The 72,089-nt window shown below is 41.7% G+C and overlaps 2 long non-coding RNA genes across 2 annotated transcripts; both read left to right on the top strand.

Annotated features, from left to right (window-relative positions):
• Positions 1-31,057: 31,057 nt before the first annotated feature.
• Positions 31,058-33,122, top strand: LOC130731780 (uncharacterized). The gene is made up of 2 exons (XR_009016822.1): positions 31,058-31,479; positions 32,881-33,122. It is a non-coding gene; the product is annotated as an uncharacterized LOC130731780 (long non-coding RNA).
• A 24,477-nt stretch (positions 33,123-57,599) lies between these two features.
• On the top strand, positions 57,600-59,687 carry LOC130731779 (uncharacterized). The gene is made up of 2 exons (XR_009016821.1): positions 57,600-57,924; positions 59,446-59,687. It is a non-coding gene; the product is annotated as an uncharacterized LOC130731779 (long non-coding RNA).
• Positions 59,688-72,089: the final 12,402 nt, after the last annotated feature.

Genomic DNA, 72,089 nt, shown 5'->3' with positions numbered 1-72,089 from the left:
CAGTCAACCAAATCACGTGAAGCCACACCGGCCCACAAGGTTCACGGGAGACCGCCCAAATAACTCCCTCGCGTGCAAGGTACCATCGTTCTCATGGACCATAGTCTACCTGACCTATGTCCAAATTATTCACATTTACTTGCAAGCGAGTTTATTACACTTTTCTCTTTGTTAAGTCTCTAAAGTCAATCCTTGAGTCTTATCATACTCTTTATACAACAACCTTCACAACACAACATTCACAGGTTACAAGGGAATTACGGCTAGGTGAGCGACCCTTGAACCATTAACTGAGAAAATAAATATAATCCACGTAAAGGAACGCAAGAACATTCACTCATGCATAATATATCATCGCAACTCCAACATATTGACAGCCGAAACAACTTTCACAAAAAATAGAGACACAGAATGTATCTTTCAACCAAAAATCACGTATGATACCTTTCTAGAAAGCTATTTTAAATATCTACAACTCTCTAGTTACACACTTGTTCATTTGAGTCCCATAATTAGGTGATATTAGGCCTTAAAGCTAACTGTCCGGAGCAGGAAAAACAGCAGGTGTGACAGTTACTACACACGACCCCCAGATCACATTACTAAACAAAAAATTATGATTTTTATATGTCTGGAAAGATATTTCGAAAATCTACAACTTTCATTTTAATCACTTTTTCATTTGATCACCATAAACAGGTAAAAAGGGGCTCTGAAGTCCGCTGTCCAGTACAGGAAACTGGCAGCGAAACTCCCATGGCTCTATGGTTTTCAAAAATAATTTTCCTTCCTTCCCCTTTGATCATGGCAATCTTGGTACAGCCCCAACAACCCAAATATCCACTCAAAATTTCAGAACCAAACATTTAGCATGGATCATGTTATAACAAGTGCAAAATAGCACAAAACTTAACAAATACCATGGCAACTCGCATAAAATCATAGATTCAGATCATAAACAACGTTTGAGGATCATATTCATGGCTTTTCAAGAGAAAAATTCCAGCAAGCCAGCATGTACAGGAAATCATGCAAAAACAGTCCAAAACTCAAGTTGTTTCTCATGGCAATTCATGGCATATTCCCTAAAGAACCTACCCATTCCTAGAACCAGCCCTTACCTTGGGTTAATGGCCTGAAAAGAAAGAAAAGATGAAGATTCAAGATCAAAAGGCTTGCTGTCCACGTCCTTCTTCTCCCCCTCTTCGCGGTTCCCTTTCCTCTCGCAGCTCCTCCTTCACGCTCAAGGTGTTATGGGTGGTGATGGTGGCCGGCGGTGGCTTGGATGGTGGTGGTTCTTGGAGCAAGATGAAGGAGATGGGGGTGTGTTTACGTGATTAGCTTCTGTTTTTCTGAAGTGTGAAAGAAAGAAAGAAAATTTGGTTTTTCTCTCCCTTTTACTCACAAAACTGGCGGTCAAGGGGAAAATAGTGGGCTAGGGTTGTGGTTTTGGGTTTAATGCTGTTTTAAGTAAGAGGGGACAGGGCTTAATTGGTACTAATCACTCTTTACTGCAGAAGAAAATCAAAATCTCCCTCCCTTTTCTCCTTGCAAGGCTGCGGCATCAGCACTAATGGGCTAGGATTTTCATAACCCTAGCTCCTTCCTTCTCATCCAAGTCACTTGGCCCACTTAGCCTCTTCTTAATCTCCTGATCATGACCTCATAAGTTCACTAACCGACCCAAATAACGCATTAACCAAGGCTTAAGCCCAAAGTTTTAAGTTAGAGCTCGTAAGGTCTGGGCAGCTGGACCTTTGCTCACTAAAACGGGGATATCTGAAGCTACAGATATCGGATTGACTCGAAACCACTTGGAGAATTTTCTAGACTTAAAGGGATACAACTCTCATGAAGGAAGTTTTCCCAAATGAAGTCGTTAAGACCCTCTAAAAATTCACCCAAGTTGACAGTTCTAATCTGCCAGCTATCAAACATTAACTAAAACTTCAATTTTATTCAAACTTCCATAAAATTGTTCCAAATTGAACTTAGGGCCTTACATACCTCAAACATAACTCTTTCTGCATCTTCTTTACTAACACATCTTAACAGTGGAACTCCTACGCCCCTTTTGTAAAGTTGTCCTCCCATCATTGTATAGCGACTTGCTTCTCGAATCTGATCCTTTAAAAATAAAGCTAAGTCTAACCCATCCGCTTCCAAACACATTCGAATTCTATCCATCCAATCTTGCGTTGCTCCGCCAGCTGCCATCACAACATCATCCTCCTTCACACTTGGACCCTTCAAAGTCTCTTGAATCACAGACTTGTTGTTACCTGGTTTCTATGTGCTTGCTAGTTTGGATAATATGTCAGCCCTTGTATTTTCCTCTCGTGGAACATGATTTACCTGAAACTTGTCCATCTGCTTCAACAATTCTTGAACCTTTACCAAATACTTAGCCAACTGAATATCCTTCGCCTGATAATCTCCCTTTATCTGATTTGTCACAAGCTGAGAATCAGTTTTTATTACAATACAGCGTTACATTCATCTCCAAGGCAAGCCTCACCCCTGCTATTATTGCTTCATATTCCCCTTGATTGTTGCTCGCCTTGAAGTCAAACTTGAGAGATTGCTCAATAATTACTCCGCCTGGTCCCTCCAAAACTATACCAGCTCCACTTCCTTTTAAATTTGATGAACCATCAACAAACAAAAATCATTCCACTTCTTCTGATACTCTCTCTTCTGGAGACATCTCATTCACAAAATCTATTAAGCCCTGCGCCTTTATCTGTCCCTTCTTCTCAAACACTATACCAAACTCTGACAATTCAACAGCCCAAAAAACCATACGCCCTGCTAAATCAGGCTTTTGGAGTACTTGGCGTAGGGGAAAGTCAGTTTTTACTTTGATTTGAAAACCTTGAAAATAAGGCCTCAACTTTCGGGCGGTGATAATCAAAGCTAGCGTAGCTTTTTCTATTTTTTGATACCTTGACTTAGCCCCTTGTAAAGCATGGCTCACAAAATATATAATTCTCAACTCCTCTTTACATTCTTGCAACAAGACATAACTCACAGCATTATCTGATATGGAAATGAAAATTGAAAACGGAATACCTAGAATTGGTTTTGACAATATGGGAGGCTTAGCCAGATTCTCCTTTAAAGTTTGGAAAGCCTGCTCGCACTCATCTGTCCATTGAAAAGCTTTGTTCTTCCTCAAACACTGAAAGAACGGAGCCGCCTTACTCCCCGAGCATGGTAAAAATCGTGATAAAGCCGCAATTCTTCCTGTTAGCTTCTGTACTTCTTTCACTGATGTTGGGCTTTGCATGTCCAGAATTGCTTTGCACTTATCGGGATTAATTTCAATTCCTCTTCTAGTAATCATAAAGCCCAAAAATTTTCCACTCTGAATTTCAAAAGAGCATTTTTCCGGATTCAAACGCATGCTATGCTTTCTGATTTCCCCAAAAGCTTCAGCTAAATCCAAACAATGACCGCCCATTTCTTCTGATTTGACCACCATATCATCGACGTAAATTTCCATGTTGCGCCATACTTGCTTTTCGAAAACCCTGTCCATCAACCTCTGGTAAGTAGCTCCTGCATTTTTAAGCCCAAATGGCATAGTTTGGTGGCAATAATTTGCTTGATTTGTCATAAATGCAGTTTTCTCCTCATCTGGCGCATACATGCGAATTTGATGATAGCCCGAGTACGCGTCCATCAAACTCAGCATTCTAAATCTTGAAGCCCTATCAACCAATTTATCAATGTTTGGTAGCGGATATGAATCTTTTGGACAATGTTTGTTCAAATCTGTATAATCTGTGCACATTCGCCATTTTCCATTACTCTTCTTGACCATAACAACATTAGCCAACCAAGTAGGATACTTCACTTCCCTTATAAAACCTGCATCAATTAACTTATTAGTTTCTGTTTTCACTGCAAGTGCTTTTTCTTCGCCCATCTTACGCTTTAACTGGGCGATTGGTTTCACACCAGGATTCAATGCCGATTTGTGGCAAATGAATTCTGGATCGATTCCCGGAAGATCCTGTGCACTCCAAGCAAACAAGTCTATGTTCTCAGCTAATAGTTGCACCAGTCTGCTTTCCTGGATTGGAGTCAAGTTTACACCGACTTTCAAATTCCTTTCGCCCACTTTCACTGTCTTTGTTTCCTCTTCTGGAGTCATTTTGAAATCAGAAAAGCCCTCTCTCGGGTCCAAACTAACCTCATCTCGATCAACATCAACTCCAAAAACTCTATGTCCCTCCTTCACTGCTCTTTTTCCCATGTGACCATAGTGCTTGAAACTGTCGGAATAGCATTTCCTAGCAACCATGTGATCAGCCTTCAAAGTTCCAACTCCACCCTTGTCCAATGGATACTTAATTGTTAAATGACTTGTTGAAATAATCGCCCCAAGTTTTTTGAGTGATGGTCTTCCGATAAGCACATTATACGGCGACGTACACTGTACCACAAGAAACTTAATGGCAAATGCTTTCTCATTTTTACCTTCACCAAACACGGTATTTAGCTCCACATACCCTCTAACAAATACTTTCTCACCTGAGAAACGAACTAACGCCCCATCATATGGCAATAAATCAGTTTTTGTAAGCCCTAACTTTTCAAATGCATCGCCATATATCAAATCTGCAGAACTCCCCTGATCCAACAGTACCCTCTCAATTTCATAATCAGCAATTTTTAGCATCACCACAATGGGATCATCTTCATGAGGCTGAACTCCCTCAAAATCTTGGACGGTAAAAATAATATCAGGCTAGTTGATTCCCCAACTCCCCCAGTCATTAGCATACACAACATTTATAGAGTGAACGTACCTCTTTCTGGAAGAATTGGTCATGCCTCCTCCCCGAAATCCTCCAAATATAGAATGGATACGCCCTTTAGTTTCACCTCCAGTTTGCTTTTTTTGGCTCCGCCTCTTCAATTTCCTTTCCTGTATCATCACGCTTCGTTGAAGTTCCAGCTCCCTCTGATTCTTTTCGCCCTTCAAGTTGACGCATATAGCCTGCTTTTATCAAAGCCTCGATCTCCTTCTTTAAAGTAAAACAGTCATCAGTATTGTGTCCCGCAATTCGGTAATACTCACACCACTTACTTCTGTCCACGTTGCCTGGTGGGCGTTTCGGTTGTTTAGGAAAACAAATCGTGTTAGCCTCCAAACACATGTGCAATGCTTCAGTTAAATTAACCGCAAGTGGGGTCGACTTGTCTTGTTGGTTTCTGGTCCACGTCATCGATTGTCCATAACCACGATTTCCATAAGGCTGAGCCCGATTTCGAAAATTAGAGCGGTTATCAAAACGACTTGAATTATTGTAACTTCTCTCTCCTTTTGTAACTGCTCCGCCTGAACGCTGATCGTTAACCGCCGCCTTTTTCAAATCTGACTGTTGTTGTTGGCCAGTAACCGCTGCACTCTTGCGGTTTCTGTTTATGCGATCACTTTGCTCCTCCCGAATGAAACCTTGTACCCTGCTTCGCAACTCCGCCATTGTCTCCACGGGCTTACGATTCAAACTGCTGTTCAGACTTCCTGATTGAAGGCCCAATTCAAAAGCAGCAGTACAAATTTCTGGCATTTTATCTTCCAAATGCACTGATAGTTGATTGAAACGCCCCATAAAGGATTGAAGACTTTCATTATGCCTCTGTTGCAAATTAAATAAAGCTACTGGGGTCACTTTCTGGGCGCGACTAGTTGAGAATTGAGACAGAAATTTCGTCGATAAATCCATGAACCCTGCAATTGAACGCGGTGGGAGCGTTGTAAACCAAGTCATTGCTGACTTTTTGAGAGTTGAAGGAAGCATTTTACACTTCAGAGCATCTGAAGCGCCCACAATAACCATTTTGGTGTGGAAATACACCAAATGATCCTTTGGGTCAGAATCTCCGTAACAAGAATCAAGAACCAAAGTCTTCAAGTTGTCTGGAACGGTTGTGTTTGCAATGTCTTATGTGAACGGTCGCCCTCATGCAAGCCCCGATCCTGATTGATCTCAGCAAGTTGAGTTTGCAGTTGTTGATTGTGTTGACGAAGATCAGTTGGATCCGCCATGATCTGTTGCAAAATGTCGGGCGGAACATTTTCATGGTTAACATGATTGTCCCTTCCGTTTGCTCCAGATCGATTCACCATTTTAAGTGAGTTTGAAGCCTAGGATTGAATTCCTCGGCCCCACGGTGGGCGCCAATGTTCCAGTCTAGAACTCCGGTCAGGGTTAAGCAATTAGTAAGCAAAAGTAGAATATGACAAAGTAGCAAAATGAGTAAAAAGTGTTGGATGCCCCACCGCATGGGCGGTGTCCTCTTTATATATTATAAGGTTTTGACCCGTTTGGGTCATGGGTCACCTGGCCCAATAATACAAATTCAGTAAGCCCGCAAGACTACAAAGGCTGTAAGCCCAATACAGCCCAATAACAGCACAGTTCATTTTCCCGTTTTTTATTATAGAAAAAAAGTATAGTCCCTAACTAAAGCCAATTTACATAGTCTAAAGTATAAATTCAATTTATTCATTGATTCAAAACTTTTGTGTTTGTTGAATGGGCTTTTATTGAGAACCGAAAGGGAAGGTGATATACATTTCGAGAAAATGGCTTCTTACGCCCCCTGAAATTTGGGCATTATTTTTTTCAATTGTATATATAAAGGTCCCGTAGGATAAAGTATAAGAGTCCATCTCAAGAAAAAAAGAGTCTGTTCAATTGTAATTTTTTTTATATTGGAAAGATAAATTATTTTCACCAGGATTGATTCTTGGACCTCCCCACGTCAACCCATATGTCTCATAGCTCTTACAATTTGAGCTATCATTTGAGGACAAGTACTTTTAGTTTTATATATTTAATAATAGTTTTTCAAAAGAAAATAAGAAGAAAGCTGTTTTGAGTTAGACGTTTTCTAATATTAAGAAAATTGTAATTTAAAAACTAAAAATAAAAACTGAAAAATATGTCTTTGTGATATTTTAGTTTTAAAACTGAAAATAAGAACGGTTTTCTTTAAAACAAATGGTGAAAAATAAGTTTTACAATTTTAAAAAATATAATATAGTTTTCAAAAACTACTATAATAAATAACTATTGGTTTTCACTTTTCAGTGTCAATAATTGCTTGTTGGTTTATTTTTTGGTATGTCGGAAAGATAATTGCTCGTTGGTTTTCATCCAAATGAATACATACTCCCACTATAAAAGAAAGAGCAGTGCTATGTGGCACGAGGGTTGGTTCTCGTGCCATGCACGAATTACACTTTCTGTCGGTTGCCCGAAAAATGTTAATTTTTTGATTTAATTAATTAACACTTTTCTGGCGGTTCAAAACACCAGAAAGTGTAATTCGTGCATGCCAAGAGAACCAACGCTCGTGTCATCACGTATTTCGGTAACAGAAAAATTATTTTTAAGACAAAAAGGGAGGGTAACAAAAAAAATTAAGATGATTCGCTACTGGTTATTAATCTGAGTCAAGGCCCAAAAATGTACCCGAAAATAGGGGAAAAACATCACAAAAATTCTACACTTTTATGAGCCGATCTGATATGGGCTCGTAACCCAACTCTTCTAGACTTTTAATGTTGACAAAAAAACAATTTGACCAAAAACAAATGTTGACAAAAAAAAAACTTCTAACTAATTTTTTTTTAATTAAAAATCTGGCAAAACATCTTTTTAATACTCGTAAAATTGTCAAAATTCAATTTTATTCTTTTAATTTTAACAAATTTTTGCTTAACTCGCTATTTTTCAAATATTCCATCTTAGTTCTTGATATTAACAATATTGTAAATTGTTCCGGTATAGAACTCTAGGATAATGGCTAAGCAAATTCGAGAGTGGAGAGAATAAAGCGATTTCAGAAAATGCATAAAAGTGTCAGATCCCCTACCGCGTGGGTGGTGTCCATTATTTATAACTTGGATTTCACATGAATGGGTCATGGGTCGTCCGACCCATTATTTGTACAAATAATGTGAAGCCCATCTTATTACAATATAGGTTCGCCCATATCAGGACACAAGCGCAAAAGACACCAAATCTTAAAGTTTACTCTAAGATGAAGTGTGTCTTATTGATAAGCCCATTGCCCAACCATTCAACCTACTATATGCAAAAACTATAACGGACGCACAAGCTCCAACATCAAATGCAAAATAATTATAAATATAATTGTAAAAATCCTTCACTCTATATTGCGACTTCATTCTTTTCTTCATTACTTTGCATGTGAAACCAAAAGAGAGTCACTTCACATTACTTTGCGTGTGAAACCAGAAGAGAGTCACTTCACTCGTTACAATCTCCAAGATTTTTACCTGCTACTGTCATGACTGATTTCATTTCTCAAAACCATCATTACTTGCTGGTGTCACATTAACAGAGATATGACAAATATTTTGAAACTCGAAAATACATTAAAGCTAACACACGACGAAGCATTGCGACCCGTGTTATTTAAACTCGACCAGAAATTAAAATTCCACTCAAAAATGTCAAACGGTAAACTTAAATCAAACGATAGAATTCGAAAACAAAAAGACACGTCTATTCCCTCCAAAGTGTTTCGCGTGCAAAGACACATCGGTCTTTAAGACAAAACGCTTGAGATTTGTGGCCTGAATCATTGCGTGAAATCACGCGCTTGCCTCTACTTTTACTCTTACCCTTTCACCTTCCGCTCCTTCCTTCTATAAATACCGCTTTGTCTTTTCACCAAATATCTAGCTGGAAGCTTATACCAGTTGATGGAGATTACTATGGCTGAAGATTTGAAATTTATTTTGTTGGGTCCTTTTGGAGTCTTTGTTTTAGACTTTAGACAAAATTGTACTCTTTTTCCTCACTAGGTTTTTACCCAAGGGGGTTTTTCCTAGTAAGGTTTTAATGAGACATTTTGTCTATAGTCTTGCTTTCAAGAGGGAATTTATGGGGTTTGGTTGAGATGTAAATTTATATTGTATTAGTGTCTCTTGTAATTTGTTTTCTTCTCACTTGTATTGGGTTGAAGTACCCCTTGTACTTCTATTCAATAAATTTCATGGCTTATCAAAAAAAAAACTTTCACTCTCTCAACCAAATATCTCAAATCTTTCTCTTTGTTATGGTAATTTCTTGTGGGAGTTTTCAACATTTCTTCAAGGCAACCTCCCAAAGTCCTTCAAGTTCTCCAGTGACTCCAACCGGTAAATACTCTCCCTACTCTCCTACTTTATGTAATGTTTTTCACTTATTCTCATATCTCTCAAGTACGTTTTTCATGAAACTTGTGCTTCAAAGATCTGGAACTTGTTCCCAAAACCTATCTTACCAATTTTTTTAAAATAACTTCTACTTAAAACAGTACCTTTAATATCCGACTTTAAAATTTGACTTAAGAATCTTCATCCCTTCTTCTTATACCCAAATTGTTTTTAATTGGTTTTCAACTGAAAAATTAAATGGCTGCCAAACATTCCAGTAGGGCTGATAAATCTGGCGAGTACCCAGCCCTTATCGATCCATTATGGGTTTCTGGGAAAGTTAGCTCTAGAAACACTAAGTACTCTAATAGAAAAAAAGTAATGGAACTAATCTCTTCTAACAACTTTCGGTCTGATGGTAATGATGCATACCTAGATATAGTTCCCTGTGGTTTAGATGAACCCTGTTGCTATGGCAAACCCGTTGACAAAGGGATAAATTTCACCGTTTTTTATGAAAATATATTTGCTGACCTCGAATATAGGTTGCCCCTTTCTGATTTTACCTGCTCAATCCTCACTCTACTCAATGTCGCCCCCACTCAACTTCATTGCAACAGTTTGGCTTACCTAAAAGCTTTTGAACTTCTGTGCCATTACCTGGGAATCATACCCACCTGCAATCAATTTTTGTTCTTTTACGAAACTTGCGCGAAGCCTGTGAGGGGCGGATATGTTTCCGTATCTACCGCACGTGGGCGAGTTTTATTTACCCTGTTTAAAAGTAATTACAAGCACTGGAAGGAAATATTTTTTATGGTGAAAGAAACTGAGAAGTGCAAAGACGTGTTCTACTTTGACGACAAAAGCCATAGATTTCCATTTGAAATTATAGTTCCCGTATGACAAATGTTCTATGCGATGCAAAAGCAATTACTTCGACAATCGATTAACAGTAAACAATACAAATATAAAATAAACAAAGCACAACACAAAAGTTGTTAACCCTGTTCGGTGAAACTTCACCTACGTCTGGAGGGCTTTCACCCAAAGAAAGGAAATCCACTATCTCAAGGTATAGGAACTACAAACACTCATGAACACCACAAATCATAGTTCTCTTCCTAATCTTCCCAGTGTATTTCTACATAGTATATCGACCTAATGTTGAGAGCCCCTCTCACTTTCTCTCAACCACTTGCACAGAGATTGGTAAGAATAACAACAATCAGAGTAACACTCAAGAACACAGAACACAACCTTGCCTTATAGAATCAATGAGCAAGGCTTGTTCACAATGAACACAAGGACTAGCACAAATAACAACCCTAAAACACTTGATCTGTTTCTCTCAAAAGCTTCAGTCATCTTCACGTTTTAAGTCTTCATATATATATATGCTTCAACAGCCACGCTAGGGTTTCTAGAGGCTGAAGCCAAGAGTCCAACATCAGCAAATCAAAACGCAATCTTCCAGGATCATGATTGCGTTACAAGCCAATCAGCCATTAACACAATAGAGACAACTCTTCAATCAGAGATTGTCTCAACAAATAAACCAACCCACATTAAATAACCAAGGTACAACTACTTAAACCGTAAGTAACCACAATTAAATCTTCACCAGATTTTCAGGGCACACATAAGCACTCCAAGTAACAGACTAATGTCCTGTGCTACACAAATGTAGATGTCACAATATCTGCTTCGACATCAGATTGTTTTTGACAAAATGCAAGACAACCAAAAGTAACAACAATCTCCCCCTTTGTCAAATTTTGTCTAAAACAACTTGAATAATTGAGAAGATACACATACCTCCCCCTTAGCGGCGGAACTCCCCCTCAAATAGTGCAACCTACAAGACAAATACAGATAGCACATCCTTGACAACTTCCTGATGTACATATCACAGTAAAGTAACTAACAATAAGCACAAGCTAACTAACAGTAGCAACTTGGAGAACAACACAAAATCAAACATGTATTCCACAGAAGCAAACAATACACAACTAGTCTTGAAGTCTTGAGTGTTGGCTTCAGATTAGTACATACTAATTCATAGTAGTAGCTACTCCTGTTCTATCCAAGAACATAGAGATGAGGTACGGTACCTATAGTGAAAGGATCGTGATGTGAGAATCTAGAGAGAGTAAGAGCGTAACCACTTAGAGAGAGATAGTAACTGAATTTCAATCTTGTTATTTCTCAAATGAGCTCAGAGTCCCTTACAATTGGTAACCGTCCCCTATTTATAGGTTTGGGGGTTGGGCTTGGCGCCCCTAACTTCTCTTAATGGGCCAGTTGGGCCTCTCGGGAGAAAGCCCAATTTCCTGGCTTGCACGTCGCCCTGGGCTGGCGCATCTCGGCGAGGGACCCTAGGGTCTCGCCCAGTCCACAAGTCCACAAGACACCGAGCTCGAAGCATGAGAGCTGAGTGTGTCTTTAAGAAGAAACCTGAGGCGACGATTATGAGAAAACTAACTAACGCTAAAGCCTAATGACTCAGACAATTGCCAACATGGCTCGGTAACTAAAGCCTAAGACTAATTTTTTGGTTTCCCTGGCAAGTTCCTTCGGTCCCACGAGTCCACAAGTGGGATTGTGGCAACAGTGCTTGGCTCCCTCGCCCCGCTTCAGCAGTGATCGCCATGGACCATGATGGCTTGACGCATGTAAGCCACATGTAATGTACTGAAATAATACAAAGGTCAATAAATCTGTAGAATCTCAACCGCTATGTCCGATATGTCCCTTCAAATCATAATAAAGCCTGTCAATTTGAATTCAAACCAATGAGCTTCAGCCGTTGTAACTTTTCATTTAATATGTCGTTCCCGTTCCCCAAAATCCGCGCCACGCTCCCCCGAGTAATCATTTCATCTTGAAGGTATGAAAAACGGTAGAAAGGGGGGGGTTTGAATAACGTTTTCAGTATAAAACTTCCACCTTAAAGATTTTGACAAATCTTTCGAGAACTTAAGTGCTAAAGATAAGAGATAGAAAAGCACACAAGGATTTTATCCTGGTTCACTTGATGAATCACTCAAGCTACTCCAGTCCACCCGTTAAGGTGATTTCTTCCTTCTTAGAATGAAGGCAATCCACTAATCAGGTAAGAGTTACAACTGCACTTGAAACCTACAAGTGACTAACAATTACACTGACTTAGCTCACACTAAGATTCACTCTCTTAGTCTTCTCTAGGATCCGATCAACCTTGATCTCCTAAAGGAACTAAACAAACTGTTTATCAAAGAATTGTTTACAAGAGATTTGCTTCTAAAAAGCTAATAGTAAACTCAATGAATTTCAGATGAAAGAAAGCTTAGAAGAATTTGAATATGTCTTGCGCGTATGTGAATGCTTCTAGCCGCTTCTTTCAGTCTTCAGCCTCTTTATATACTCCAAGGATTAGGGTTGAGCGTTGCATGGAAAATGCTACCGTTGGAGGGCAGTTCTGGAAAATCCAGCTTCTGCTATGTCTGAGACTGTTAGGTAGGTCGTCAGGAAGGTACAGTTGCTTTTGTACTTAGATAGCGACTTGACCTTTAAACCTAGGAGACTTCTGATCAGGGGAATGCTTCATATTGGAACTTGTGAAGCCGGTTGATCAGAGTCAGAGGGAAAGCCCAGATCCTCTGACCAATGTTTCTTCTGATTCTGAACTCAGAGGGAAGAACATGGTCTTCAGAGTATCTTGCTTCTGGACATCAGAATTTCACTAATCAGCTTCTGGATCTTCAGAGTCTTCTACACCATCAGAATATCTGAGCCTTCAGTGTTTCTTGGTTATCAGACTTTCTGGATCTTCAGAACTTCTAGTGACTGAGTCCACATCAGAGTTTGTATAACTTCAGAACTTCTGAAGCTTTTCCACTGTTCATACTGAACATGGTGAATGCGAAAGCGTTGCTTGGGTCGCTCTTTAACACAGTGCTTCTGATTTGTGTGAGATTGAGTTGAGGTCAAAGCCTGTAAATAGCACACTCAGAAAAACACGTTAGAGTACCACAATTGTTCATATCAAAAGGTTAACTTGTAATCATCAAAACATAGAGTTGTACTACTAGATCAAAACTTGATCTTACACATCTTGCCACGATGGGACACGATTTCCCAACGGCTACTCACCCTTATTTTTAAATTCCCCCTTACCCTATCATTCACCACTTATTGCCAACTGCCCTCATACCCGTTCCTGGCTCTCGTACCGTCTTCCTTCAACGACCCTGCAAACTCCGACCCTTCTTGCTCTCCTTCACACAACCTTTTTCCGGTTAGTTCTTCATCCCTTCTCTCTTCATCCTTTGTTGTTTTTTTTAACGATGCCCTCAACAGGAGCCCTTTCCTCCATGGAGGAAATCAAAGCTCATCGCTTGGAAACCTTCGCCACTCTCCCTTCCCCCGTCCAGGATGCTCCTAATCAAGGAATCCTTGACCAGCCATCGGAGCTTTCCACCAGCGACTCTATTTCCGACCTTGCCTGCAGGGTTGGCGGTCTCTGTAGCACCCCGTTGTTAGAGAACCTCCTTCGCACCACCGGATGCCGGGACCAAGACCGCCCCTGGCAACACCACGCGCACCACCGGATGCCGGGACCAAGACCGCCCCTGGCAACACCACGCGTTCAATAACCCCAAGTACTCCCATTTCTTCTTCGTATATGAGTATTTGTTTCTTTATCTTGGCATTTGTGAGACCCAAGTTTTTAAGCTTAGAATAAATTGATAAAATTCCTATTCACGATTAGGTTCGATGTAACGTGAAGGAAGAAAACTGAACAAGTGTTCATTGAATGGAATAAATTTATGAAGAAGATAGTTCAGGAAAAGGTTAAAGATAATATTAGAATCGGTGTAACTTATGGCACAAGTATTATTCACTTATACCTAGGACAAGAGCGTTAGTAAACGACTAATTTACCCTTAAGAGCACGGTAGAAACTAATTCCAAAAATCTTCAAAGAAATGTTAGAACTTCTCTTGATCCTTTCCATAACAAGCGTTTCGATACGAAACCCTGGAATGTACGAACGACCGAATCTAATTCTCGGATGTTTGTCGAAACTAAATCCCTGATAGCTCAAGAAACTTAAAATAAACGGACGATGAAGACTTTTTCTATTCGGAGCTTCAAACGAAGATTCCACACGTGTACACCTATTTCTTTCAATGTTTCTAATCTTTCTTCAGAAAGAAGTTTTCTCATCCGACATCAACTGCAAAAAGTAGTTTTTCGGGTTAAATATATTTCACCGACTTTGGATCGTTTGCCTTAATCCTGAGAAACCTGTTTCGAGTTCTGGAATTCTGTCGCCAGAACCTATCTTAGTATTCACAGAGGAATGCATAGGAAAAATCGGAATCGCGAAATTTTCATTTTCCCGCGTTTTCCATCAACTATAAGTAGCTTGAAAAATCAAAAACTTCATCACCACCATCAACACCAAACCCGCGAGCTTGAGAGGAGAAGGGGAGGAAGTGATTTTCACTGTTTCTTGCTTGATCGTTGCACCGACAGTTGCTACTCGAAGACCTCAAGGTATAGATGCTATTCCTTACTTTTGATCGTCAATTCTGTCGCTTTTCTCTATGTCTTTCTGTGCTCAAAGTTTCGAGCTTTTTGTAAAACTGTCCAAATAACTTGATTTCTCTGTCTAAACCTATTCTCTACTAACCCAAGAGTACTTCTAGCGGATTACATTTCGCCGAATGTCGCCGAATCGCCGCCGAGCTTCAATTCTGCTCAAAAACCCATTTTTCGGCTAAAGTTTCGTCCTTTAGACTTAAAACTCTCGACTGAGCTTAGCGCCAGTAGGATTAGTTGTTGTAAACGTCGTTGGTGACGTCCCCATCTAAATTGTTTTTCGAAATTCCAATTTTGAAATTCCGAGCTAAAAACACTGACCAAAATACCCCTGCGTCAGTTTTCGATCCGATAATTTTTCCGAGCTTTAATTCGCTTTAGTTACGACTAATGATAACCGAGGAATCAAGTTTGATCGAAGAAAAAGCGCCGGACACATTTGCATGTGTGTGGCCGAGAGCACCTCAAGGGGGAGGAAAATTTCTCTTTTTCGAAAACTCGTCTTATCGCGTTAGATTATCGTACTTCGGAGTTTATAATGCTTCGTGTAACCTTAGTAATTATTGTTTGCTGAGTTTCTGACTGATTATGATTGAATTCTGTGATTTCGCTCTAAGGTTCGTTTGAGGAATTCCATGGAGCGGAAGGAAGAGATCGTGAAGGAACGCTGCAGGATCGCACTGGAGGAACTACAGGTGAGGGATACTCACTGAATACTAGTTAATGCTTTAGGTGTCGATGAATTCGACTTGATTTATTGTTTATGCACTTGGTTGTGATTGACTGGGAAATGTTTTCTGGAGGCTTCGGCCGAGTGAACTAATTGAGACGTGTGTCTCCGTTTTCTGAGGCTTCGGCCGACATAGTTGATTATTTATCACTTGATTTGTTGTTGATATTGATTCACATGCTATGTGCTAAATGGTTAATCTAGGATGTGTTGATATTGATTCACATGCTATGTGCTAAATGGTTAGTCTAGGATGTGTTGATATATGTGCCATGACTTTTGGATTGTGTTAATTTGATTATACAATTACACATATATCTGTTGTACGTCAGAGTGAGGATAACGGGAAATTATGCCACACTCATCATGAGATTTTGGGAAAGTTTGACGGGACGAAGGAGGTTCGGGCCTTGTTATTGTTTTAATGGATCGAGACCTTCTTTGGGAGTTACTTGGGATGATGGGATCTTTTAAACTCATAAGATTAGAGATAAAACTAAATGGAAACTATTTTACAAGGAAAATTGATAAGACACTAAACAACCTCTGAACCCTTTAAATAATAATAACAACCTCAGATGGAAGCTTAGGGTTTGGATATTAGTTTTGGAAAACGAGAAGTGTCACCGAATCCAAGTTTCGGGAAAACTAATAAGTTTCTGAGTATGTTAATACTCTTTTGCTTGATGAGCTGTTTATTTGTTTGGCTATCTAAAGGATAAGCCGGGGAACTATAAGTCCCCAGTACATTGGTACTCTTTGCTCGCTGAGCAGTTTTTGACCATCAGAATTAGAAGAGTCGGATGACTCGAGAAGTCATCACGGGTGATTGCACTCTTTTTATAATTTATTGTCTTTTGTCGCAGAATCGACATTTATCTTAGGGTATTCTTTTTAGAGACAATAAGTTAGCTAGAACATGTGACGACGTGACGAGTGAGGTCGGAGACGTTGTTTGGCTAATCACGTTGCATTCATTCACACATTTTGAGGTTTATACACGGTGGGATGCCGGACCTCGGTGGATTCCAAAATGGTCGTAAGACCCGGATTTCCACATAAGGACACTACGGTGATTCTTAGTAGCAGACAGAAATGACAGGCCTGCGGGTATACTGTTGATCTGACTACATTTTGTTTGGTATAAGATGTTGGTACATGTTGTCTTGCATTTTGTCAAAACAACCGATTGTCGAGGCAGATGTCGTGGCATCTGAATCCGTGAAGCTAGGGTATCAGTCCTTAGCTTGAGTTTCTGTTGTGGGCCCTCTGAAGATTATCTGAAGATATGTTTTCTAGTTACTTAAGGTGCAAGTAGCTATTCTAGTAGGGTTTTAATAATGGGTTGTTATTTGTTGAAACAATCTTTGTTAAAAGATTGGTTTCTATCTTTACTTGTGCAATACGTAAACCGAATCTATCAAGATTGCGTTTTGAATTGCTGTTGCTGCAATCTGTTTCTTCAGCCCATGCTAAACCTAGAGCCCATGCTACCGCTGCTGAAGTCTATAAAAGGATGAAGACCTAAAACTTGAAGACCACCGAAGTTAAGAGAGAGAGATCAAGTGTTTTAGGATTTGTGTTTGTGCTTTGTCCTTTGTTAGTTATGAATCCTCTTTGCTCACTGATTCTATAAAGAAAAGAAGGGTTCTGTGTGTTTGATTACATTCAAACTCTGATTGTTCGTTATATTCACCAATCACTGTGGCAGTGATTGAGAGAAAGTGAGAGGGGCTCTCATACTTAGGTTGAGATTCAAAGTAGAAATACACTGGGTAGATTAGGAAGTGAACTATGAACTGTTGTGTTCATGAGTGTCTGTAATTCCTGAATCTTGAGATAGTAGATTTCCTTTCTTTGGGTGCAAACCCTCCAGACGTAGGTGAAAGTTTTTCACTGAACTGGGTTAACAATTCTTGTGTTTTGTTGTTTCTGGTTTAAGTTCTGTTTTTATTGTTAAGCGATTGTCGAACCTATTGTCCTAGCATCATGCAGGACATTCGTACTACAGGGAATCTGAATTACATAAGAGACGCCCGAGCGGAAATGGTCCTACTATGGCCGGTGATAGGACTGACTCGATGGTGTCCATCCTTCCGGATTGCATCTTGTTCCTCGTCATCTCATTCATGCACCATGCATACTGACTCAGTTGCCGAGTGTGATTGTTACTTGTTAATCTTACTTGATATATGTTATTTGTCAGTAATTATCATTTACATTCAATTGGAAGATATACCATTTATAATGCTATCACAAACTTCTAAGCCTAAGTAGCTATCCCTTAAACTTTATCTACTGGGTGTATTACTTATGTAATTCTTGAGTTGACTCTCGCATCTGCTGTTTGTGTTTTGGCGGACTACGCCCATTGTCAGATGTCCATGGCGGATTGGTTTACGATGGTCCACCCTTCGGGGGGGGGGACTAGGTTTGAGATGCTTGATCAGGAGGACGACTCATGGGTGGTCGACCCCGCTGGCCACATAGCGATCTACTCGGGGAGAATAATGGAGGATCATGTCGACAGTCTGGGACATTTGACGGAGGGAGTACTGAGGCGTTACACTGTCAGCTTTAACCTGCCACCCGACGTACACTGTGGACCCGGTGTAGGAGCACCACTACCACCGTCGTCTTCCGACAACGAGGACCCCTCGAAGGAGGAGCCTGTGGGAGGGACTTCATCGGACTCTCGCTCACCTACTGTTGCTATTGCTGATGACTTTGGATCGGGTCTTGGACCCGCGAGACCAGCCCAGGAGCATGTTGCAGTAGCGAGAGAGGGGATGGTTGCAGACATTGACCTAGTCGTCCTGGATTCTGATTCGGACGATGATCATGCCAGCATGTAGTTGGGAGTGCTGGGGTGTACTCCTCTGGACATGATTAGGGTAGGAGTAGCGTTATAGCTCTGGTCGTCATGTTCTTCTTAAACCGAATCTATCAAGATTGTGTTTTGAATTGCTGTTGCTGCAATTTGTTTCTTCAGCCCATGCTAAACCTAGAGCCCATGCTACCGCTGCTGAAGTCTATAAAAGGATGAAGACCTAAAACTTGAAGACCACCGAAGCAAAGAGAGAGAGATCAAGTGTTTTAGGATTTGTGTTTGTGCTTTGTCCTTTGTTAGTTGTGAATCCTCTTTGCTCACTGATTCTATAAAGCAAAGAAGGGTTCTGTGTGTTTGATTACATTCAAACTCTGATTGGTCGTTATATTCACCAATCATTGTGGCAGTGATTGAGAGAAAGTGAGAGGGGCTCTCATACTTAGGTTGAGATTCTAAGTAGAAATACACTGGGTAGATTAGGAAGTGAACTATAAACTGTTGTGTTTTTCACTGAGCTAGGTTAACAATTCTTGTGTTTTGTTGTTTCTGGTTTAAGTTCTGTTTTTACTGTTAAGCGATTGTCGAACCTATTGTCCTAGCATCGTGCAGGACATTCGTACTACAGGGAACCTGAATTACAATTGGTATCAGAGCAGGCACCCTGTTCTGGTTGGGTGAGCTCCAGGGAGTTTTATTCAAGTTCTCATGGATAACAAGGAGGGAGGATCAGTCAATAGGCCACCCATTCTGGATGGTACTAACTATGACTACTGGAAGGTTCGCATGACAGCCTTTATCAAGTCAATTGACAACAAGACTTGGAAAGCTATTGTCAAGGGTTGGAAGCACCCCACTAAGGCTGAGGTTGAAGGCACCTCTACTACTGTTGTGGAGAAACCTGAAGAGGAATGGACTAGTGTTGAAGATGAAGCTATTCTTGGAAACTCAAAGGCTCTAAATGCTATCTTTAATGGAGTTGACAAGAATATGTTTAGGATGATCAATACGTGTATTGTGGCAAAGGATGCTTGGGAAATTCTGAAGACTGCACATGAAGGAACTACTCGAGCAAGGATGTCAAGACTTCAGATGCTCACTACTCAATTTGAAAATTTGATGATGACTGAAGAAGAGACTATCTCAGAATTCCACATGCGTGTCTGTGACTTGTCTAATGCTTCATTTGCTTTGGGAGAACCTATGTCAGATGAGAAGCTTGTAAGGAAGATCTTGAGATCTCTTCCTCAGAAATTTGCTATGAAAGTCACTGCGATTGAGGAGACTCAAGACATTGAGAACATGAAGGTTGATGAACTTATTGGCTCTTTGCAGACATTTGAGTTGAAACTGAGTAGGAAGTCTGAAAAGAAGAATAAGAGTATTGCTTTGGTGTCAAACACTGATGAAGGTGATGATGAAGACTGTGAGGGTGAAAATCTTTCTGAGGCTCTGGCTATGCTAGCAAAAAAATTCAACAGAGCATTGAGAAAGATTGACAAAAGAACCAGGCCTAATGTCCAGGACATGAAGTTCGACAACAAACCCAAGTTTTCTAATTCACTGAGGAAGACCAAAGAAGAAGAAAGGAGTGCAGTGTCATGAATGTGAAGGATATGGTCGTATCAGGTCTGAATGTGCCACCTATCTAAAGAAGCAGAAGAAAGGTATGATGGTAACTTGGTCAGATGAAGACACTGAAGATGAGGATGAGGTATCTGCAAACAAAGTTAATGCTTTCTCTGGAACCATCTATGAGTCTGATACAAGTGATGAGGACATTACCGATGAGGAACTGGCTGAGACTTACAAGCTACTACATATCAAGTGGGAAGAAGCATGTAAACTTGTGAGAGAAAAGCAAAGTGAGATAGAACAACTTGTCTCTCAGAATGAAAGGCTGAAAGAGCTCAGTACAAAGCTGAAGGAAGATCTGGAGGAATGGCAAAGTAAGTTTAATAATGCTGATGTTATGGAAAAGGCTAATCTAATGTTGATTAATGCAGGACTTCAAGAGGAAGTGGCAACTCTGACAAGAAAGCTTGAAGCTACTCACAAATCTGTTAGAATGCTGAACAGTGGTTCTGATATGCTTGATGAAATCCTGAAAGAAACCAGCAAGCAAGGAGGGAGTTTGAAGGGAATTGGCTTTGACTACAGGACATCTAACAAAGAAGATCAGAAAGGATCAAAGAAATTTGTTTCTGCTATAAAAAAAACTGAATTCAAGAATCCCAGGAATTATCTATTGTCAGACCCATTGTCTCGACATGTGCCTCAGCATGTGAACCCTCAGCTTAAGTTTGGCAAAATTGTGCCTTGGAAGTGTCACTACTGTGGTAGGAATGGTCATATAAAGCCCTACTGCTTCAAGTTATATGGCTATCCTCAGATGCACAATAATATCAAGTCTACAAAGCCTATTCAGATGAGGCAGCAATGGAAGCCCAAGGGTGAAATCAAATGTCGGGTAGCCTACACATCTTTCAGAGCATCATCAAAGGAAGACTGGTATTTTGATAGTGGCTGCTCAAAGCACATGACAGGGAACAAGAGTTTTTTACAAGACATCAGAAGTCACTCAACCAACTATATTACCTTTGGAGATGGAGCTAAAGGAAAGATCAAGGGAGTAGGAAAGCTTGTTAGCACAGAATCTCCTAACTTGAATAATGTGTTACTTGTCAATGGTTTAACTGCAAATCTGATCAGCATAAGCCAACTGTGTGACCAAGGGTATGATGTGAAGTTCAAAATAATAGAATGTGTTGTGACCAATGATGAGGACAAAATTGTGATGAGAGGAATCAGATCAAAAGACAACTGTTATATGTGGACATCAGAAGAAAAAGCTCATGTTTCTAGATGTTTGTTAACCAAAGAAGATGAGGTGAATGTATGACATCAAAGACTAGGACATCTCAACTACAGGAGCATGCAAAAGGCTATTGCTGATGAAGCAATAAGAGGATTGCCCAATTTGAGCTTGGGAGAAGGAAAGCTATGTGGAGAATGTCAGATTGGTAAGCAAACAAAAGTGCCACACAAGATGCTCCAGCATCAGACCACAACAAAGGTTCTGGAATTGCTTCACATGGATCTCATGGGTCCCTTGCAGGTTGAAAGCTTGGGAGGAAAAAGGTATGTGTTTGTCTGTGTAGATGACTTTTCAAGGTATACATGGGTTGAATTTATGAGAGAAAAATCAGAGACTTTTGAAATATTCAAGAACCTATGTTTGAGACTTCAGAATGAGAAGGACTGTGTGATTGTGAGAATCAGAAGTGATCATGGAAGGGAGTTTGAGAATTCAAAATTCTTGGAGTTCTGTGGAACAGAAGGTATTAGCTATGAGTTTTCTGCCCCCATCACTCCACTGCAGAATGGAATTGTTGAAAGAAAAAATAGAACTCTCCAGGAATCAGCTAGAGTAATGTTACAAGCTAAGAAGATTTCACACCAGTCCTGGGCTGAAGCTATGAGTACTGCCTATTACATACACAATAGAGTCACCATCAGGGCAGGGACATCCTCTACACAGTATGAGCTATGGAAAGGTAGAAAGCCTTCTGTAAAATACTTTCATATATTTGGAAGTAAATGCTATATCCTTGCAGATCGTGATCCTAGGAGGAAGCTTGATCCAAGAAGTGATGAAGGGATTTTCATGGGGTATTCTATGAACAACAAAGCTTACAAAGTTTTTAATTCTCGCACAAGGACCATGATGGAATCTGTGAATGTGACTGTGGATGATGAACCTAGCAAGAAGGAAGAAGCAGATTTGAATGAAGATGATGATGGTGCTGATGTTCCAGCTGATGCTCCAGCAACCGCCTTCGACAATGATTCAGAGACAAGTGCTGATGAAAAGGAAGACAAAGACATCCCATCAAACAAAGCTCCATCAATCAGGGTTCAGAAGAATCATCCTCAAGAAAACATTATTGGTAATCTTCAAGAAGGGGTGACTACCAGATCCAGGAGTATGATTGCTCACGGTTGTTTCATCTCTAAGATAGAACCCAAGAATGTCAATGAAGCTCTCACAGATGAATACTGGATAAATGCTATGCAAGAGGAGCTAGAGCAGTTCAGGAGAAATGAAGTGTGGGAGTTAGTGCCTAGGCCTGAAGAAGTAAACATCATAGTCACCAAGTGGATCTTCAAGAACAAATCAGATGAAACTGGAACAGTCACAAGGAATAAAGCAAGACTTGTTGCTCAAGGATATACTCAGATAGAAGGGGTTGATTTTGATGAGACTTTTGCTCCAGTAGCTAGACTGGAATCTATAAGACTCTTGTTAGGTGTTGCTTGGCTCTTGAAGTTCAGACTCTATCAGATGGATGTGAAGAGTGCTTTTCTGAATGACTATCTGAGTGAAGAAGTGTATGTTGAACAACCTAAAGGATTTACAGATCCACATCATCTAGACCATGTGTACAAGTTGAGGAAAGCCTTGTATGGTTTGAAGCAAGCACCTAGGGCTTGGTATGAAAGGTTAACTGAGTTCCTTGTAAGCAATGGTTACTGTAAGGGTGGAATTGATAAAACTCTGTTTGTGAAGAATGACAAAGGGAAGCTCATGATAGCACAGATTTATGTGGATGACATTGTTTTTAGAGGAATGTCGAACTCAATGGTGGAGCATTTCGTCCGACAAATGAAATCTGAATTTGAGATGAGCTTAGTTGGTGAATTGAGTTATTTTCTAGGGCTACAAGTCAAACAAATGGAGGATTCTATGTTCATATCACAGAGTAAGTATGCTAAAGGATTAGTCAAGAAGTTTGGTCTTGAAAAGGCTGGTCACAAGAGAACTCCTGCTGCTACACACATCAAACTATCCAAGGATGAGCAAGGAGAAGATGTTGATCAAAGTCTCTATAGAAGCATGATTGGAAGCTTGTTGTATCTTACTGCTAGCAGACCAGATATCATCTTTGCAGTTGGTGTATGTGCAAGATACCAAACAGCTCCTAAGGCAAGTCATCTGCTACAGGTCAAGAGAATTATCAAGTACATCAATGGCACAAGTGACTATGGTATTCTCTATACTCATGATACAAATTCTTCTTTAGTTGGATTCTATGATGCAGATTGGGCAGGTAGTGCAGATGATAGAAAGAGCACATCTGGTGGATGTTTCTTCTTGGGGAATAATTTGATTTCATGGTTTAGCAAGAAGCAGAATTGTGTCTCATTGTCTACAGCTGAAGCAGAGTATATTGCAGCATAAAGTAGTTGTACTCAACTCATGTGGATGAAGCAAATGCTGAAAGAGTATGATGTTGAACAGGATGTCATGACATTGTACTGCGACAGTCTCAGTGCAATCAATATTTCCAAGAACCCCATACAGCATAGCATGACCAAGCATATTGACATTAGACATCATTTTATTAGAGATTTGGTGGAGGATAAAATTGTCAATTTGGAGCATGTTACAACTGACAAGCAGTTAGCTGATATTTTGACAAAACCTCTTGATGCAATTACCTTTGAAAAATTAAGAGGAAATCTAGGGGTTTGCCTTTTTGATGCATAGCAATTAGCGTGCCCTTCTGTGTCAACGACTAGTTTATTTTTGGTCATCATTAACTGTTGTTGTGACATCAGTAGAGAGAAGGTTGCTTTATGGTTTACTTGCCCTATAACTACTTCCAACGGGCAAATTGTGTTCTCTTAACCGCTTGTTCATCTGCTTTCATCAAGACTCATTATCTCTCATTTTCAATTCTTCTTCATCGTTCTGTGCTGTGTTTGTGATTGTTCTCATTTCATCATGTCTCAAAGTTCAGGAAAGAATGACTCTGTCAAGGCAAAAATTGAAAGAACTGCTAAAGGAGTTAAATGCATAGGTTTAAAGAGGGGTTCCTCCCAACCGTCTTCTGCATCAAAGAAAGCTCCTGGGAAGACGAAGACAAGATACCCAGCAAGAAAGACCTACATGTCCATGGTTCAGAACAAAGAACCCACCAATGTTCCTTTCTGTGAGGATGTTACTGATGAAGAGGAAATCAATGCTGAAGACTCGCCTGTGAAATCGCCTCCTGATGTTGTGCCCGATGTTGAGACATCTGTGTCTTAGGAAAATTCTGATCAAGAAAATTCTGGAAAGGAATCCACTTCTCTTGAAGATTCAGGCAAGGCTACCAAGCTTGATGTCACTGTGTCATCTTCTTCAAAGGATGCTGATACAAAGAATGACAATTCTGAGGATACCAATTCTGCAGAGCCAACCCAAGCTCCAACCCCTGTTCAGTACATCTCTGATGATGATTCTGATGATGTGCCCCTGGTTAAGTCCATTCCTGATAGTGTTGCTGCCCGGATGAAGAGAAAAAGAAGGGCCTCTACTCCTAAAGTCACTCCTACTCCACCAAAGAGATCCAAGTCATCTCCTGTAACCTACAAATCTAGACAAGCGAGTGTGAAGGATAAGGGAAAGCAAAAGGCTGTCAAGACTCCAAGTGAGAAGAAGAAAAGGAAGATTCCAGTTGATGTTGAAGAATCTGAGTCAGATGCTGAAGCCGATGTCCATGACATTCTACCCTCTGAGAAAAACAAGTTTTCTGGTAAGCGTATTCCTCAAAATGTTCCTTCTGTTCCTATTGATAGAGTGTCTTTTCACTTGGAAGAGAACGTTCAGAAGTGGAAGTTTGTTTGTAAGAGAAGAATGGCCAAGGAAAGGGAAGTTGGCCCTGATGTTCTTGAATGCAGAGATGTTATTACACTTATTGAAAAACCAGGTATGATGAAGACTATCCAGAATGTTGGAAGATGCTATGAGAAGCTTGTGAGAGAGTTCTTGGTGAATCTCTCTGTGGATGTTGGACTTCCTGAGAGTAATGAATTAAGGAAGGTTTATGTGAGGGCTGAATATGTTGTGTTCTCACCTGTTGTGATAAATCAAGCACTTGGAAGAAGTGTTATTGAATTTGCTGATGAGGAAGTCTCCATGGATGATGTTGCCAAGGAACTTACTGCTGGTTATGTGAAGAAGTGGCCCAGCAAGAAGTTGTTGTCCACTGGAAATCTTGCTGTGAAGTATGCAATCCTTAACAGGATTGGTGTTGTGAATTGGGTTCCTACACAACATACCTCTGGTGTTTCTGCATCTCTTGCCAAATTGATCCATAGGATTGGCAAGTCTATTGCTTTTGATTTTGGAACTTTTGTGTTTGAGCAGACTTTGAAGCATACTGATACTTGTGCTGTGAAGCTGCCTGTTTCATTTCCTTCACTTCTCACTGAGATCATTCTCAAGTAGCATCATCAGATTCTCAGGGCTGATGAAGTGGCTATGTCTCGTGGAGTTCCAATCACCTTGGATCAACGTTTGTTTATGGAGCCACATGTCCTAGACATTGCCATGCCAACCAGTAGGACATCTGCCCCTCCTGTGACTGAATCTGGTACTCAGGCCATAATTGCTGAATTACAGGAAGTCTCTAAGGCTTTGCAGGAGACAATCAGGGTGAGCACTGCCAGGAAGCTCAAGGTTGATGCTTTGCTACTCAAGCTACAAGAAGGAGAACGTCAAGGTGGTGAGCACAATGCTGCTTCTACAATTGCTCAGGATGAGAGCAATGAAGAGGAGGAAGGATCTGAAGAGAGTGCAGAGGAAAGTGCAGAAGAGTCTGGAGAGGAGTCCAGTTCAGAAGACTAGATTGCTATGTTCTTTTGCTATTGTCTTTTTGTTTTGGATGTATTTGGGCCTCTTTGCCAAATTTGTGCTAAAAAGGGGGAGTAGTTTGAAGTTTGAAGATTCTATCTGCTATGGTCTGTAATATTTTGTGCTCCTACTGTGGAGTTGATTCTGTGAAGACTAAGTGTGTTCTGCTAGTGTTAGCTTTGGTCTGTTTAATTTGAAGACAAGTTCAATCAAGACAATGACTATGTGTTGTTTCAAGAAGCATTTTCTGGGTTTATGTGGTTAGCTTATGTGCAAGTAGCTTCTGATAGTATTTCTGATATGTTGGTGTTCAAGCTGATCTATTTTGGAGTCATCATATGCTAAGGCCTGATTGTCCTCTCTGGTTTATGTGTTGTTTTAGTCAAAATTTGACAAAGGGGGAGATTGTTGGTACATGTTGTCTTGCATTTTGTCAAAACAACCGATTGTCGAGGCAGATGTCATGGCATCTGAAATCCGTGAAGCTAGGGCATCAGTCCTTAGCTTGAGTTTCTGTTGTGGGCCCTCTGATGATTATCTGAAGATATGTTTTCTAGTTACATAAGGTGCAAGTAGCTATTCTAGTAGGGATTTAATTATGGGTTGTTATTTGTTGAAACAATCTTTGTTAAAAGATTGGTTTCTATCTTTAGTTGTGCAATACGTAAACCGAATCTATCAAGATTGCGTTTTGAATTGCTGTTGCTGCAATCTGTTTCTTCAGCCCATGCTAAACCTAGAGCCCATGCTACCGCTGCTGAAGTCTATAAAAGGATGAAGACCTAAAACTTGAAGACCACCGAAGTTAAGAGAGAGAGATCAAGTGTTTTAGGATTTGTGTTTGTGCTTTGTCCTTTGTTAGTTATGAATCCTCTTTGCTCACTGATTCTATAAAGCAAAGAAGGGTTCTGTGTGTTTGATTACATTCAAACTCTGATTGTTCGTTATATTCACCAATCACTGTGGCAGTGATTGAGAGAAAGTGAGAGGGGCTCTCATACTTAGGTTGAGATTCTAAGTAGAAATACACTGGGTAGATTAGGAAGTGAACTATGAACTGTTGTGTTCATGAGTGTCTGTAATTCCTGAATCTTGAGATAGTAGATTTCCTTTCTTTGGGTGCAAACCCTCCAGACGTAGGTGAAAGTTTTTCACTGAACTAGGTTAACAATTCTTGTGTTTTGTTGTTTCTGGTTTAAGTTCTGTTTTTATTGTTAAGCGATTGTCGAACCTATTGTCCTAGCATCATGCAGGACATTCGTACTACAGGGAATCTGAATTACATAAGAGACGCCCAAGCGGAAATGGTCCTACTATGGCCGGTGATAGGACTGACTCGATGGTGTCCATCCTTCCGGATTGCATCTTGTTCCTCGTCATCTCATTCATGCACCATGCATACTGACTCAGTTGCCGAGTGTGATTGTTACTTGTTAATCTTACTTGATATATGTTATTTGTCAGTAATTATCATTTACATTCAATTGGAAGATATACCATTTATAATGCTATCACAAACTTCTAAGCCTAAGTAGCTATCCCTTAAACTTTATCTACTGGGTGTATTACTTATGTAATTCTTGAGTTGACTCTCGCATCTGCTGTTTGTGTTTTGGCGGACTACGCCCATTGTCAGATGTCCATGGCGGATTGGTTTACGATGGTCCACCCTTCGGGGGGGGGGACTAGGTTTGAGATGCTTGATCAGGAGGACGACTCATGGGTGGTCGACCCCGCTGGCCACATAGCGATCTACTCGGGGAGAATAATGGAGGATCATGTCGACAGTCTGGGACATTTGACGGAGGGAGTACTGAGGCGTTACACTGTCAGCTTTAACCTGCCACCCGACGTACACTGTGGACCCGGTGTAGGAGCACCACTACCACCGTCGTCTTCCGACAACGAGGACCCCTCGAAGGAGGAGCCTGTGGGAGGGACTTCATCGGACTCTCGCTCACCTACTGTTGCTATTGCTGATGACTTTGGATCGGGTCTTGGACCCGCGAGACCAGCCCAGGAGCATGTTGCAGTAGCGAGAGAGGGGATGGTTGCAGACATTGACCTAGTCGTCCTGGATTCTGATTCGGACGATGATCATGCCAGCATGTAGTTGGGAGTGCTGGGGTGTACTCCTTTGGACATGATTAGGGTAGGAGTAGCGTTATAGCTCTGGTCGTCATGTTCTTATTTTGGGGCAGGGTAGGTCCCCGACCTTTAGCTTTTTGTGTGGTTTTCTTTATGGAAATCACAGAGAGTTGGTCGGACTAGGAGGTCTTGTTTAGGCCGTTTTGGGCTGACCTACTTTCGTTTTGGAGGACTGTATTACGAACACTTGACCTTTTATTCTGGTTTGTACATATTTTCCTACGGGCACTACTTTCGGTTACTTTCCGTCACTGGAGGATACTCGTGACGTGGCTTACTACTTACAGCGGGGGCTGTAAATATATTGTACATTAGTTATGTTTATCTTTCGATGTAGAGTCTTTATTTCGACAAGTCTTTATTTTATTATTTAAACAAATCGAAAAAAAATATTCACGTTTTTCCGCTTTATTTTCTTTTTGGTTACTAAAGTGATGCCACCGAAATCGGGGTGTTACATTGTGGTATCAGAGCTAGTCGAGTCTTTCGGGAGTCTTTGGGGAATAGGTCTTCTGTGCTAGGTTGTGTGACTCTGCAAAGAGTGAAAATTGATTGTCCGCCAAGCGATTTTTCACTTAGAATTGATTGAAGTTATTGCTTAATCATATTGTATAGTTATGCTAGATGTTATCTTGTGATGAGTACTAACTGTTTGTTTGACTTAACAGAACATGGTGAATTCTAACAAACTAGCTGAGATGATGGCCACTATGGCCCAAGCTGTGACTGCACAGGCTAATGACAATGCTATGAGACGCGCTGCTTAGGAAGCATGTGACCAACATCAGCGTTAGAGAGAAGTGCCTCTGGACCAGAACAAGGGATTGAATGACTTTAGGAGACAAGATCCTCCTAAATTCACTGGTGGAACTGATCCTGATAAAGCAGACCTTTGGATCCAAGAGATTGAGAAGATTTTCGGTGTGCTGCAGACTGCTGAAGGTGCCAAGGTAGGCATGACAACTTATCTGCTACTTGGTGATGCTGAGTACTGGTGGAGAGGCACTAGGGGAATTATGGAAGCCAATAACGAGGAGATTAACTGGAACTCCTTTCGATCTGCATTTCTGGAAAAGTATTTTCCAACTAGTGCTCGGGACGAGCGGAAGGCATAGTTTCTGACACTCCATCAAAGGGGCATGTCTGTACCTGAATTTGCTTCTAAATTGGAGTCTCTGGCCTAACACTTCCAATTCTTCAACGATCATGTTGATGAGCGCTACATGTGTAAGCGTTTTGTCAATGGACTGAGGCTTGATATCGAGGACTCTGTGAGGCCATTGGGAATCATGCACTTTCAGTCATTAGTTGAGAAAGCCATAGAGGTGGAGCTGATGAAGAATAAAAGGTTGAACCGTGTTGGAACTGGAGGACCAGTGAGATCAGGTTCTCAAGACTATCAAGGTAGAGGTAAATTTTAGAACAAGAAGCCGTATCAACGTCTTACTGGGAGAGGATTTATCCCAGGATCTTACAGACCTATGACTGGTACCGCTGGTGGTTCTGGAAATCAGACTTCGAACAGGGATGTGACTTGCTTCAAATGTGGAAAGTTGGGGCACTATGCTAATGCTTGCCCAGATACGAGACCTCAGTGCTTTAATTGCAACAAGTTGGGACACACTGCCAGTCAGTGCAAGGCCCCCAAGACTGAACCGACCCTTAACACTGCTCGAGGAAAGCGCCCTGCTACTAAAGCAAGAGTTTACACCATGGATGGTGAAGAGGCTGAAGGAGTTGACGGTCTGATCAGAGGAAATTGCGAGATTGATGGTAATCTCCTAACTGTACTTTTTGATTCCGATGCAACGCATTCGTTTATCTCTAGGGAATGTGTGACCAGATTGAAACTTCCTGTTACTGCTTTGAGCTTTGATCTTATTGTTACCACACCTGCTAAAACCCTACTTGCTAATGCTGCATGCATGTATTGTTCGGTGACATATAGAGATAGAGTCTTCCATGCTAACCTAGTATGCATAACTCTCAAGAACTTAGATTTTATCCTAGGAATGGATTGGTTATCTCATTATCATTGTCTTTTGGACTGCAACCGAAAGAGTGTGGTATTTCCTGACTCGGATCTTTTCGAGTATTTATCTGCCAATCACATTAGTGTCTCTTTGAACGAAGGATCTCAAGAGTATTCCGTGTTGCTAAACTTAGAAGGCAAAGGGAACCCGGAAGCGGGCAATATTCAAGTTGTGCGAGACTTCACTGATGTTTTTCCTGGCGATGTACCTGGATTGCCGCCTGTACGCGACATCGAGTTTGCTATTGACATCGTACCGGGAACATGGCCGATTTCGATTGCACCATATCGTATGGGACCTGCAGATTTAGTGGAATTGAAGTCTCAGATAAAGGATCTTCTGTCGAAAGGATTTATGTAAGGCCCTAAGTTCAATTTGGAACAATTTTATGGAAGTTTGAATAAAATTGAAGTTTTAGCTAATGTTTGATAACTGGCAGATTAGAACTGTCAACTTGTGTGAATTTTTAGAGGGTCTTAACGACTTCATTTGGGAAAACTTCCTTCATGAGAGTTGTAGCCCTTTAAGTTAAGAAAATTCTCGATGTGGTTTCGTGTAAATCCGATATCTGTAGCTCCAGATATCCCTGTTTTAATGAGCAAAGGTCGGGCTATACAGTACCTACGAAATTTTATTAAAAGTTGGGTTTGTGTTTTGGGCTTAAACCTTTTTAATTTGGGTTAAGTGGTGGATTAAACTCATAATCAGAAGGTTCTTAGGCTGAATGGAGCATTATGGGCCAAGGAAGGCTGATCCAAGGAAAGAAGCAAGGGTTTTGAAAACCCTGAGGCTTGGTGAGCCGCCGGCTGCCCATGGAAAAGGAAGGGGGCTGCAGCTGGTTTTTACTCTGAATTATGAGCTTTAATGAGTCATTAATACTCTTTTCTTGGGCTGTATCAGATCTGAAACCAGAACCCTAGCCCACACAAGCCCTGGCCGCCACCTATAGGCAAGGATTAGAGTGAAATCCTTATTTTCTTACATGCAAAACAGCACCAGAAAATATTTCACGTAAACACCAACCAAACAAGCAAACCAGCACCCTTCCCCTTGCTCCTAAGAGGCCTACACTCGTCACCCTTGCACCACCAGCAGCCACCGCCCACCAAGGAGGAGGAGACACGAGAAAGAGAGAAAAACCGCAAGGAAGGAGAGGAAACGCGAGAAGGAGAGGAAGCACGTGGAGGAAGGAGAATTTTGGACAGCAGAGGAAGCTCTTTCTATTCTTCACTTCTCTCCATCAAAATCCTGCTTCTTTTCATCTAAATTCATTCAAAACCCGAGGTAAGGGCTGGTTCTAGGAATGGGTAGGTTCTTTAGGGAATATGCCATGAATTACCATGAGAAACAACTTGAGTTTTGGACTGTTTTTGCATGATTTCCTGTACATGCTTGCTTGCTGGAATTTTTCTCTTGAAAAGCCATGAATATGATCCTCAAACGTTGTTTATGATCTGAATCTATGATTTTATGCGAGTTGCCATGGTATTTGTTAAGTTTTGTGCTATTTTGCACTTGTTATAACATGATCCTTGCTAAATGTTTGGTTCTGAAATTTTGAGTGGATATTTGGGTTGTTGGGGCTGTACCAAGACTGCCATGATCAAAGGGAAAGGAAGGAAAATTATTTTTGAAAACCATAGAGCCATGGGAGTTTCGCTGCCAGTTTCCTGTACTGGACAGCAGACTTCAGAGCCCCTTTTTACCTGTTTAAGGTCATCAAATGAAAACGTGATTAAAATGAAAGTTGTAGATTTTCGAAATATATTTCTAGACATATAAAAATCATAATTTTTGGTTTAGTAATGTGATCTGGGGGTCGTGTTTAGTAACTGTCACACCTGCTGTTTTTCCTGTTCCGGACAGTTAGCTTTAAGGCCTAATATCACCTAATTCTGGGACTCAAATGAACAAGTGTGTAACTAGAGAGTTGTAGATATTTAAAATAGCTTTCTAGAAATGTATCATATGTGATTTTTTGTTGAAAGATGCATTCTGTGGCTCTATTTTTGTGAAAGTTGTTTCTGCTGTCAATATGTTGAAGTTGCGATGATAGATTATGTATGAGTGAATGTTCTTGCGTTCCTTTACGTGGATTATATTTATTTTCTCAGTTAATGGTTCAAGGGTCGCTCACCTAGCCGTAATTCCCTTGTAACCCGTGAATGTTGTGTTGTGAAGGTTGTTGTATAAAGAGTATGATAAGACTCTAGGATTGACTTTAGAGACTTAACAAAGAGAAAAGTGTAATAAACTCGCTTGCAAGTAAATGTGAATAATTTGGACATAGGTCAGGTAGACTATGGTCCATGAGAACGATGGTACCTTGCACGCGAGGGAGTTATTTGGGTTGACTGCGGTCTCCCGTGAACCTTGTGGGCCGGTGTGGCTTCACGTGATTTGGTTGACTGCGGTCACCGTGAACTTTTGTGGATCATTGCGGCTCCACGTGATTTGGTTGACTGCGGTCACCGTGATAACCGTGCCTCTGCGGAAGCACGAAGATGGCCATGGAAGTTTTGGTGGGTTGTGTGAAGTGAGATTCCGTTAGTAACTGACTCCTTCCCATAAAAGACATATAATGTACTTATATTATATATGTTGTTGTTGATTTTTTCATTATCATTCTTTTTGTTGGACCTGACCCTGCTTGTTTGCTATGTGTTTATTTGGGGGGGGGGGTAGATGGTTGTGAAGATAATGGCGATGACTCATTCTTGGGAGTTGATGCTACGTGACGTGCCAATACCGGAGGACGACTACACTTCAGAGGAAGAGGCTAAGGAATAGGGTTTGGGTTGAGAGTCTTTTGTTTTCTGTTGGGGTTGAGAGTTTCCGAAGTGTTGGTATCGAACAATTTTATTGCTTAAATTCGAATGAACAAGTTTTGATGTAATCTTTATTTTCATTCAGGCCTTTGATTCGTACTCTTTACAGTTGGTTATTTAAAAAGTTTTACGATGTTGGTTACTTCCGCGTGTTTTTGGAAAGGTTATGTTTCAAGAGTTTTCGTAAAATGAAAGGTTTGTCATTAATTGAAGATTAATAAGTGAATCGACGAAAACTCTTTACGAAAATTGGTTAATTAGTTACTGTGTAACACTCGAGAAATCGGGGCGTTACAATTTATCCGACCAAGCGTTTCGCCTTGGGGAGCACTAGTCTTATTGGTGAAGAAGAAGGATGGGAGATCTAGATTGTGTGTCGATTACCGACAACTTAACAAAGCAACCATCAAGAATAGGTATCCGTTACCTAGAATTGATGATTTGATGGATCAACTTTGAGGAACTGCGGTATTCTCAAAGATAGACCTGAAGTCGGGCTACCATCAGATCAGAGTGAAGACTAAGGATATTCAGAAGACTGCATCCAGAATTCGCTATGGACACTATGAATATTTAGTGATGCCATTTGGAGTGACAAACGCACCTGCTATTTTCATGGACTACATGAACAGGACTTTTCATACATTCTTAGATCGATTCGTCGTGGTGTTTATTGATATAAGAGTATACTATGTAAAATAGTTAGTAAATAGTTAGTTAAGTGCAGATAGCTTCTAGGAGAAGCTGTTGTATCTGAACCTATATAAAGGTGTAATGTTCTCAGAGTTGGTTAGGGTTGAAAATAACAATCTCATTATTCAGTTACCATTTATGTTATGATTCAGTTTATTTCTTATGGTATCATGAGCTAGCTTTCTCGGTTCTTCATGGCTGAGATTCCCGATCTAGAGCACAGTGGTGCTATGCCACCACCGCTGCCGCCGTCTCCTCCATCTCGATTGTCTCCTTCGCCGCTGCAAACTCCGGCGCTGCAGCGCCAGTTTCTTCAGCACGCGATATCGGAAAAACTCAACGATTCCATCTATCTGTTGTGGAAACAACAGGTAGAACCAGTGATCAAAGCCCATCGCTTGCATCGCTTCCTAGTCACTCCTCAGATTCCTCTTCGTTTTCGCTCCAATGATGATTGTTTGGCTGGACGCGAAACAGAGGAGTTCCTCGCGTGGGAAGAACAAGATCAATTTCTCCTCTCATGGATGCAATCGACGATCTCGCCTTCACTTCTTACTCGCGTGATTGGATGCAAGCATGCGTTCGAGCTTTGGGAACGAATTCACAAGCACTTTAAGTCGCACACTCGTGCGAAAGCGCGACAACTAAGAACTGAGATGCATGCGATTCACCTTCAGGATCGATCAATCTCTGATTACATACTCAAGGTGTAATCGTATGCTTATTCTTTGGAAGAAATTGGCGATCCAATATCTGCAAGCGAACACCTAGATGTCATTCTCGAAGGCCTACCTCAAGAGTATGAGTCTACAATTGCCTTGATCAATAGCCGATTTGATCCTTTGGATATTGAAGAAATTGAGGCTCTGCTCCTCTCTCATGAATCTCGATTGCAGAAGTATCGCAAGTCTGTTGTTGATGCTACTGCAAATCTTGCTCAGGTTAACCTCACATCCACTCCAACTGCGAATTCTTCTGATTCCACAACACAGAGTCAATCCAAGGGTCAGCAATCTCAAGATTATGCACAGGATGCCTATGAGCAAGATTCAGGTTCTCGTGGTCGTGGCAAAGGCAGATCTGGACGTGGAAGAGGTAGATCCTCTATTCAATGTCAAGTTTGCAGTAAGATTGGGCATGATGCTTCTATTTGCTATCATAGGTATAATCCTCAGTATATGCCTCAACCTCCTCAACAATACAGTGGTTCCTGGCGAAATTCTTCCAATTCTTGGAGGAACAACAACTGGATGCCTTACTCTGCTGTTCCAGGACCTCCATTTTCACCTTCTTCTTATCCAGGTGTTTCTCAAGCACCAATGGGATCTCAATCCCAGGCTTACATGATGCATCTTCCAGGTCTAGCAGCTGCTATGCCTTATGCTTATCAAGCTCCTCCAATGGCAGTCCCTCATGTGTATCACACATCATCAGTTGCTGCTCCATCTGCACCACAACAGTGGTATCATGACTCTGGTGCTTCAATGCATGTAACAAACTGTTCTCAGAACATTCAGTAGAATGAACCATTTCAAGGGCCTGATCAGGTTGTGATTGGTAATGGTCAAGGTCTGGCAGTAAATTCTACTGGTTCTTCTCTTTTTCCATCTCCTCTTAAACACTCATTTACTTTTCAGTTGAATAACTTGCTATATGTTCCTTTTATCACAAAGAATCTCATGAGTGTGAGTAAATTTGCTAGGGATAATTCTGTTTTCTTTGAGTTTCATCCCTATTTTTGTGTTGTTAAATCTCAGGTCACCAGTGAACCTCTTATTCATGGAGTTGTTGGTCCAGATGGTCTTTACTCCTTTCCCCTTCCTCAACTGCAGCAGTTGGGATACACCAGATCAATGTCATCTTCTCCTGTTTCTGGAAGACATCCTTCTTCAGTTTCAGCCTTTGTAACCTTGTCTACTTGGCACTCTAGACTAGGTCACCCTCACTTAGACAATCTTAAGAGAGTGTTATCATCTTGTAATGTTTCCTATAGTCCTAAGGACACTGTTGAATTTTGTACTGCTTGCTGTTTGGGTAAAGCTAATAGGCTTCCCTCTCAAATGTCAACAACTACTTATCTTCCTTTTGAGTTGATATATAGTGACTTGTGGGGACCTGCCCCTGTTTGTTCCAATACTGGTTTCTACTATTACATTTCCTTTGTTGATTCATATTCCATATTAACTTGGCTTTACTTACTGAAATCAAAATCTGAAGCTTTAACTGTTTTTAAGCAATTTAAGCAAATGATAGAAACTCAATTCCATAAAACCATTAAATCTGTTCAGACTGACTGGGGAGGGGAATTCAGACCTTTCACCAAGTTTCTCACTGAGTGTGGTATTTCACACAGGCTTATATGTCCTCACACCCACCATCAAAATGGTGTGGTGGAAAGGAAACATAGACAGATTGTTGACCTAAGGCTTACTCTGATAGCTCAAGCTCAGATTCCTCTCAAATTTTGGGACCATGCCTTTTTAACATCAGTTTATCTCACCAATATGTTACCTTCATCCTCTCTTAAGTTTAAAGTCCCTTACACACTTGTGTTTGGTTCTCAACCAGATTACTCCTTCTTAAGAGTATTTGCTTGTGCTTGCTTTCCTCTTTTGAGACCTTATAATAAAACCAAATTCAGTTTCAGATCTCAAGAATGTCTGTTTTTGGGCTATTCAACCTCTCACAAAGGATACAAATGCATGGACTCTTCGGGAAGGGTCTATATTTCAAAGGATGTTATCTTTCATGAGCATAGATTTCCCTATTCTTCTCTTTTTGGTCCCACACCTTCCACTTTACCTACTTCCATGCCTATACCTGCTAATATTCCTATAGTTTCTGCCCCTATAGTTTCTGTCCCTCCCAGTTCACCCCTTGTTCCTTCTTGTCTTGAGCCATCCCACCGCTCTAAAGGATGAGCAAGAGACCGTTAGATGCAGGATAGGAGACGTTGCCGAGAAATGGTGGGACGATGAGCTACCGATTCAGAGATTAGTCGGGTGGAGGTTTGCAGGAGCTTGTCGGGCATAGGAGGCTCTTTTATATTTCTTTTGAAGTATATGTTGTAATTATATACATTGATGTAAGGGTACTTATTATTGGGTATTTATTACGCATCGTAGAGCATGTTTTGGAAAGTATTAAAATGTATTATGTTTCAAAGAAAAAAAAAATATACCTGCATTTTTATGATTTCGAAAGTTCATTAGCATGATTAATTTACTTTTGAATCACTAAGTAACCCTTGGAAATCGGGGCGTTACATTGTGGGTGGCTCGAGGAGTGATTGATGTTTGTCTTGTTGGGGGTCGAGTGACACGTAGTTCTGAACTATCATTTATTTGTTTCATTTTCAGAGATTATGGATGCATTTTGGTTTACGGCTTTAGCCCGAGGTTTCAATTTTTGTACTGTTGGATTATTTATTGCTTTTAATTAAAGAGTTTCTTTATTCAGAAATGTATGTTTTATTTATTCCGCAAGTTTAAATCGTAAAGTTTTCAAGAGTTTTACAATAATTGAACCTTTGTCATTAATGCAAGATTAATAAGTGAATCGGCGAAAACTCTTTACGAAAATACATGTGATTGGTTACCGTGTGACACTCGAGAAATCGGGGCGTTACACACACAATCACCACATCACCTTGGCCAATCACGATCATCCGCAGATGAACAATCTCGAGGGGACCACACAGTCAACCCAAAGTTCTCGGGGATACCACACAGTCAATCCCTAACCCGTGACTCTGTCAGGGTTATCACATGGAGACCACACAGTCAATCCATATATTTCTTTCTCGCGTGCAAGTAACCGTTTGTCTCTAACGACACCATCGTTCTCGTGGTCCATAGCGTACTCTAGCACTATAGCCATGCAATGCTACTTGCAAGCGAGATCTCATTCTCTAGGCTTTACTATTAAGGCATCATACAATACATAATACTAAGAGGTCTAGGGTTTGATCCATTTCTCTCACAAGAGCATCAAATCATCATACATCTCTCATCAAGTAAGCAAGACAAACACCTCATCCCTTGAGAGCATTGGGTTCGGCCAACCATCATCATCTACCACATATTCATGTTCTCATAATCACAATACTAAATTCAGTACCAAATCATCACGCTAGCACACAGATAAAAGAAATAAGAAAAATCCGCCGAAACCCTCAAAATAAGGTTCGGTCGTGGCCAATTTTTAAGCCTAGGGTTTCCAAATTTTTGATCTTGTTGGATCAAGTTTCTCAAGCCAAAATCCAGCAAGGTTTCATCATAAAATATCATCAAAAAATTCAGATCTATTGCATGTTATACAACACAAGTCGGATCTATGCAACATAGTGAAAAATAGCAACTTTTGACATGTGATTATCATGGAAACATGGCATCACGTAAGAACATGGCAAAAACAGAAACTTTTCATAATATTCATGCATAAAGAAAGTCCCCCATCATGAAAATAAATCCCCCATGGCATAGCTCACCCAAAATTGCATCTTTTTCACCTAAAATCATGGATTTCATCAAATAATCGCCTAGACTCTACCCGTATTAGATCAGCCCTCACCTTTTGACTTTGGTATGAAAAGAGGATGAAAAGATGAAGTGTGAAGAATACAATTCCTTTTTTTTCCTATCTAGCTCGCAACCTTCTTCTCCCTTGATCTCTCTCTCGGCTTCTCCCTTTCTTTCTCTCTCTCGCGGCCCTCTTTCTCTTCTTCTCTCAAAACCCTATTTTTTTTCTCTGAAGAAGATTGGTGCGTGAAAAGAGTGTCCCTTTCTATTCCAACAGATGTATTTTGTTCTCCCTTGACTTGGAAAGAAAACCGAAACTCCCCCTTTCTCCCTTTAGTTGCCGCGGCCACACACACACACTAGGATTAGGGTTTTTTCCTTTTTTTCTTATTTTCTAGCCCAAACCCAAACCCAACTAATTAATGTTATTAATTACTAATTAAAAGAGAATAAAAATCAAAGCAAAACCCCCCCTCCCCGTTCCCCTCAATGTGGCCGGCGGCCACAAGATAGCATAAGCTAGGGTTTTTCAAATTTTTCCTCAATCTTGCTTATTTGAATTTAAATTAAATGCTTCCCCTTTTTAAAAAAAAAATGTATATACATTCACATCTTTAAGACTCCCTTCCTTTAAGAAATATTAAACCTAATCTTTTCCAAATAAATAAAAGATAAATCAAAACAAATCTTCTCTTCTCTTTTTCCCTTCACCATACGACCAAAACCCTATTCCTTGGCCCTCAAGTAACCATCATCACATTATATTGAGGTTCAACCCTCCTCAAAGTAATTTTTTTCTAACATGGAAACATTATTACTTTCCCATAATAATATATCCCTACTCTTCATACAATTCTCACACACATGATCAATCAAATACAACTTATTCTTCACTAAACTTCATACTTATTATTTATTTCTAATAAATAATAATAATAATATTAATAATAATAATAATAATAATAATAATAATAATAATAAAATGAGGGTCTTACAGAATCTATCCTACTGTATTTTGAGATGGATTAAAATGACCATGCACGACTTATTTTCACTTCATAAAATAATAAGTTGTAAAACATTAAAAAGTAATGTTTAGAAATCTGAACTTGATCGGCCAGTCCCGTCGAGATTTGCTGTTGAAATCATACGACTTATTTTGCTTGTATGATTTGCTGCTGAAATCTAAATGATTGAAAACCAGTCAAAACCTACAAAATAGGTCAAATACCGATAATAATTGGTGATAAAATCGACTATTATGCGGTTAAACCGGTTGGTAACTTTTTCATTTTCTAAATGTAAGACCCTGATTTTATTATAATTATTATTTATTTAGAATAAATAATAATGAGTGAATTTTCAGTAATTATAGAATTACTTGTGTAATATGTGTGTGGTGATCATATTTTTGGCCTTTGTGTGTGGAAATTTTATTATTTCAGAAATATAATAAAATTTGTGTGAAATAATTTTAGTTAATTTAATTTTGTGAGGTTTTGACCCAAAAAGGCTGTGTTGGGCGAATTTTGTGATTTTATAAGGGTGATGGCTGAAAATTGGCAAGGAAAAGATATGTTTTTATATGTTTTGATTTGTTGGGGTTGGTTGCAATAAATTGAGAGAAGATCTGTTGTTTTTAATTAAAGATTCAGTTTCTTTTATTAAAAGGGATTTATAATTAATTTTTATTTCAGTTTTTTTTTTGTAAAAGATGAAGGTTGTTATTTTATTTTAAAATCCTAAGAGATATGATAAAGATTTAAAGGGATAGAGATAAAAATTTGAAAAAAAACCCTAACCTCCTAGTGTTGGCCGCGAGTTGTGTGTGGTGATAGGGTTAAGCTTTATTTTTTTTTCTTTTCAAAGTCAAGAGATATAAAACACCCTCTGTTGAAAATAGAAAAACCACATAACAATTTTACGTTCACAAACTACACACACCAAAACAAGGTTTTACGTGAAAGAGGCTACGAGAAGAGGAACTCGCGTGAGAGCAAGGCTAGGGAGAAGAGGATTTGTGACCTACCATCATCACCTACCTTCTTTTCTACTCTTTTGGCTAAGGTGAGGGCAACTTCAGTCCGGGTAGAGGTTTAGGGTTGTTTTTGATGCATGTTATATGTGATGCTATGCGATTTTTATGTTGAACATGATGATGCTATGCATAACCTTGAAAGTATGTGAAGTCTTTTGATGTTATTAGAACCTTGATGATTATGCATGATGGTTGATAAAGTTACTTGTTCTATCCAAGAACATAGAGATGAGGTACGGTACCTAGAGTGAAGGGATTGCAATGTGAGAATTTAGAGAGAGAGCGTGTAACCGCTTAGAGAGAGAATGTAACTGAATTTAAAGTTTGTTATTTCTCTAATGAGCTAAGAGTCCCTTACAATTGGTAACCGCCCCTATTTATAGGCTTGGGGCTGGGCCTAGCGTTCCTAACTATCCTTAGTGGGCCAGTTGGGCCTCTCGGGGAGGCCCAACTCCCTGGATTGTGCACCGCCCTGAGGCAAGCGTCCCTGGGCGAGGGCCCCTGGGGTCTCGCCCAGTCCACAAGTCCACAAGAATCCGAGCTCGAAGCATGAGAGCTAAGAGTGTCTTAAATAATTGGGGCGATAAATATGAGAAAAACTAACTAACGCTAAAGCCTAGTGATCCAAAATGATTGCCAACATGGCATGGTAAGCAAGGCTTTAAACCTAAATTTCAATCTACTTAACAAGTCCCCCTGAGCCCTCGAGTCCACAAGTAGGTTTGCGGCGACAGCGCTTGGTTCTCTCGCCCAGCTGCAGCTGTGACCGCCGTGAGTCATGGTGGCTTGACGCGTGTTAAGCCACATGTAACACTTCGAGGAAATGCAATTAGTCAGCGAATCTGCAGAATCCCAACCGCTGCCCTTGAAACGTCCCTTCAAATCATGATGGAGCCATCCAATTTGAATTTACGCCAATCAGCGCCAACCATTGTAACTTTTCATTTAATGTGTCGGTTCCCAACCCCAAAATCCACGTTACTTTCCAAAAGTAATCATTTCACCTTGTCATCATGACACGATCCCCCACTATCCTCCACACGCGGACGCAATTCCAACTGTTACCCCCCTCAACCTTTAGATCCCTTCTTACTCCATCATTCATCATTTCCGGAATCCTCATACCTTGCGAAAAAGCTAACACCCTAGCACCCCTTTCCATCTTTGTGACCGCGCCCCTCTTTTACTTCGCCTTTAGTAGAAATGACTTCCCAACGCCATTTTAAGAAATCCTCCCGTTCTCAAAACATTGTCCCTGCGCCTCCGTCCTCAGTTGACCTTCCCCCTCCCGGAGGACTTCCCCTCGGCGAGGAGGACATCGAAGCCTTCTGGCTCCGGGGATTTTCCACCCTTCCTGAGCCCACAGACCAGACCCCCACACTCAGTGAAGGTATGAAAAACGGTAGAAAGGGGGGGTTTGAATAACGTTTTCAAGATAAAACTTCCACCTTAAGATTTTATCAAATCTTTTGAGACTCAAAGGTGCTTAAGATAAGAGATAGAAAAGCACACAAGGATTTTATCCTGGTTCAATTGATAAATCACTCAAGCTAATCCAGTCCACCCGTTAAGGTGATTTCTTCCTTCTTAGAATGAAGGCAATCCACTAATCAGGTATGTGTTACAACTGCACTTGAAACCTACAAGTGACTAACAATACACTGACTTAGCTCACACTAAGATTCACTCTCTTAGTCTACTTTAGGATCCGATCAACCTTGATCTTCTAAAGGCAAACTATACAACTGTATATGAAGTTCTTGTTTACACAGAAAATGCTTCTCAAAAGCTTATAGTAAACACAATGAAATTCAAGATGAAAGAAAGCTTAGAAGGTTTGAATATTGCTTGCGCGTGTGTAAGTTCTTCTAGCCACTTCTTTCAGTCTTCAGCCTCTATTTATACTCCAAGGATTAGGGTTTGAACGTTGCATGGGAATGCTACCGTTGGAGGGCAGTTCTGGAAATTCCAGCTTCTACTGTGGCTGAGAATGTAGGTTAGGTTGTCAGGATAGTACACTTTGCTTTTGTACTTTGGATAGTGACTTAGACCTTTAACCTCGTTAGACTTCTGATCAGAGGAGCGCTTCGCGTTGGAACTTGTGAAGCTGGTTGATCAGAGTCAGAAGGAAGCTTGGATGCTCTGACCGCTGTACCTTCTGATCTTCACTTCAGAGGATCAGTACATGGTCTTCAGATCCAGTTGCTTCTGGACTTCAGAGTCTTCACTTTTCAGCTTCTTGATCTTCAGAGTCTTCTACACCATCAGAACTTCTGAGCCTTCAGAGTGTCTTGGTTGTCAGAACGTCTGGATCATCAGAGCTTCAAGTGAGCTGAGTCCTTATCAGAGCTTTATATACTTCAGATCTTCTGAAGCTTTTCTACTGTTCAGACTGAACATAGAGATTGCGAAAGCGTTGCTAGGATCACTCTTTAAGCACAGTGCATCTGATTTGTGTGAATTTGTGACAAGGTCAGAACCTGTTAAGATCACACTCAGAAAACATGTTAGAGTACCATAATTGTTCATATCAAAAGGTTAACTTGTAATCATCAAAACATAGAGTTGTACTACTAGATCAAAACTTGATCTTACAATCTCCCCCTTTTTGATGATGACAAAACTAAGATTTTTGATGAACAATTCTTAAACAATAAACTGAATTCACTCAGAGTTTAAGGAAATAGAATAAGACTTATCCTGATGTGAATAGTTTATTTTGCTCATTCTGAATTCAAGTCACTGCTTGATTCTGAGCTTAGCTCCCCCTGAATCTAATACTTAATGAAAATGTTAGTAGAGTCTAGATTCTGAGCTAAATAATATAAGAGTTCAGAGTGAAAAACTTATGACATAGATGAATTGGAATAATCAGAGCGCATAAGTATTAAGAGTCAACAGACTTAGGTATCAGAGTCTCGGGTATCAGAGTCAAACTAATATCACTTCAGAAGAAGTGAAATGTATTCCTTGTATTTGCCCAGTGACACATCTATGGTCATAAAGGTGAAACTCTTAAATTCTCCAAAATAAAAAATAAATCACACTAACACAGCTTACACATCAAAAACTGGGTTGTACTCCCCCTTTTTGTCATAAGCAAAAAGCCTGGGGTGTGAAAAACTTAGCTTGAAGTATAAGGTACTCCCCCTTAGAGAAGGTCTAAGTTTAAAGAAAGAAAAAAAATAAATGCATGAAGGAGAAATTGGGGAATTAAAGAAAGGGATTAATGCGAAAGAAGAACGTTTACCACCGGCCACGGGAGTAAAGAGAATCTTCAGTCACCTAGGACTTAACCTCGGGAAACTGTAGGAGCATTAACTTTCAGAGAGAAAATGAAGCTTATATAAGGCGATTAGGAAGAAAGGAAGCTTCAGAACTCGAGTAATTCCAAGTATAAGAAAATGGCATCATACATGATTGCATTAGAAGAGCTTAGAAGGAAAGCATTCGAGGAAGATTTGTTCCTCAATGTTAGACATCCTGAGGGTTCAAGAACCATTCAAGATCTGATGAAAACATTGCTGGAAGAAGATCTTGGTCCAGAGTTGGAGAAAGATCTGAAAGAATTCCTCAGCTTTGTGGAGGAGATTCAGGAGCTGTGCCAGCTTGAGCTGAATCTGCTGAAAGAGAAGGAAACTGTGGAAAAGAGACTCAAGACGCCAGAAGATAGTCTGGAGAGAGATGAACTGAGCATCAAACTCGGCAACATAGAGTATTCATTGGATCGTCTGGAGAAGGAGAGAGTGGTGCAGCACCAGGAATGCAGAAGAATGAGGAAGGATCCTCCATTCTAGATAGGAAAAATGTATGATGTAATGATTTATATATGAATAAAAAAGGTTTTGCGAACATATGTCATAAATGATGCAATAAGAAATAATAAACAAGTATAACACATAATTCAAATATATTAAAGTTAAAAAAGATAAAGGAAAACGAAAGAAATCCTAAGAACTAGGGCTTGGCAGTGCGACGCAGAAGTTCTTGAAGTGCAAGATTCATGTCAAACAGTATAGCCTCATGAGAGTTGAGACGTTGTTCCAAAATGTCAAGTCTGGAAGAGCTTGGCTGTGCAGAGGTAGAGGGAACATCCTGAGCAGAGTGAGGAGTTTGAGCATCAGCATGTGCAAAAGGCATTGGAGTAAGTGCTTGACATCTGAGAGCTTCAGCTTCAGCTTCAAGTCTTTCAGCTTCTATCTTGGCATTTGCAATTCTTTCAGCTTCTTGACGAGCAGCTTCTTCTGCCTGTTCTTTCTTTTTCTGTGCTTCCTCAACAGCTTCAAGTAGCTTACTTCTCAGCCGTTGTTCATGCAGAATCACTCTTCTATTGAACCGCTGCCTTGCAGCCTCAATCCTCTGATCCCTTGCCGCAGTGAGAAGACTCATCATAGAGGGAACTTGAGCAATTAACCAATCACTCAGACGATTCCATTCTTCAGCAACAGAGTCAGGATTCTCACTCAGGTTAGTGTGACCTTCGACATTGTGAATCATCAGTGAAGCTTCATGACTAAATACACTGATGCACTCAAGGAGGGTGTTTGGCTTGAGGTAGGTGAAGGGAACGATGGAAAGATTGGTTTCAGGAGAGGTTGGGTGATTGCTGCTATTGGCCTCAGAGGCACCTTGAGGATAACCAACATCAAAGGTTTGTTCATTGGAAATATGGGTCTCAAGGTTTGGTTCAGAGGTTTCAACCTGAGGGTGTGGTGATCTAACCGAAGAGTGGTTAGATTCAGAGTTCTCTGGTTCTGGTTGAACAGGTTGATGTTGAATGGGTTGAGATGAAGGGTCAGCTTCATTCAGAGGTGTGACTAGAATAGGATTGTCTGGGACAACTAGACGTTCTGGTCTAGGTCCAGGGTATCTCCTAGGACTAGGCACAGTAAGGTAGTACTCAGGAATGGCAGATTCCTTTTCTTTCCTTACTTGGTCAAATTTTTTGAGGGATTTTGAGTTGTTTGAGGGTGAGGAGTCAGCAACATTTGTAGGAAAAGATACAGAGGGACAGGGTGTTGTGGAATCTGTATCAGTGGTTCTACGAACAGGACGTTCTGATGCTCTGGGGACAGAGTGATCAGAAGTTCTGGGTTCAGGTTCAGACTGTTCGAGAATTATGGGTTCAGATGTTTGTGGGTTGTATTGGATGGTAATGGGTGAGGTAGGTTTAGAAGGTCTGGAAGTCTGAAGCATGTTCCAAAGAGGTGCTTCATGTGGGGAAGGTTGGAAAAATGAAGACCTTGGTGAAGTGGGTGGAGAAGTGGTTTGTGCAGCTGGTTGGGACTCAGGGATAGGAGTGAGTGAGTTGGAAGTGCGTTTGAGCATAACAGAGATTGGGAAAGCATCAAATGAACTTAAATCATCATCAGAATCAACAACAACAGACTTACTTGATGATCGCACTGAAGACCGAGTCACTCTGGAAGGAGTTTCAATCCTTCTGATCACTTCAGCAGCCGGTTCCACATGGGTAGGCTTCTCCATGATTCTGACTTGCTTCTTCTTCTTTGGTGGAGGAGGACCATCATCATCACCATCAGATGGAGCATCTAGCTTGGTTGGCTCCTCATGCTTTCTCTTAGTCCTGTCAGCCTTCTTCTTCTTCTGAGCAGCATCATCAGACTCTTCAGAAGATTCCTCCAAAAGCATTTTCCTTGTCTTCTTCTTCTTGGGAGGAGAGTCAAACTCTGGAACTGGTGGCAAGTTTCTGAAAAACTCGTCCACATCTATCTCAAAACCTTGTTGCCTCAGATCATCAATGTAGCACAAGATTGCTTCTGGATTATCTGCTTGAGACCACAGAGAATAATCAACCAGATGGATTCTTCTTCTTCTGACTTCATCAGAAGTATCTTCATGTGCAGGAGAAATCTTTGTCTGAATCAGCCCCATCTTCTTCAAGGAGTTGGAAGTGAAGACATCACTGACAACCGTGGTCAGATCCTCTGTGCAGCCAGCCTTCGTCAGATCTTCTACAAGCTTACTCTCAATGAAGAGATCTGAGAGCAGTCTTCCAAAGGGAATGTATCTGATGGCAGACTTCTTAGAAGCTGTTATTCTTGATTTCCTGATACACTCCTTGAGGTAGGAGAACAGGAAGAAAGGAAGACATATCTTCTGATGATCTTGGATGAAGAAGAGCATTGCTTTCTGGCAGAAATTGATGTAGTCAGGAGAGCTGCCCTTAGGCCTTTGATTTATGCAGTGAAGTAGAATCTTGTGCCAGATTCTAAGCTTTGGATGAAGATCCACTACCTTGTTTCCTGGTTTATAAGTGGTATAAAGAGCTTTGTTGGTCTCTTCTTTTGTCCTGGGTTTCACCTTGGATTCCGTCAGTTGGAATCTGTAACCTCTGCCAGTGTGCTCACCCAGAAGATCAACAATCGACTTCTCAGTGATGATGATCCTTCTGCCAGCAATATACGAAACCACCTGAGTATCATCACATTCAGCGTGTTTCCAGAATTCCTTGACCAATTTGTCATACACCGGACCTCGAAGCCTGTTGAAGTATTCTTCCCAGCCTTGAACACGGACTTCGGGACGAAGATCATACCCATTAGCAGCGATGTTGTCTAGGTCGAATCTCCACTCAGCAAGAACCAGTAATTCTTCAAGAGCATAAACACAGTGAACGGCACAGCCCCGTTCTGCAATAGGGATCATCTGCCCTTGAGCCGGAGCTTGAGTTCTCTGAACTTCAGGACCTGCCTGTCCTGTAGCTTGACCAACTACCATCACTGGAAACTGAATACCTTCGGTTGCTTCACCTCTGTTTACTCTCACCATTTTTGAGCGGTTGGAGGTTTTGGGTAGAAAGGAAGAGGATGAATAGAGAGAGAGAGAGATCGTGGGGATAAGGGTTTTGAAAACGAAGAGAGAGAGTGTTAAACCGGAAGTGATGGAGAACGTGTGTGTATAGTGTGTTTTTGAAAATAACCGTTGTTGATTTAAAGGAAAAAGTAAAATCAACGGTTGAAAATTAAAGACATCATATCAGCAGTTAATACACCAATCACACACAGGAGAGAAGCACATCAACACTCATTACAACAGACTGTCACACGGGCACAAGGAACTATGCATCAGGGTTACTGACACACGTTTACTGTCTCCGCTTCAGAGTGAGCACCAATGGGTACTTATACTCTGATGGAGTTACCTTCTGGACTAGACATCTTCTGATAAAGAAGTATCATAGTCAGAGGTTCTGATCCATCTTCATGCTGGACAAAAGTCCATATTCAGATTTTTCAGAATAAAATTAAATCTATCATCTGCTAAGGGCTTTGTAAAGATATCTGCCCATTGATGGTCAGTATCAACAAACTTCAGAAGAAGTACGCCCTTTTGAACATAATCTCGAATAAAGTGATACTTTACCTCAATGTGCTTTGCCCTTGAATGTAAGATTGGATTCTTACTCAATGAGATTGCAGCAATGTTATCACAATAGATTGGGATATTGCTCTCAAGGATCTGATAATCCTCCAGCTGATGTTTTATCCAGAGCATCTGAATGCTGCAAATTGCTGCTGAGATGTATTCTGCCTCTGCAGTGGATAGTGCAATGGTTGATTGCCTCTTGCTTGCCCATGAGACTAAGTTGCTTCCCGGAAATTGACAATTTCCAGAAGTACTTTTTCTCTCTGTTCTATCTCCAGCATAATCAGCATCACAATAACCTGAAAGCTTATACTCTGATGTTTTCTTATACATCAAGCCAAGGTTAGCAGTGCCTTTCAGATACCTTAGGATCCTCTTAACAGCAGTTAAGTGGGTTTCCCTTGTATCTGATTTGAAACGAGCACATAAATGAACACTAAACAGAATATCTGGCCTAGATGCAGTTAAGTATAAAAGTGATCCTATCATATCACGATAGAGCTTCAGACATACTTTACCACTTGCATCTTCCTTTTCCAGAATGCATGTAGGATGCATTGGAGTCTTGGCAATTGTTGATTCTGTCATATTGAACTTCTTCAGAAGTTCTTTAGTGTACTTGCTTTGATGGATATATGTTCCTTCTGGTGTTTGATCTACTTGTATACCCAGAAAGTATTTGAGTTCTCCCATCATACTCATTTCAAATTCAGCCTGCATCATCTTAGAGAATTCTTTGCACAGAGATTGATTAGCAGAACCAAATATGATATCATCAACATAGATTTGCACAATTAAAATATCATCTTTGTAAGTTTTGCAAAAGAGAGTTGTATCTACTTTACCCGTTACAAACTCGTTCTCCAGAAGGAATGAGCTGAGTCTCTCATACCATGCTCTGGGAGCTTGCTTCAGACCATAGAGGGATTTCTTCAGTTTGAACACATGGTCTGGGTTCTTCTCATCTTCAAAACCTGGGGGTTGATGAACGTAGACTTCCTCTGATATATAACCATTTAGGAAGGCACTCTTCACATCCATCTGATGAAGGACTATGTTGTGATTCACTGAGAAAGAGATCAGCAGTCTGATTGCTTCTAGTCTAGCTACTGGAGCAAATGTTTCAGTGTAGTCAATTCCTTCCTGCTGACTGTAGCCTTGAGCAACTAGCCTTGCCTTGTTTCTCACTACATCTCCTTTCTCATTCAGCTTGTTTCTGAAAACCCATTTGGTTCCAATCACATGGACGCTTTGAGGTTTCTTCACTAAGCTCCAAACATCATTCTTGGAAAATTGATTCAGTTCTTCTTCCATAGCCAGAATCCAGTCCTTGTCCTGAAGAGCTTCATCTATGGACTTGGGTTCAATTAATGACACCAATCCTTTCAGACTGAGCAAGGTCTCTTTAGAGGGTCTGAAGGCTGATCTGGTTCTGACCGGTTCATCTTTGTCGCCCAGAATCAATTCCTTAGGGTGTGATGCAATGATTCTGCTTTTCTTCTGAGGTTGTGAATCAGAGGGACCAGCTTCTTCTGGATCATCTTCCTCTGGCTCAGCTTCCTCTGGAGCTTTGCCTTTGTCAGAAACATTTATGCTTAGATCTGCAAACTTCTCAACTAGCTTTGATTGGTCAGAGTCAAGCTTATCATCAAATCTAACATGAATAGATTCTTCAATAGTTTTAGCATCAATATTATAAAATCTAAAACCTTTAGATCTATCAGAATAACCAAGTAATAGACATTTAGAAGACTTAGCATCAAATTTAGGCAATCTATCCTTAGTGTTAAGAACATAATAAACACAACCAAAAGGATGAAAATAAGAAATGTTGGGTTTTATATTCTTCCACAATTCATAAGGAGTCTTATTCAGAATTGGTCTCACCGAGATTCTGTTCTGAATGTAACACGCTGTGTTTACTGCCTCTGCCCAAAAATGCTTAGCCATGCCAGTTTCTTGGAGCATGGTTCTAGCCATATCCTGAAGAGTTCTGTTCTTCCTTTCAACAACACCATTTTGTTGAGGAGTTCTGGGACAAGAGAAATCATGTGCAATTCCATAGGAATCAAACAGACTCTCAAACTTGTCATTCTCAAACTCTCCACCATGGTCACTTCTGACACGCACAATCCTACAAGCCTTCTCGTTTTGCACTTGGGCTATGAAGGTAGAGAACACAGAATGAGACTCATCCTTGCGGGATAGAAATTTTACCCATGTCCAGCGGCTATAGTCGTCAACGATGACCATCCCATATCTCTTGCCACCTATAGACTCAGTTTTCACAGGTCAAAACAGGTCGATATGCAGAAGTTCTAACGGCCTTGAGGTTGAGACAACATTCTTTGCCTTGAAAGGGACTTTAGTGAATTTGCCTTTCTGACATGCTTCACAAAGAGCGTCTGAAGAGAACTTCAGAGTGGGTAAGCCCCTGACAAGGTTTAGCTTACTCAGCTGAGAAATCTTTCTCATGCTGGCATGCCCTAACCGTCTATGCCATACCCACTGCTCCTCATTAACAGAAAGAAGGCACTTCACATTCTGAGCTTCCAACTCAAATAATCTGATCTTATAAATGTTGTTCTTCCTCTTGCTGTTAAACAGAACAGAGCCATCGATCTGACTTACAGCCCTGCAAGACTTTTGATTGAAAATAACATCATAACCCTTGTCAGCTAATTGACTTATAGACAATAAGTTATGAGTTAAGCCGTCTACCAATAAAACATTGTCAATGCATGGACTACTATCTACACAAATAGTACCAGTACCAACAATTTTACCCTTTTCGTTTCCACCAAAGCCAACCTCGCCTCCAGGCTTAAGCTTTAGCTCTTGGAACATACGCCTTTCTCCCGTCATGTGACGCGAGCATCCACTGTCCAGATACCATGATTGGTGTTTCAGTGGAGCTATCAAGGATATCTGCAACATAGATAATCTTGTCCTTAGGTACCCACTTTCTGGGTCCTTTCTTGTTAGTTACCCCAGAGGTTCTGATCACCTTGGGTTTGTCAACATGATAGTGTAATGGAATTTTAGCATGATATTTAGACATGGAGAAAGTTCCCTTTTTGAGAGGGGTTATAGCAACTTTAGTAGGTACAGATTCAGGCAATATGGTACCAGAGGGAAAAAAGCATTCATATAAAGGTTTAGCTTTAGATACAGTAGGCTCATTTCTATCAGGTTTAGAATAGCCAATGCCATGCATTCCATTTCTGCTTACGCCATAGATCATTGAAGCCATTAAGCTTCTATCTACGCTCTTAGCTAGGAATCTTTGAAAATACTTTTCATACTTGGATTCATTTTTACAATCAGAGGCATCACAAGCAACTACTTCTTCTAACTTAGCAATCTGGTTCTTAAGCACAGAGTTAGAATTTACCAAAGCATGATTATCATTTTTCAACTCAGAAATAATTTTCTCATGTTCAGAAGGAGTCTTAGAAGCAGCAGAGAAATCCTTTTTCAGCTTTTTATGCTTAGTCAATAAAGAGTTATACTTATCCATTATATCAGACAAAGCATGTTTTAATTCAGAGGTTGAGAAAGAAGCGAATACCTCATTTTCATCATCTGAGTTAGGATCTTCTTCTGATGCTGAGTCAGAGTCAGGTACTTCTTTTGACTCTGCTTCTTTGTCTTTGACAATGGCCATGAGTCCTTGAACTTCACCATCAGAGTCAACATCCTCTGACTCTGATTCGTCAAAAGTCACCATCAGACTTTTCTTCGTCTTGAAGTGCTTCTGTGGCCTCTTGTCCTTTTTCAACTTTGGACAGTCACTTTTGTAGTGCCCTGATTCCTTGCACTCGAAACATGTGACTTCTTTGATTGAAGACTTCTTCTGGCCTGAGGATTCAGACTTTCCTTTGGCCTTTCCAGAGCCTCTGTACTTGCTCTGCTTGTGCTTCCAGATGCGGTTGAGTCTTTTAGAGATCAGAGTCAGCTCATCTTCATCAGAATCTTCTGATGCTTCTTCAGATTATTTTGCTTCATCTTGGAGAGCCTTTGACTTCTCAGACTTAGCCTTCTCAGATTTGGATTTCAAGGCTATAGACTTTTTCCTCAGATCTTGCATCTCAGCTCGCTTCAGCTCATGGCATTTCAAAATGCTGATGAGTTCTTCTAAACTCATACGCTCGACATCTCTCGTGAGCTCTATTAATGTCACTAAAGGCATCCAGCTTTCAGGAAGACTCCTGATGACCCTTATGACATGATCTTTTGTTGTGTAGCTCTTGTTGAGAGGTCGTATTCCAGCTACGAGCAACTGAAATCTGGAGAACATTTCTTCAATGGACTCGTTTGGTTCCATGATGAAGGATTCATACTTTTGAATCAAGGACAGCGCCTTTGATTCCTTCACTTTCTTGTTTCCTTCATGAGACATCTTTAAGGATTCAAAGATGCCCTTAGCAAACTCACGATCTGTAATCTTCTGGTACTCTTCATAAGAGATAGTACTTAGAAGAATTTCTCTAGCTTTGTGATGTTGTGAGTACAACTTCTTTTGATCTGCAGTCATCTCTGACCTTGGGATCTTTTTGCCTTCTGCATCAACTGGACGCTCATAGCCATCCATAATAATATCCCAGAGATCTGCATCGAAACCCAGAAAGAAACTTTCAAGTCTATCTTTCCAGTATTCGAACCTTTGACCGTCGAACATGGGAAGCTTTGCATTGTATCCATCTTTCTGTGTTTCACTGGTGGTAGCCATTGTTTTTCACACCGGCCCGGATCACTGAACACTGTTAGGTGTGGTTATCAGAACTTGCGCTCTGATACCAATTGAAGGTATGAAAAACGGTAGAAAGGGGGGGGGGTTTGAATAACGTTTTCAAGATAAAACTTCCACCTTAAGATTTTATCAAATATTTTGAGACTCAAAGGTGCTTAAGATAAGAGATAGAAAAGCACACAAGGATTTTATCCCGGTTCACTTGATAAATCACTCAAGCTAATCCAGTCCACCCATTAAGGTGATTTCTTCCTTCTTAGAATGAAGGCAATCCACTAATCAGGTATGTGTTACAACTGCACTTGAAACCTACAAGTGACTAACAATACACTGACTTAGCTCACACTAAGATTCACTCTCTTAGTCTACTTTAGGATCCGATCAACCTTGATCTCCTAAAGGCAAACTATACAACTGTATATGAAGTTCTTGTTTACACAGAAAATGCTTCTCAAAAGCTTATAGTAAACACAATAAAATTCAAGATGAAAGAAAGCTTAGAAGGTTTGAATATTGCTTGCGCGTGTGTAAGTTATTCTAGCCGCTTCTTTCAGTCTTCAGCCTCTATTTATACTCCAAGGATTAGGGTTTGAACGTTGCATGGGAATGCTACCATTGGAGGGCAGTTCTGGAAATTCCAGCTTCTACTGTGGCTGAGAATGTAGGTTAGGTCGTTAGGATAGTACACTTTGCTTTTATACTTTGGATAGTGACTTGACCTTTAACCTCGTTAGACTTCTGATCAGAGGAGCGCTTCGCGTTGGAACTTGTGAAGCTGGTTGATCAGAGTCAGAAGGAAGCTTGGACCTCTGACCGTTGTACCTTCTGATCTTCACTTCAGAGGATCAGTACATGGTCTTCGGAGCCAGTTCCTTCTGGACTTCAAAGTCTTCACTCTTCAGCTTCTTGATCCTCAGAGTCTTCTACACCATCAGAACTTCTGAGCCCTCAGAGTGTCTTGGTTGTCAGAACATCTGGATCATCAGAGCTTCAAGTGAGCTGAGTCCTTATCAGAGCTTTATATACTTCAGATCTTCAGAAGCTTTTCTACTGTTCAGACTGAACATAGAGATTGCGAAAGCGTTGCTAGGATCACTCTTTAAGCACAGTGCATCTGATTTGTGTGAATTTGGGACAAGGTCAGAACCTGTTAAGATCACACTCTGAAAACACGTTAGAGTACCATAATTGTTCATATCAAAAGGTTAACTTGTAATCATCAAAACATAGAGTTGTACTACTAGATCAAAACTTGATCTTACACTCAGGAGGCCGTTTGTCAGCCTTCCGAGGAGGCCTCCGACGACTCCGTTATCGAAACAGCTCGCCAGGCCGGCGGCTCTACTACGAGAAACCGCTCGAGGACATTCTTGTCACCGAGAAGTTCCCAAATGATCGCCGGCCCTGGCAGCGCTGCACGGTTGACCACGGCGTGAAGAGACCCCATTTCTTTTATGTCTACGAGTACTTGTTCCTCGATCTGGGAATCAAGCTACCCTTCTCCCCCTTCTTTCGACAAGTTATGGGGGAGATCAATGTGGTCCCATGCCAACTGCATCAAAACGCTTGGGCCTTCGCGCGATGTTTTGAGATCCTGGGTAACGCTGTCGATCTTGAGCCCATGGGTGGGTTTCCCTGAAATCCCGCACGGGCCGACAACGTCTTCACCCCTACAAGAGCAACATCAAGATGGGGCCTGGGCGCCGGTACTTCCGTGTAGTCGTGCATCCCACATATCCTGAAGCTTTCACCCTTCGGGACGGGACTGCCCAATTCCCCTTCTACTGGTCTTCCTGTTCTTGAATGGTCACAATTGCTCGAAGCTGCCCGCAAGAACACCCTTGATTCATTCCTAGGTTAGACTTTTCTCTTTTGCCGCATCATTATATTCCCTGTGGAGTCTGTTAATAATCATTTGTTTTTCCTGCTTCTCTCAGGGGAAATGAAGTTCACGAAGGCTGAATTGGAGCGCGCTCTCACTGCCAAGGTGATTAAGTTTCCCCCCACGTTCAATACTGGCGGGGGTAAGAGAAGACTTGCTGCTTTGGGTGCTGGCATCGAGACCACCATTCCTTCCCCAAAGAAGCGGGTCAAAGGGTCCCAAAAGTCCGCGCCCGTCGAACCAGCGCCAGGCTCCACAAGCGGTACTTCCTTTTCTGAGGCCGGCGAGGCAACGCCAAGCGTCGCCATTCCTGAATCCGACGAGCCAATGCCAGACGTCGCCGTGCTTCCCGAGTCTGGTGGGCTAGTGTTGGGTGCCACCGACAATGCTGCTCTTCCCCCCCCCCAATGAAAAGATCCCACAAATCCGAAGAAGCTGAAACCGGCGAGGATGGAGAGGACAGAGCCGCGACCCCTTTGTTAAAGAAGAAAAAGAGAATACAAGAAAACCAAAACTGGTGAGACCGCTGACCCTCGCCAGAGACCACTTGGCGAGAACGAACCAAATCTAGAAGGCGGGGCGGGGACTCTGCCCTCCCATAAAGAGACCCTTAACAGCCAGGGTGCACTGTTGGTCAATCTGCAAGTGTACAGAAACCTTTGGGTTTTAGAATATCGAACCACAGGGATTGTGAGTGAGAATTGTGGATTTAAGCCTAAAGTTTGCAAGTTTTGAAAACAGTAAAATTCTGAAATTGATTTTGATTGTTGATGAAAAAGGATTTGCAAAAGAGCGATATTGAAAGTGTTGAAAATAACAATTGATGGAAATGCCTTGGGTTATTGATCATCTAATCCACTCTAGTCTACCAATCTTATGCATGTGAAACCTTGATTCATCCCTTGTTGCTTTAGCCTATGTACTTACTAATTGATTCCTCACAAAAGTAATTCTCCCAAATTGAAAGTTAACCCCAATTCCTTGTGTACTCAATCATTCATTTGAGGTTTTAAAGCATACATATTCAGGCCAACAAAACCTTACCCTCACTCTATTCCTAGAAGCAAGCATAGAAGGATCTATTCCAATTCATATCCCTAAATCATAACAAACTTCCATTTGATTATAATCTAGCCTATAGCAAGGGTGCACCAACGCTAAACATGCATAATGGAATTGAAATACAAGGTTAAATCAAGAACTCATGCATAAAGATAGGATTTAGAAAACTAAAGCTTCATAAAATCTCTTAAACCCAAAGCACAAAAGGAAACTAGCCACTCATGGCTAGAGAATTCATACGAGAAAATGTTAAAAACCTGAGAAAGATTACAAGTTAGAAGCCTCCCACAAGCCCCAAGGTTCTCCTCAAAGAAATTGGCTAAAACCTTATTTATAGACAAAATACACGAGTCTGGGCGCAATTAGCGCCTGAGCGCCAATTCCATGCCCAAAACATGCCTCTGGAAGGCAATTGGCACCTAGGAACCAATTGAGCATGCCTAGGCGCCAATTCAGAAATCCTGAAAAATGCAATTGGCGCCTAGGCGCCAATGGAGCACGCCTAGGCGCTCTAAGCTCGCTGGAAAGCCCTTTTAGCTTCTTCATAACTCCTCTTCAAGCCTCTTTAAGCCTTCCTTCAATTCCATGCTTCTTGAACTTCCTTCTCCTTTAGTTTCAGACCTGAAAGCTTAACCACCAAGCAGAGGAAAATATCCAGAAGCTCAAAGAGCTTATTAGCAAAGAGGACCCTCAAATAACATAAGAAAATCATGCAAGTCCTAAACTTACTTAAAATGCAAGAAAAGTCCTTATAAAGCTACAAAATTACCAAAACAAAGTAAAGACACAAAGAAAGATAAAAATGCATGAGAATGCATGAAACACTACATGAGACTCAACAAAAAGACTCAAAACAAACAAAGAAATGACCCTAAAAACACTACTAAATTAGGGTCATCATGCACCCGAGGGCACCGCTTCCGTCGCCCCTCAACCAGTCCCATCTCCAGACCATCCGACTCAACAAGTCGAGGTGAGCTTCCCCCGTTCGTCCAATTGAGTCGAAATGATGAGGATCAGGCTCCCGTCGTCCCGCCATCTCCTCATCACTCTTCTCTTGCCTCTAGCCGCCTCAACACCGAAGGAAAGGAAAGTTTCCTTTCGAACCAACAACCTACTCCTGTCGACTTTATATTGACTGATCCTTTCTTTAGTAGTTTGAAGGAGGCTGATTATCCTGATCTAGACGGCGTGGCACAAGAAGCCGAGTCTCCTCCACGCGGGATGCCTTTTTGCTAAGCTATCCCAAGATTCGGCCATCGCCTTGCCACGCTCGAGGCGTACGGCGAGCGTGATAGGCTGTTAACCCAGGTGGCGGCCCAGGTAATCAAGCTGAACAACTTAGGCATTGAGATGTGTGGTCGCGAGACTGACATATTCGCCCGTGACAGGAAGGTGGAGGACCTAGAGGACGAGCTGGACGAAATGTAGAAGGAATTAGAGGCGAGGGCCCAGGTGATTGCCGCGAGTAGGTAAGCTCATGTCGCCAAAGATAAGGAGCTTGCATCTTTACGTAATGACTTGGCGTCGTCGAACGAGGCCTTTGCCACGGTGAGAACCCTGCTGGAAGCAAAGGACAGAGCTATCGCGGAGGCGGCAGCCCTGGCATCTTCTGAGGCCAAAGCCCTTAGAACGAAGTTGGAGATTGAAGGTTCTGCTAAGGCCGTGGAAGAGCGCGGCCCCGGTTTCTTCCTTTCTAAAGCCCAGGTTCTGCATCTTTATGAAGGATAGGATCTCAGCGGGATGGGGGCCTTCAAGTGATTTACCCCTGAGGGTTTGGTCGGCCTTGATGATCCTCCAGGCTTCGACGCAGAGTACTTTTCGGCTGCTGAAAATGTAAGGCCCTAAGTTCAATTTGGAACAATTTTATGGAAGTTCGAATAAAATTGAAGTTTTAGCTAATGTTTGATAACTGGCAGATTAGAACTGTCAACTTGTGCGAATTTTTAGAGGGTCTTAACGACTTCATTTGGGAAAACTTCCTTCATGAGAGTTGTAGCCCTTTAAGTTAAGAAAATTCTCGATGTGGTTTCGTGTAAATCCGATATCTGTAGCTCCAGATATCCCTGTTTTAATGAGCAAAGGTCGGGCTGTACAGTACCAGCGAACTAGATGAGGAGTTTTTATTTTAATTCCGATTTTGCTTCTGTTTTTACATAGAAGGACTTGGGTTTTAATTGAGTTTAGACCAGATTAAGAACTAAACTGATGGGCCAAGGGTTCGGGCTTGAAAGAATATTGAAACCCTAGCCCACTTTGCATGGGGTTTAGTCTAGAGGGGGGAAAACCCTGTTCTTTCACAATCAGAACAGAACCTGCACAAACTCACGTAAGAACAGAAAGGGAAGCATACAGAAGAGAGAAAAGAGAGAACTCGAGAGAGAGCAAGAGAAGCCGCCGCCGCCCAAGCGATAACCATCATCGTGTAGCGCGCGCAAGGGAGTGGAGGAGGTCGCGCGCGAGGGAGAGAAGAGGGACGGCGAGAGAAGCTGAGAACGTGGACAGCAACGTTTCTGAACCGTGTTCATCACCAAAGCTTCTTCTTTTCAGACCAAGAACCCAAGGTAAGGGCTGGTCCTAGGATTGGGTAGATTGCCTAGGGTATTTGCCATGTTTTACTATGAGAAAAGCCACGAACATGATTGCTTTTGCAAGAGTTTTGTGTTCATGATGCTTGCTGTTTTTTTTGCCTTGAGATCTTGATGTTTTGCTTCTGATTTGAGATGAAATGTTGATGCCATGATTCTCCATTAATCATCACTACAACTACCGTTTCTTCTATGACTTTGCTTGATTAAAATGATTGAAGATTTATATGCTTAGATCTGCCTTTTGTGCTAGAATTGATGGTTATCTTGGTTCTGGAAATTTAAGCATGATATATGATATATGATATGTGGTTCTTGCTGCTGGAATATGGTTTAAAACTCTGGGACTTGAATGGTTGAAAAATTAATTTGAAGGCAAAAGTATCTCTGCCAGTTTCCTGTACTGGACAGCGAGTTTTGGAGCTTAATTACACCTAATTCGGGGTCTCAAATGAAAAAGGGATAAACTGGAAAATTGTAGATTTTCGAATTGGCTTTCTATGCATATAAAGAACATAATTTTTGGTCTAGTAATGAGGTCTGGAGGTCGATCTTAGTGACTGTTGCACCTGCTGTTCTTCCTGTACCGGACAGCAAGCTTTAAGGCCTAATATCACCTAATTCTGGATCTCAAATGGAAAAGTGATAAACTATAAAAGTGTAGAGTTTCGAATTATCTTTCCATTCATGTATCATGTGAATTTTGTGGCTAAGTATTGCGGTCTGTAGACCAGTTTTAGTACACGCTGCACCTGTTGTCCAAAAACACTAAATTTGAGAAATTGTTGGAAATGCTAGTAACATGTGATTAGGGACCTTTGTGAGATTTTTATATGATGATATCTGTAAACTGAGCCTCTGGAATTTGTAAATAATTTGTGAATTTGGGAGGCCCTGATTATTTCTATGCTTTGCATGAAGTTTAGTTGTGACTTGTTTAGGAGGTCGCTCACCCAGCTGTAATTCCTCCTAGTGTGACTGTTATTTCTTGACGTTGTAATCTGATACGATATTAACTCATAAGACTCTAGGATTGACATTAGAGCCTTAAACACCAAGAGAATGAATTTATAACTCGCTTGCAAGTAAATGTGAATAATTTGGACATAGGTCAGGTAGACTATGGTCCATGAGAACGATGGTACCTTGCACGCGAGGGAGTTATTTGGGTTGACTGCGGTCTCCCGTGAACCTTGTGGGCCGGTGTGGCTTCACGTAATTTGGTTGACTGCGGTCACCGGAACTTTTGTGGATCATTGCGGCTCCACGTGATTTGGTTGACTGCGGTCACCGTGATAACCGTGCCTCTGCGGAAGCACGAAGATGGCCATGGAAGTTTTGGTGGGTTGTGTGAAGTGAGATTCCGTTAGTAACTGACTCTTTCCCATAAAAGACATATAATGTACTTATATTATGTTGTTGTTGATTTTGTCATTATCATTCTTTTTGTTGGACCTGACCCTGCTTGTTTGCTATGTGTTTATTTGGGGGGGGTAGATGGTCGTGAAGATAATGGCGATGACTCATTCTTGGGAGTTGATGCTACGTGACGTGCCAATACCGGAGGACGACTACACTTCAGAGGAAGAGGAAGAGGCTAAGGAATAGGGTTTTGGTTGAGAGTCTTTTGTTTTCTGTTGGGGTTGAGAGTTTCCGAAGTGTTGGTATCGAACAATTTTATTGCTTAAATTCGAATGAACAAGTTTTGATGTAATCTTTATTTTCATTCAGGCCTTTGATTCGTACTCTTTACAGTTGGTTATTTAAAAAGTTTTACGATGTTGGTTACTTCCGCGTGTTTTTGGAAAGGTTATGTTTCAAGAGTTTTCGTAAAATGAAAGGTTTGTCATTAATTGAAGATTAATAAGTGAATCGACGAAAACTCTTTACGAAAATTGGTTAATTAGTTACTGTGTAACACTCAAGAAATCGGGGCGTTACAGAAAACGCAAGAAGAGAAGAAAATATTAATGCAGTCTGACTACTTGTATTTATTTTCCGCTTACGACTTTTGTAATTATTATTGCCCTGCAGGGTAGCTATTAATGAAAGTTTGTTGAAGTTCCTTCTGTTTTCTTCTACTCATCGCTCTGCCACATTTTGCCTTTGCGTTTGTTTTATGATTTAAGTTTGAGTTTTGTGTGGCGATTTTGAATGTGTGCCAACGAAAACTAAGACTTTCGCTCAGTTTTGAACTGAGGCTTTGTTCACACCATATTTCCCGTAAGATTAGGTATGGCCTTGCCAGTTTTATCCTGGCGAGGACTTAAAGTGGTTGGGGTCCCAATGGTCATGTGGGTTGCCCGAGACTTAGCCTAGTTATGAGTGCTCGCCCATATTTCGGGGAGGCTTTTGGGATAAGAAGCTTTTCCGCACATGTCGCTAACGAGTATCAGCGGTTCGCGCCGGACTTTCCGGAGCGATCCCCAGACATCAAGGTCATGTTGGGATCGCCACCTTCAGGGAATTTTTCCCATCGGGCGACCGTGATAATTCAGTTTGTGAGTTAGGAGTATTGCTGAGAATATCCTTTTGTATTTGATTGTAAAAAAAAGATTTTACATTTGAGACATGCCTCATTAAAAAAATCCCGTTGTAGAGAAAAAGAGTACATCTTTATTTTTGACCTAATTCCTGCTTTTCCTCGCCGCGCCCTTGCTCCTGTCATTGGCCCTCCTGATCAGAGCACCACGCCAAACACCCCATCCTTCAGATCCGATGTGCTCGCCTCCCACCCTTTGCCCTTGCGAAGCCAGTCTCCTCGCCTGACCGACCCGCAGTAAAGAGGATCTTAATCTAACTCGCTTCTTTGCTTGTGGCGCTGAGCCGACTTTGAAGGTTTAAAAATCGCCGATCCTACTGGTTTCCAATATCCCGCCTTTCCCTTTTCCTTGCTCCTGCGGCGGTGCGCTCGGCTCTCTTTCCCTACCTTCTCCGGTTTGCCCCGGGGTTGCTCAAATGTTCCCCATCCGCTTTGTTCACCGCCGCCCTGATGTAGATTCAGTCGAACCGTATCTTGCATCACTACCCCCTTCTGACTCCAATTAAAGAGGTCAAAATTGTCCCCCACCAACTTCACTAGGCGCCTCTCCTAACAAGCCGTGAGCCTGGGCTCAATCGCCAACATTCCTCTGCTAAATTTGTACATTTCCAAGTCCTCGATTATGTTCGCCCAGCGCTCCTTCGCATGGGCATCAGTGAACTGGCCATCTCTTCTCGTCCTACCATCTAGCCTTTCCTGACCCCGGCTGCTCCTCAGTCTCTCATTCCTTCGATCAACCCTCCGCTCCAATCTTCCTGCACCGCTTCGGCCCTGACCTTGCGCGCCCGACCAACCTTGATCGCCTTCTAAGATCTCGATCTCGTGGCACCTGTGTCCATCGCTGGCTCCCTTCTTTACATACAAACTAAGGCAATTTTTGTAGCATTCCCTTGCCCTCCGCTGATCTACCACGATCTTTCCGACCTTACCGCTGATCAGCGAGTACTTCACCGCTAGGTGAGCCATTGAAATCACTGCGCAGAGACAATTTAGCGTGTTCTGTTGGTAAATCCGCAAGTGTACGGAATCCACCCGGTTTTAAATATCGAACCACAGGGATTGTGAGTGACTAGATTCGGTTTAAGCCTCGACTTTGAAGGTTTGTTTTATTAAGATAAAGATATATCGAAGTAGCAAAGATAAAATAAACAAAAACTCAGAAAAGAACATGCTTTGGGTTCTTGCTCAACTAGACAATTCAAGTACATCATTCTAAGCACTTGAACTCATGAATCTCTCCTTGATGATATAGCCTAGTTACTCACTTATTGATTCCTCACATAAGCAATTCTCTCATACTAAAAGCTAAGCCCAATTCCTTGTGTACTTAGTCATTTATATGAGGTTTTAGACCATGCAAATTCAGGCCATCAAACCCCAACCCTTCCTCTATTCCTAGTAGCAAGCATAGAAGGTGTAATCCCAAATCGGTTCCCTAATCTATAACAAACTTCCGTTCTGATTATAGAAAAGCATAAAGCAAGCATGCATACAAGCTTAGATTGAAATTTAGAATATGGGATTCAAGAAAAGAAGAAGAACATGTGGGAAAGAACTTAAGAGTATAACTCAAATATGAAAAGTCTTACAAAGAAAACCAAAGCAATAGAAGAGAGATTAGCCAAGCATGGCTCAAGCCATGCTTGGCTAAGAACCTGAATTACAAGCTTGGAAGCCTTCTCTCACTCTCCTAGATGATCCTCTACCTCTGAATGTTACAAAGTATGAAAATATATTCAAAATTACAAAAGAAAATGACTATAATCCTATTTATAAGAAAAATTCACGAGTATGGGTTGTTCCTAGCGCTCAGGCGCCAATTCAGAGCGCCTGAGCGCCAATTCCATGCTGAAAAAGTGCCTTTGGAAGGTAATTGGCGCCTAGGCGCCAATTCAAAGCGCCTGAGCGCCAATTCAGAGCGCCTAGGCGCCAATTCCAATTTCTGGAACAGGGCAATTGGCGCCTAGGCGCCAATGGAGCATGCCTAGGCGCTCAGACTCGCTGGAAAGTCCCTTGATCTTCATTTTAACTCCTCTTTATGCCTCTTTAAGCCTCCCTTCAATTCACCAAGCTTCTTGACCTTCCTTCTTCTTCAGTTTCAGACCTGATTACTCTCATCAAAGCTCAAGGAAAAATATCAAGAATACCAACCATTTAATTGCACAAGGGACTCAAAACTAATGACAATTAGCAAAAGACTCAAACTATACTAAAATGCAACTAAAGCCCTTATAAAACTACAAAATTACTAAACTAATGCAAATGCACAAATAAAAGTTAAAATGCATGAGAATGCATGAAACACTACATGAGACATAAGAAAAAGACTCAAAACTAACAAAGAAAAACCGTAAAAACATCATATAAACTCGGGTCATCATGTTCCGTCCGATGATGACATTGTATGATGCCACGACCTGCAAAACCAAATACCTTACACGCAAAAGCTTGGCGTTCTCATCAACAGCAAAAACCGTGTCTAAATCCAAGTAGCCACGCACCCAGACCTATTCTCCTGAAAAGCCTACCAAAGTCCCAGTGTACGGCGTCAAGTCCTTATCTATTAACTCCAACTGGTCGAACGCATCTCCGTAAATAATATCCGCAGAACTTCCCTGGTCCAAAAGTACTCTTCGCACATTGAAGTTGTTGATCCTTACCATCACACCACATGATCATCCTTATGTGTCTTGATCCCCTCAAAGTCTGCTGATGATATCACTATGTCTAGGTGATGAAAACCGAATGGGGTCGAATACTCTTGCACTGATGTTACCGCCCTTACATGCATGCGCCTCGCCGAGGATGTATCACCGCCTCCGCCGAAACCACCAGCAATTGTGTTTATCGTCCCAACCGGCGACTCAAGATCTTTGTTGAAGGTTTCTTCAGCTCCCTTCTTTCTTGTCGCCAATGTCTCCTTCTTGTCGGCTGTTGGTGTTTGACGACGGTCGTCCCGCCTGCGATCATCCTGCTGACGACCTCCTTTGTATCGATTTCCCTGCTGTCAATCGCCTAGGCAGCGATCACCTCGATCATTCAACTGTGAGCGTCCTGCCCTGATTAGCCTTTCAATCTCGTTTTTCAACGTGAAGCAATCTCCGGTGTCATGGCCCGCCGAGGCGGGTTGGCTTCCCCCTCGCCCTCTTCGACTGCGTGTGTCGCCTTGACTTCCAGGAGCAATTCTTTCAAATGTGCGCTCAAACTTTTTCCCGATTCCTCACGCCGGCGGGAATCGGTTTGATGCCACGGGCGCCGACGCTCAAAACTTTCCTTCTTTGGATAGAGTTGCTCCTTTGCAAACTTTTTTACTGGCTTTGCTTTCTTGTCCTTCCGCTTACTGCTTTCCCCTTTTTCCCGACTTTGTTTGATCGCCGGCGAAACGTCCCTCTGATCGCCATCCTTCTCCATCTTTGCACGCTTCCTTTTGAAAGCGTCATCCTCCTCATCCAAGATGTAGGTGTTCGCCCGAGCCCGGATTTCGGCCATCGACCGAGCTGGCTTACGACTCAACTTACTGTTTAGCTTTTCCGGTTGTAGTCCATTCTTGAAAGCACGCGCACAGGCATGCAGTTCCGACTCTTCAATCTTAACAGATGTTGCACTAAACCGCCTCACGTACTGTTTCAAAGTTTTACCCTCTGATTGGCGAACGTTGTACAGATCTACGATTGTTACCTTCTTGATCTTAATCGCGGAGAATTGGACAAGGAACTTCGACGAGAAGTCACGAAAATTTGTAATGGATCCCCGAGGAAGAGTTGTGAACCAAGCCATTGTTGTGCCCTTAAACGTCGACGGGAATATCCTGCACTTCACCGCGTCTAAAGCTGAGCTTATGATCATCTTCGTGTTGAAATAAAGCAGATGATCCTTTGGATCGATCTTTCCACTATACGTCTCGAGAACAAGGTTCTTCATGTTGTCCGGGATGGCCACCTCCCACACTGTCGCTGAGAACAGCTCGAACTCCGCGACGGCCACTGCTTCCCGCTCTCCTTCGTCTTGCTTCTCGAGGCGATAGTACTCTAACTGCTCCTGCAAATAATCGTTCCGTTGTCGTGTGTCGTCAACGTTGCGGATCAAACGTCTCCAATCTCTGTCGCTCAGGTGAGGACGGTGGAGAGGGTAGCGGAGGTGTCGGAGAAGGAGGAGGCGGCGGAGGCGGAGGAGGAGTCAGTTACTCAGATTGCTTGCGACGAACCTCTTCGCGGCGTGACCTTCCTCTTACGCGACGCGTTGGTGAACCGCGCCTCCGCTCTAGCTCTCCGTCGGGTCGTTGACGACGTGTCTCCATCAAATTCCAATTGCAAACCGAGAATTCAACCGGAAATACGAAAATCAAAGAAAATTCCACAAAAAATCGAACTTCTCTCAACCAAATCACAATCCATGTAGTCCGGCAATCGAAATCTACCGATTCCCAAAGACGGCGCTAAATGTTCTATCCAAGAACATAGAGATGAGGTACGGTTCCAAGAGTGAAGGGATTGCAATGTGAAAATTTAGAGAGAGAGAGAGAGAGCTTGTAACTGCTTAGAGAGAGAATGTAACTGAATTTCAAGTTTGTTATTTCTCAAATGAGCTAAGAGTCCCTTACAATTGGTAACTGCCCCCTATTTATAGGCTTGGGGCTGGGCGTAGCATTCCTAACTATCCTTAGTGGGCTAGTATCCCTGGATTGTGCACCGCCCTGAGGCAAGCGTCCCTAGGCGAGGGCCCCTGGGATCTCGCCTAGTCCATTACTGTTTTTATTTCTTAAAAGCGTTGGATGCCATGATTATATGATTCTTACTTGAAAAGCATGCTAAGTATGATGTCAAGATTTGATACCATGTTGCTTTGTGCTATACGTGTAACATCAGATTGCATGATAACAAGATTTTGTTGATTGTTTGGGTGTTGTGGCCGAAACCCTATTCCCTAGGGTTAGGTGTGTTTTTCTTGCTTGTGTTATGATAATAGCATGATTAAAATTTCTGATTCATGGGGTTGGGTGTAAAACCCTAATCCTCTAGGTGATGTATATGCATGATGCCCTGTATTTTATTTTCAAGACTTATGAAATTGTTAACTGTTGATCAAATTTAGTAACTTGAGATAAGTGATGAGAACCTTTCGCTTGCAAGTTGTGCGAATGATTGTGGTGATAGTGCTAGCTGAGATGATGGCCACTATGGCCCAGGCAATGACTAATCAGGCAAACGACAACGCTCAGAGGCGTGCTGCAGTGGAAGCGCGTCATCAACACCAGCGTCAGAGGGAGGTGACTCTGGATCAGAACAAGGGGCTGAATGACTTCAGGAGACAGGATCCACCTAAGTTCTCGGGCGGTACTGAAACGGACTAAGCGGATCTTTGGATCGAGGAAATAGAGAAGATCTTTGGTGTACTACAGACTGCTGAGGGAGACAGGGTGGGCATGGCAACCTTTCTGCTTTTGGGCGATGCTGAGTACTGGTGGAGGGGCGCCAGAGGGATTATGGAGGCAAACCATGTGGAGGTGAACTGGAATTCATTTCGTGCTGCTTTCTTGGAAAAATATTTTCCAGATAGTGCTCGCGATGAGCGTGAGGTGTAGTTTCTGACTCTTCGTCAAGGGAGCATGTCTATTCCGGAGTATGCTGCTAAGCTGGAATCCTTGGCCAAACACTTCCGATTTTTCCGTGATCAGGTTGACGAACCCTACATCTGCAAGCGCTTTGTGAACGGGCTGAGGGCTGACATTGAGGACTCAGTAAGACCGTTAGGGATTGTGCGATTCCAGGCATTGGTTGAGAAGGCTACGGAGGTAGAACTGATGAAGAACAAGAGGTTGAACAGGGCTGGAGTTGGGGGACCGATGAGGTCGGGCTCCCACAGTTTTCAAGGAAGAGGAAGATTTCAGGCGAGGAAACCTTACCAACGTCCTACGGGGGGAGGGTTTACCCAAGGATCTTACAAGCCGATGGCTGCTGCTGCTGCTTCTGGAGGGTCGGGAAACCGTACCCCAAACAAGAATGTGACCTGCTTTAAGTGTGGGGCCGTCGGGCACTATTCAAATGTGTGCCCAGCGTCACAATCGTTATGTTTCAACTACAACTGACCAGGGCATCTGGCTGTGGACTGCAAGGCACCTAAGGTGGAACCGTCTGTGAATACGGCCAGAGGAATGCGCCCAGTTGCGAGGGGAAGAGTTTATACAATGGATGGCGGGGACGCCGAAGAAGTGGATGGCTTGATCAGAGGAGAATGTGAAATCGACGGTAATCTTCTAACTGTACTCTTTGATTCTGGTGCAACTCATTCTTTTGTTTCTAAGGATTGCGTATCAAGATTGAATCTGCCTATCACTGCTTTGAGTTTTGATCTTATGGTGACTACACCTGCTAAGACACTACTTGCTAATGCTGCATGCATGCATTGCAGTAGTATATAGAGATAGGACTTTTCATGCCAACCTAGTATGTCTATCCCTTAAAAACCTAGATGTAATCCTAGGAATGGATTGGTTGTCCCACTACCATTGTCTTTTGGACTGTAGTTGAAAGAAAGTGGTGTTCCCTGACTCGGACCTTTTCGAGTACCTTTCTGCTAACCACATTAGTACATCGCTGAGCGAGGGCGCTCAGACGTACTCTTCCTTGCTAAGTCTGGAGGGTAGGAAGGACTCAGATGTTCATGGCATTCCGGTGGTTCGAGATTTCGCTGATGTTTTTCCTGGAGACGTACCTGGACTACCGCCAGTACGCGACGTGGAGTTTGTAATCGACATTGTACCCGGAACCGGACCGATTTTGATCGCACCTTACCGTATGGCACCTGCAGAGCTAGTGGACTTGAAGTCTCAGATGGAGGATCTTTCGGCGAAAGGATTTATTCGACCAAGTGTCTCAGAGTGGGGAGCGCGAGTGCTTTTGGTCAAGAAGAAAGACGGAAAGTCTAGATTGTGTGTGGACTATCGACAGCTCAACAAGGCGATGGTCAAGAACAGATACCCGTTACCGAGGATAGATGATTTGATGGACCAACTACGAGGGGCTGCCGTATTCTCCAAGATAGACTTGAAGTCGGGCTATCACCAGATCAGAGTGAAGACTGAGGATATACCGAAGACTGCTTTCAGAACTCGCTACGGACACTACGAGTACCTAGTGATGCCGTTTGGAGTGACGAATGCACCTGCTGTTTTCATGGACTACATGAACCGTACCTTTCATGAGTTCTTGGATCGGTTTGTGGTGGTGTTTATCGACGACATTCTAATCTAATCGAAGGACGCTAAGGAGCATGAGGGACATCTGCATCAAGTTTTACAAGTGTTGCGGGAGAAAAAGCTGTATGCGAACCCGTCCAAGTGTGAGTTTTGGCTTGAGGAAGTCAAATTCTTAAGCCATGTTATTTCAAAGGAAGGCATAGCTGTGAATCCAGCGAAAGTGGAGACTGTTTTAGCTTGGGAACAACCGAAGACAGTGACGGAAATCAGAAGTTTTGTGGGCTTAGCTGGGTATTATAGACGTTTCATTGAGGGTTTTGCCAGGATCGTTGGACCTTTGACTCAACTTACGAGGAAGGATCAACCTTTTACATGGATAGAAGCGTGTGAGACAAGTTTTCAGACCATGAAGGAACGTTTGACGACGTCACCTGTGCTTATTTTGCCAAAAACGGAGGAACCTTATGAAGTCTACTATGATGCTTCACATCACGGCTTGGGGTGTGTACTGATGCAACATCGAAAAGTGGTGGCTTATGCTTCGAGACAGCTGAAGACTCATGAGAAGAACTACCCGACGCACGATTTGGAGTTAGCATCTATTGTGTTTTCGCTTAAAATCTGGAGGCATTACCTCTATGGTTGTACTTTCACTATATTTAGCGATCACAAGAGTCTTAAATACTTGTTCGATCAGAAGGAGCTGAACATGAGACAACGAAGATGGATGGAGTTCATCAAGGACTACGAGTTTACGCTGCAATATCACCCTGGGAAGGCAAATGTAGTTGCTGATGCTTTGAGTAGGAAGATGCATGTCTCGTCAATGATGGTTAAAGAGCTGGAGTTGCTGGAACAATTTCGAGATATGAGTTTGGGTGTGACACCGTCTGAGGGAATGTTGAAGTTCGGTATGATCAGAATCGCCAATGGACTGATGGAAGAGATTAGAGAGCAACAATTGCAAGATGTGTTTCTGCAAGAGAAGAGAAACTTAGTGATTCAAGGGAAAGACCCGGAGTTCAAGATAGGGGCTGACAACATCCTACGATGCAAGGACAGAGTTTGTGTACCCAACAACCCAGAATTGAGAAGGTTGATCATGGATGAAGGGCACAAGAGCAAGTGGAGTATTCATCCTGGAATGACAAAGATGTATCAAGACTTGAAACTGAACTTCTGGTGGCCAGGAATGAAGAAACAAGTGGCCGAGTCTGTAGCTACATGTTTGACTTGTCAGAAGGCTAAGGTAGAGCATCAGAGACCTGCCGGTATGTTACACAGGTTAGACGTGCCAGAATGGAAATGGGATAGCATCTCCATGGATTTTGTGGTGGCCTTGCCAAGAACACAGAAGAGACACGATTCGATTTGGGTAATCGTGGACCGTTTGACCAAGTCAGCACATTTTCTACCAGTGAGAATTACCTATAACATGGAGAAGTTGGCTAAGATTTATGGGGCCGAGATTGTTCGCCTACACGGAGTTCCGACGAGTATTGTTTCTGACCGAGATCCAAAGTTTACTTAACACTTTTGGGGAGCTCTTCATGAGGCGTTAGGAACCAAACTGAGATTGAGTTCGGCGTATCATCCACAAACGGACGGGCAGACAGAGAGAACTATTCAGACGTTAGAGGATCTACTGCATGCTTGTGTGTTGGACAACAAAGGAAGCTGGGATGATCTTCTGCCATTGATCGAATTCACCTACAACAACAGTTTTTATGCGAGCATAGGTATGGCACCGTATGAGGCTTTGTATGGTCGAAAGTGTAGGACACCTTTGTGTTGGTATCAAGATGGGGAGAGTTTGTTAATTGGACCGGAACTTCTGCAACAGACTGAAGGTATGAAAAACTGTAGAAAGGGGGGGTTTGAATAACGTTTTCAAGATAAAGCTTCCACCTTAAAGATTTTGACAAATCTTTCGAGAGCTTAAGTGCTAAAGATAAGAGATAGAAAAGCACACAAGGATTTTATCCTGGTTCACTTGATAAATCACTCAAGCTAATCCAGTCCACCCGTTAAGGTGATTTCTTCTTTCTTGGAATGAAGGCAATCCACTAATCAGGTAAGAGTTACAACTGCACTTGAAACCTACAAGTGACTAACAATTACACTGACTTAGCTCACACTAAGATTCATGTAACACCCCGAATTCCAGGTGTCACTTTAGTAACCAAAAATAAACTTTACGCGAAAAACAGGTAATTTTTTTTTTTCTTTCCTTTAAATCAAAGCGATAAGGAAGTAAAGACAAACCCCAACAACTAACTAACCGATATACAATATATACATCTGTACAGCCTCAGCTGCACTCCATGTCACGCGAAGCTGTAAGACCTGAATTTTCAGAACAAGCTAGTTTCCGACTCACGCGTAGGATCAGTGTAAGCGTGACAGGAGTTTGATATTTGAGGAAGATTAATGAAGAAGAAAGTTCAGGAATTGCTTGAGGAATGTTGCGTAGTCGTTTTCGGAGTTAGTGCGAGTCGTCTGCACACTTGCCTTAGGGCGAGCGTGTCCAGAATAGGTTATTTCGCTCTTAAAGCAACGTTTTGAGTGAGATTTCAAACTCTGGGAAAATTTAAAGATTCTCTTTATTTTTCCATCGACCAGCGTTTCATTTCGGAACTCTGGACTGTACGCACGATAGGTTTCATTTTTCGGATGTCCGCCGACGCTAATTTCTTTGCTTCGAAACCCTAGTTTTGAGCGATGGATGAAGACTTTTTCTATTCGGGACTTCTAACGAAGATTCCGTCCGCGTTGCCAGACTTGTTTCGACATTTCCAATCTTTCTTCAGTAGGAAGTTTTGTCGTCTGAGCATCACAGCAAAAAGTAGTTTTTCGGGGCAGATTAACCGACACCGCTTTTGAGTTTTTCGATATCGTTTTTCCCAAATCCTAGATATTTGTTTTGAGTTCTGGAATTCTGACGCTAGAATCTCTCTTAGAATTTCTCGGTGATCGTGCTGCAAAAATCGGAATCGCGAAATTTTCATTTTCCCGCGATTTCGCCCGCCTATAAATAGGCGAAAAAGCAAAAATCTTGCCATTTCACCCATTCAAGGCCGCGGTTTGTGGAGAGAGAGGGAGAGGAGAGATTTTCGCGAAATCTTGACCAATCTTCGTGCAGTTCGTCCCTACTTCTAGGTATCGAGGTAACTATCATGAATCCTTCCTCTGATTTCTGTTTCTGCTGAGTTTCTGAAGTCGTTTATGTGCTCTAAGTTTTGAGCTTTTTCTAAAATTGTCCGATTTCTCTGATTTCTCGCTTGGGTTATGTTCCTTATGTTTCCCTGAGTCTAAAACCTCTGTCAGTAAACTCTGATTGCGATTCAGTTGTCCAAGATCTGAAAAATTGACTCAAAACTCTTTTTGTCTCACATTTCGAAACTTTATTGTCGTAAAGCTATAATCTGACTTCGTGCCTTTAGGATTTGTTGTCACGGATGTCATGAGGATCAATACTGTCAAATCTGTTTTCAGAACTGATAACTTTGAAGTTTTGAGCCTTTATTTTGGACTAAAATGCCCCTGCGTAGTCGTATTTCGACCCGATTGTCCGAAAATTGTTCTGACAGTTTCTTTGTCTTAGTTTTACCCTAAAACTACCTTGTAAACTGATTTGATCGAAGAAAAAGAGCCGAAGCCCTTTTCTCCTTATGGCCGTGGGTTATTTCCTAAGGGGGGGGGGGGAGTTTTTCGTTTTCGAAAACTTGTCCTTTCGTACCCGTTTGTCGTATTCTGAAGCTTTAATGCTTTGTCTATCGTTTATGTATTGTTTTGCGATCGAACTAATCGATTTTGTTTGGATTCTGCTTTGTTTTCCTCCGAGGTTCAGTTGAAGGAACTTTGGAATACTCAGAGCAATTGTTTGAGGAGAACTTTGTTTGCGAAGCTGGAACAGCTCGAGGTTAGGGCAACTTACTATATACTAGCTATGAATGCATGATAGGCGTCGATCAATTCGACTTATGCTTTACTTTGATGTTGATTGTGTTGATGAACTGATGTTGAGATGTTGTGCTTTGTTGGATTATGCGTTTTGACGCGACTTCGGAGTGGAGATTCATTGATCTGGTGATCTTTGATGTTTCGGGTTGGATGAGCAACCCTAGGCATGTTCAAACGAGGGGTTTGGGGCTTAGCCATTTGTTGGGATTCGTTGGTTGACTTAGACTTTCCCCGGGAAATTTCTTTTGGGTGGTTGGTTTTCGGAAAACCTAGAATGAATAGAATTTTGTAAACTAGAGACTTTGGGAGACTTAGACTTTGAGAAATAAACTCATAACCTGACTAATTCAATTCGAAACGTTTTTACTAAATGATTAGTTATAGGAGAACTAAAGGGGAAAACAGTTACGAAAGACGGGGAAAAGTCGACCTTTGTTGTGG

This window comes from Lotus japonicus, chromosome 1 (assembly GCF_012489685.1).
Source record: "Lotus japonicus ecotype B-129 chromosome 1, LjGifu_v1.2".
NCBI lineage: Eukaryota > Viridiplantae > Streptophyta > Magnoliopsida > Fabales > Fabaceae > Lotus > Lotus japonicus.
The sequence above is the reverse complement of the archived record's forward strand: the minus strand, read 5'-3'. Positions and strand labels throughout refer to the sequence as shown.